The 72,089-nt window shown below is 32.0% G+C and overlaps 2 protein-coding genes and 1 long non-coding RNA gene across 6 annotated transcripts; 2 read left to right on the top strand and 1 right to left on the bottom strand.

Moving 5' to 3' along the window:
• Positions 1 to 22,474: 22,474 nt before the first annotated feature.
• LOC145312497 (uncharacterized) lies at positions 22,475 to 24,633 on the top strand. The gene is made up of 4 exons (XR_013877065.1): positions 22,475 to 22,580; positions 23,638 to 23,731; positions 24,132 to 24,259; positions 24,574 to 24,633. It is a non-coding gene; the product is annotated as an uncharacterized LOC145312497 (long non-coding RNA).
• A 244-nt stretch (positions 24,634 to 24,877) lies between these two features.
• On the top strand, positions 24,878 to 64,997 carry LOC145312496 (transient receptor potential protein-like). The gene is made up of 11 exons (XM_080151754.1): positions 24,878 to 24,924; positions 34,192 to 34,262; positions 50,559 to 50,641; positions 52,185 to 52,330; positions 52,928 to 52,993; positions 53,434 to 53,534; positions 56,678 to 56,723; positions 62,773 to 62,886; positions 64,071 to 64,132; positions 64,663 to 64,742; positions 64,909 to 64,997. The coding sequence occupies exons 2-11, from the start codon at positions 34,204 to 34,206 to the stop codon at positions 64,995 to 64,997; spliced, it is 846 nt and encodes a 281-aa protein (XP_080007880.1). The 5' UTR covers positions 24,878 to 24,924; positions 34,192 to 34,203.
• Positions 37,036 to 47,833, bottom strand: LOC145309892 (uncharacterized). 4 transcript variants are annotated; one of them, XR_013876544.1, is made up of 9 exons: positions 47,720 to 47,833; positions 44,957 to 45,766; positions 44,305 to 44,400; positions 43,332 to 43,423; positions 42,475 to 42,546; positions 41,694 to 41,753; positions 40,847 to 40,933; positions 39,045 to 39,101; positions 37,036 to 38,374 (listed from the first exon to the last, which is right to left on the bottom strand). XR_013876544.1 is itself a non-coding variant. In XM_080150367.1 (5 exons), exons 1-5 carry the CDS (start codon positions 45,005 to 45,007, stop codon positions 41,708 to 41,710), a joined length of 357 nt encoding a protein of 118 aa, XP_080006493.1. In that variant the 5' UTR covers positions 45,008 to 46,242; the 3' UTR covers positions 41,157 to 41,707. The 4 variants fall into 4 exon arrangements, 1 of the variants encoding a protein (XP_080006493.1); XR_013876543.1 differs by lacking the exon at positions 47,720 to 47,833 and having other exon boundaries at positions 37,036 to 37,403; positions 38,309 to 38,374; positions 44,957 to 46,242; XR_013876542.1 differs by lacking the exon at positions 47,720 to 47,833 and having other exon boundaries at positions 44,957 to 45,100; positions 45,629 to 46,242.
• Positions 64,998 to 72,089: the final 7,092 nt, after the last annotated feature.

The raw sequence follows: 72,089 nt of genomic DNA, 5'->3' as shown, positions 1-72,089 counted from the left end.
AATGATCAGGTTGTACGTTTAGATGTATACAAACTAGCAAACCAATATCTTCCCAAACGTATGTCCGTCCTTATGTCTGGTATGATTTTCTTGGCTATAATTCAAAAATAAATGTATTTAAAGAAGCAATTATAGTTCCTAATAAAAAATTACCTCATACAATACAAATGACCAATGTTAGTCCAGTAGACGTTTTACCATTGGTCAATATAAATGTATACTGGCCTACCATTGGTCATTTGTATCGTATGACGTCATTTTTTATAAGGCACTATAAGCTGCTTAGTCTTAAAAATTTGGTGATTTTGTTAGCCTAAGAGAATCCTCATTAAACTTACTTTGGACTTAACTTTTATGGGGATATTTGTTCTATTATATTACATTGGCTTCTGTAATTTCTTGAGATGATTTCTCTGTCCACGCTAAATCTACATTTAATTTTGCCGTATAAAAGTCGGTATGTTTTACTCTTCTCAATAGTTAAAGAAAATACGGGCGAAGAATGTTATATACTGAGTATTTTTGCAGTATAGAATGCTGATGGTTTAAACGTATGAGTTGCAAAATATGTTTTTCTTCGAATATAAAATCTTGCATATTTGTGCTGAATCAAACATTTTTTAAGTGTTCCATTTGCAAATTGTATAACATCTGCAAACCATTAGAATTTAAAATTATTACAACATCAAAAGTTGCCCTTGTCCCTATGCTTTACTAAGCATTATTCATCCCCTTTGATTTAATAGCTATTGTGTTTTTTGTTAATATGATAATATAGAAAATGCAGAAGTGATTGCTTACCGTTTATTCTTTGAATGTAGAGATATAATTTGCCGTTTACATTGTCATCGTGTTTTTATTCTTTATAATAGAAAATCTTAGGTATTACGTCAATAAGCAAATCTTTTATATACTTACGTCAATCTTGTATACACCATTAACCTGAATGAGGCTTAGGAGTGAAGCTGACCACCCTCTAGGAGAATTAACCTCCCTCCCCAGATGAAAGGGGGGATGCTCAATTAAACCCTCTATATTAATATTAAACCTCCTCATTGATTTTACCCTAGGTTAGGATAGGTTGTATTGAGTACTGGTTAGCCATGCATTCCAAAGAAGGAAATAATTTGTATGATGCATGATTTGTAAACTACCGCATACCACCGTCCTTTTTTCAATCTTCATTTTCAATTTATTTCAAAATGAGGGATTGGGGAGAGGAAAGTTCTGTACTGGACGAGACACGGATGGAAATTGCCCATATATTTTTAAAGAAACATAAATTATCTTATAAATCTTAGTTTTTAATCCCTCCTTGTGACCGCCTTTTCATAGTCTTTGTAGAAACCAAATATGCTGATAATTTCCCTCAAAGTGCCTTGTCGAGCACAGAACCCCCCACCATAGTTTTAAAATACATTAAAAGTAGTTTCTCGTTTGTTTAAGAATGTAGGTGGGTCAGGTAAGGTTGGGTTATATTGGATACTTTAAAGCCCTTCAAGGTTAGGACTTCGCATATAAACTCACCGCCTTTTCACTTCTCATTTTCACAAATATCTTCAAAAAAGTAAACCATCATGCCAAGTTTAAAATATATTGAACATTTCTTAGATGTCTAAATCAAATATACGATCTGTCCGTTAAGTATACGGATGAACGAACCAACCATAATCAAAGAAAAGCTTCACTTTTAAAACTTCCCAATACCGAGTCATTTTACTGAACTTTGGTTGGTGTTGAGACAGCGTAAAATGGCACAAAAAAATTACGTCATTCAATAAAATTGACCAATGAGAGGCCAGTATACACTGTAATTGACCAATGGTAAAATTTATACTGGCCTCTTATTGGTTATTTTATCATATGAAGTCATTTTTTTGGTGCCACTTTACGCTGTCTCGTTGATGTTGATGAAAACAGTTTGTCGGACAAGTCCTAGTCATAGATTAGCTTCGCTACTAATAATTTGTAAAGTAAAGCTTAATTCTCAAAAAATCAGTATGTCATATCAGTCTAATGGCAGAAATATGTGAATGGGAGAAATAAGTTGTGTTTGAACCCAACGTACATATATATGTATTTTGAGACTGATTGATAGGCTAAAAACAACCACTCTTTACTTAACCCAAATCATGTTCTAGATGTTATACATTAGGTATATATTTCATATCCATAATATATTTGTACTTTTTAAAGGCGAAGCTTTTCTATAATTAGGGTCGTTCCGCCCTTTACGTCCGGAACGGATAGCTTTTTTCGTTAATTTGTGCATGTTAGAATTGTAGACAATTTTGTTTCGACTTTTATACATTTATATTCTCCTTATTCAAATCTTACACTCTACAAGTGTTAATGTTCGTTTGTACCACCGTTTCATAGCTTTGTTTTTTATCCTTGCAATCTTACAAAGCTACTCTTCAAGTCAGTCAATATATTATTGGTCTTTACCTGTATTTCATAAGAAAGCAAAATTTGTTTCCAAAATAATTATATAATAGCAATTTTTTTACTATTGAGGCATTTTTACAATGAAAGTTATCAGGAACGACGCACGGACATATTGTATATGAAGAAAAACTCTATTTCATAAAATTAAGTTTGCAGATATCTAGAAAGATTAAATTAATTGAGGATTAATGTTGAACAGAAGTAAGATTAAGAAAGAGCAGTTAAGTTAATGATATACTTACCACAAGGATGTACATATAATCCTTATGATAAAGTAACAGGATGTTTGTTTGTTGGTTGGTTTGTCTGTACCGAAGGATCTCGACAACCGCTGCACTGCACCGATCGGGTTATCATTAACAGGGTAGCTTCTTATAGGTCCTGGGAAGGTTTATAACTATTTTGGGGAGGGTACCACCACCCTCCCATGAGAAATTACCAAAAAATCTAAATATTAATAAATAGGTATTCTTGCTTATGCGTAGAGACGTAACATAGAAAATTATTTTTTAAATTAGATATTTGAAATAAAAAAAACATTTAAAGTGCCACTAGAGGACTTTAGGGGCGTAGCCGCTAGTGATATATAAGTAAGGGTTGGGTGGGGGAGTTGAATTCTTTTATTTTTCCGTCCACCGTAAGTGTTATTTTAACTCCTTTCTTTATTTTTTTTGGCTTGGGTGATATTTTTTCTGTATTTGGTTTATAAGAACCCTATTTCCAACACTTAGCTTGTGACTGAATGCATATGTTTAATATGTATATTTGGAGATGCGCCAATACAATTAATTTTTAATTTAGATCCCTCTATATATTATGTATGTGTTCATTATGTACTTCTTATACAAAAGTATATTTTCTAAAGAAGGATATAAATTAAAGATTTTAACCTAATTATACATATAAGCGACGCAATAATTCCATATGATCATCTGAAAAATTTTAGAAGAAACGTAATTTTCTCGGTTCCTATTCGGTTAATTGGGCTGTATTTTTTGTGAAGAAACCATATACAAATAAACATGTACAGTACATGTATTAATATTATGTGCTACTCAGGTATATGTTGGTTTAAAGCTATTCTATTGGTTGTGACGAAGCTCTTTTAAATTAAATAACTACCAACCACCATAAATTATACATATATGTAGTTTATCCTTATATAAAAGTAACAGGATATCTCTGTGTGTGTGTGTGTGTGTGTGTGTGTGTGTCTGCCTGTATCGAAGGATCTCACAAATCACAGACCGATACCCTTCTCCTTTATCTTCTCATATGTAGGTGTTATGACTATGAGGGGTTATAACTATTTAGATGAGGGTAAGACAACACGCCCAATATAAATCGCCACAAGAAAATATTTAGGTTTCCTATAGCGTGCGTAGTGGTTAGACCACTACGCTTTAGTTGGGAGAAACCGAGTACAAATCCCTGTATAGACTTTGCACTTGGTTGACAACTGCTGTCGCAATTTGTCAATTTGTATTCACGCCACCTTTCCTGAGATGCCCTAAGGTTGTAAGGGAGGAGATTTGTAATCATGCTTTTCCTCGTCCATGCTCCTAATTCATATGAGAGTGCTATTAATTAGGGTGGCTTAATTTGGAACACCTGCCAAAACTCTGGGCCAGGGTGATATAATGATCTAGTAGCTTCCATGAAAATTGGGTCAGCTTATAACGTAACATAGAATACACCCAGCTGTGCGCGATGCTTACCAATCTACGATTGGCCAAAGGATTCTCACCTTCAATCTGAATCGTGTGCATCTGAATCCTAACTGAGAATCAGGCTACATACATTACATTACATTAAAAAATCTTTTAAAAACTAAACTTGAAAATGTTAGAAAGGGGCGACTAAAGTGCCCCAATAAGGCCTCTAGGGGCATAACCGCTAGTGTAAATGTAAAGTAGTTACGTTTGTCATTACAATATTCTTAAACACCTACCTATATACTTCCACGCTTGAACAAATTTTTTACGGTTAGATGATGATATAAGCAATATATCCATTAAACTTTTCAAAAGTCCTTTTCATATAATTTCCCATTTCTTTACGAACAAGCACACACACACCACGCACTCAGGCAAACACATACACACGCTCATTCTAACTTTCATATATTTTCGGAGATTTTTCGGCACTTCAGATTTTCTCTGTTTTTCTCCGTTCTCGGAGAAGAGTTGCATTGCAATTCTCCGTTGGGCCTTTTCATCTCTCTACAAATCTTTATCACCTTCCCTCATTCCTCTCCAGTTTTCCCTCTCTTTTTCATATTCCTTACGTCCCTTCTCCCCCCCCCCCCGTTATCATTTGAAAATAATGTGCCCCATATATAAGTTTTAGTTTAGTTTTAACTCTTATTTAAATAAGTAACAAGAAAAATATCTCAATTTTAGCATAAAAAAACGTTCGTTATTTAGTTTTCAGAAGTGACAATAAAAGGATAGTTTAAATAGGTATTACTTTAAATATTTTATGAATAATTAACCTACTACATTAATTTTTTTAAACTTATCTTTTATAAAGAAAATAGTCGAATTCTGAGTATCTGAAAACTTCCGCGGGGATCTAACCCTTTTAAATGCATGATCACCTCGCGAGGCTAACATAACATTACTTAGATAAATAACCTAATTAATATCTATTTTGAAATTAAGGTTTATTTCATTCTTCTGGTTTGAATTCTACATTGTAAAAGATATCTATAATACAAAGTAGCTTGATGTCTGTCCGTCTGTCCGTCTGTCCGTCTGACCGTCTGTCCGTCTGTCTGTCTGTCCCTTAAGATCTCGGTAACCACTGAACCGATCGGATTCTACTCTTCAGGGAATATACCTACTGGTCCTGTGGTGGCTTTAGGCTATTTTCTTGGGGGGTGGGACACCCCCAACCCCCCAAAAAATAAAAAAATTCCAACCCCCAAATTTTTTTTTTTACATTTTTTGTAAAATCTCAGTAACTGCTGATCAAATTGGGCTCTACCCTTCTGGGAATATACCTACTGGTCCTCTGGTGGTTTTAAGCTATTTTCTTGGGGGGTGGGACACCCCAACCCCCCCAAAAATAAAAAAATTCCCACTTCCAAATTTTTCTTTTTTTTAAATTTTTTTTAAACAAAAACCAGTAATTGGGGTGGGGGAACCCCACTGCAACATGGGGCGAAGCCCCCATGAATCCCTCCCCCAGAAAAAAAAATCAAAATATTTTTTTTTAATTTTAATTTTTGTGTATGCGAACAACCTAGGTCTAATTTTTACGAATTGAAATTTTTGTGTATACGGCAAACAACCTGGGTTTAATTTGTACAAATTAAAATTTTTGTGCTTAAAGCGCACAACCTGGGTTTAATTTTACCACAGAGTAATTAAACAAAGAATAATTTTTTGAATATTTCTATTAAGGAGGGTTGACTTCCCAAAACTATATAGGGCGAAGCCCCTAGAGGCTAGGGGCGAAGCCGCTAGTATTCTAAAAAAGAGTATTATAATAGTAAAATGAATTAAAAATGGAAAAATGAACCAAATTAGTTCCAATGAATTAAACTTTTTTTTTCTGTAGAAAAGTTTATTCTCTCATTAGATATAGTTCATAGTTTCAGGAATAAGTATTAGTTAAAAATAATAGTTGAACAGTGTATTAAAAATACTTTAAGAGATCGATTAAAAGTAAACAGCACTGGCTTAGCCCCAAGCATCTAGGTGCTTTTTGGGAGAAAATCTTGAAATTTACCCACAAATTGCCCAAAGACATTTACAAGCTTATATAAAAAGCAAAACCAAATTGTTTGAGCATTTCTAGAAAATTTTAAACTTTTAAAAAAAAACTAACATTTTTTATTTAAAAAATTAAAATAAAAGAAATTGTTAGATTATTAAATAAAAGTATAATGCTATTTTGATAATTAAATTATGACCTACTTTAACGTATCCTTGCTCCTAGTGTACGTGATAACAATCTCTCTTACCCCTTACATTAAAAAAATACAGGGTGTCTGATAGGTTTCTAAAGTTTATTAGGTATAGACATAGTGAAGGTATTATAAAGAAAGATTAAACAGTGCTTCCTATCGAAGTTCATGGTGTTCATAAAACCTTCCCCCTTTATTTTGAAAATTAGGTTGGAGTAGTTTATGTGGCTTTTAGATGCGTTACCAAAGTTAACCCAACCAAACATAAGGTAAAACATTAACACATCCTATCCCCCCCCCCCTCTGAAATGGGCTTTTTATGCCTAATTTTTTAAAAAATAAAATTGTTTTTATGTAGCCGCTTGGCAATTTAAGGGAAACCGTCAATAAAACAATGATAAATCTGCACCACTTGATTTTAAAAGTTTTCTGTAGATTAAAAATAGATAAAAGAAGGTTTTAGACGATCTCCAGCAATTTCTTTAAGCTTTTTAAGTTTTAAGAATTTTAACAGTAGCCAATAACCAAGAATAATTAACTTAGAAGTGACGCTAGTTACAGAGCAGCTGCGCTACTAAAAATTTAAAAGTAGCTAGTGATAAACTTTTCTCAGTTGCATCCAAAATCTTAATTACTTATTATTAAACTAAAAACTTTTTAGTTCACCCTTTGTAATTCTACTAAAAAGAATTCTTTTTGTTGTGTTTGGTGTCACGTTTTTGTCTAAGTTGCAAAACAATAAAAAAAACTGTCATGTATTTATGTATTTTCTAAAAAAGAGCTACATAGCCTTCTCAATATGCAATTAATAAATCTTATCAATATGCAATTATACAAAAAAATACTAAAGAGGTGTTCTGTTTATTTGTTTTTTTTATCCAAAAATCTTGAAAAAAAATCTATTTATTTAGGTCTTAGGGCTTGTTTACATTTGTGATGGTTTATGGAAAACCCTCCAATTTTTCTTTTTGTATGAGATATAAATATAATTCTATATTGATAATTCCACATAACCTGTACGTGGCCTGTGTTTCAATTTTATTACATTCTTTATATTCTTTCTTACATAAAAGAGTCAAGATATGTGTGTGTGTGTATGTATGTCTGTAACAAATTATCTCGCTAACCGCTGGACTGCAATGGTATGGAATGTTTGTTACTATTTTGTGAAATGATACCAAGCGGTGGCGCGCACAGCGATTCACCAGGGAGGTGTAAAACCATTAGGGAAGAAAAAAATGGAAGGAAGCCCTTCCTAATTTAAATCTTAAGGGGGTGTTTGGCCGCGCGACAATGGTACAAAAGTTTGTCTCTAATGCGATTGTCTCATCCCAAGTTTGTCTATCTATTATGAGGATTGACATTTAAGAAGTTTGTCTCTAATACGATTGTCTCATCCCAAGACTATCTATTATGGATTTGTCATTTAAGAAGTTTGTCTCTAATACGGTTAGGCTATCAAAAGTTTGTCGAAATTTTACATTTCTACACTTTTCAGGGAGGCTGTAACCCTACGCATTTGTAATTGTTTTGCCAAATAGTATGTGATCCTTATTCCCGGATCCTCTTGAATAAAAAGGGTGCGTGGTAAACCATTGACAGATTCCAATAAAGATCGGACCAAACACAAAATAAGATTTATCACACCAATTTTATCATACCACCGCACAAGGTCCACAGAAAAAGGATAAAAATATTCTAAAATTGATTTATGTTTTTTTTCTACTTTAAAAGCACGTTAACGTCATTAGGTAGCGTAGAAATTCAAAGATAATATTTGTTTTTAATTAATTTTTTTTTGTGAAAGTTTGGACTGATCATTTCATCCGTTTATGCGATCTTGACTTGCATGCACACACATAAACATTTATCTGCTCTAAATGGTAAATTTACATTAGAATTATACAAGAATTTTCTATATAGAAAAGTAATAAAGGTACTATTTCTATTAGAAAAGTATTACTTAACACTTTGTATTTTAAGTACTTTTACTTTTTGAAAAACGAAGCTATTGTACAGTGGGACAAAGATAGTATTAAAACCATTGGGTCCGGACACTGATTCGTGGATCATTACAGTCATAATATTCTTGGTTTGTATGTCCATTGCATCCCTGAGGGAATTTTAGTACAATTTCTAAATAAGCTTTTTTTTATTAATTGCACAGTACAATTAAGGAGATTTCCTTATATATATCCTCAGCAACTTATATTGATACTTTTAAGATAATCTAAAAATTAACAGGCGATTCTAACATGATTCTACAATGACAACTGTACGGACAGATGAATTGTAAATTTAGAAAATGTTTTAATTGTAAACTGCTATAGAAATAATGATAAGTCTAATTAAAACATACATAAAATATAGTTAATGTAATTAAAAGAATATATACAAACAAAGGCAAATTAAGTTAATGTAATTTGGCATGAAAATATATTCTCTTAAATATGTCACATTTATACAACAATAGAGGTAAAATTACTAGAGTACTAGTACTTGAAAATATATCCTTTTTATATGTCACATTTAGAGGTAAAATTAATAGAGTGCTATACCTTAAAAATGTAAACTCATAGGTACATTTATACAACAATAAAATAGATAATAGTCATATTTATTATATCTACCTACATTAAGTACTTTACAATCAAAAGCATGCAAAAGGAAGGTGTAATGAAACTTAAATTTATAAGTGGGAATTGGTCAACCGACCCCCCCTCAAGTGCCCGAGAGGCCTCTAGAGGTGTAGCCGCTAGTCTATCAATAAAATAAATAGGATCTGTGTCTGTCTGTACCAAAGGATCTTGCTAATATCTGAACCAAAATAATACTCCTTTGCAATGTAGCTTCTCAAAGATCCTGGGAAGGTTTAGGGGATGGTAACCACCAATTCCCAAGAGAAATTGTACATGGAAAAAAATAAATAAAAAAATGAAGATTGTTAAAAAGGGTGTTAGGAACACCTAAAAATTACAATAATTTTTATCCATGGAAATTTACACCTCCACCTGACCCCCTCACTAAAAATTTTTGGGAGTTTATAAGGCAGGAAGGCATTACACTGATCTTTAAGGTGAATTGCCTCTCTTAAAATAAAAAGCTTGTATACAATATCTCTATATTTACTACCAGTTGCTGTGCCCCTAGGGGGTATGAGTGGGGGGGGGGGGGTGTTGATTTTTTTTTTTTTTAGATTTAAAAAGAAAAACGAGAAAAAAATTTAGATTGGGACATTTTTTTTTTTTTGGGGGGGGGGGAGTCTACCACCCTTACCCCCATTTTTAATTTTAGTTTTTAAGAGTAAAATTTTAAAAATATGTTTTGGGGAGGATGATTTCTTTTCTTAGGCCCATTTCTCTTGGGAGGATGGTGGTACCCTTCCCCAAAAAAGTTTCTTGGACATATGAGAAGCTACCCTGTAAAGAAGAATCATATCAGTTTATTGGTTTGCAAGATCATTTGGAACAAACAGACAGACAAACATGCTGTTACTTTATTATAAGAATATCTTTTATTAAGAGAATAATATAGTATGATGAGATATTTATTTCATTTAATATCTAGGGAACTAGTATTGCTTAGTTTTCTAATTTATATCAATGGATTTAAAGTTTTTGAAAAATCTTTATCTATATTTACTAACTCTATTATCAAAAAACTAGTGTGGTATGGATGTATATACAGGGTGACTACTGACACTTGTGCAGAATGTCAGATCTGCATTTAGTCCTTATGTTGGGATCAAATCTGTAAATTATTGGACCAAATGTGCAGATTTGTGCAGATCTTTAAATTCTTTTATGATGCAGACCTGAAATTAGCATGTACAAATTTGTAAAGATTTTTCAAAACTTGATGTGTAGACCTGATATACGGATTTGTGAAGATTTTTTTACAAAATCTTGGTATTTACTCTGTATTTATTATTATACTTCTATATTAACTATCTCTATTATTATAAAACTAGTGTGGTATGATGTATATACTATACACGTTCTCTGCTAGGATATATCAAATGACAGCAATCTATTTAGGCCAAACAAAGAGGGAAAAGTTTTTATCATCAAACCAATCTTCCTGTCCAGGAAGGGATGGAGATCCAATTTTTTTTCTCAAGGATTAGGTGCTTGTTTTTTTCTATTAATAGTTAAAGTCCCCCTGAAAAACCGACGCCAAAAATTGAAAAATTTTATTTTAAAATAATGGAAATTTATGAAATATGGATTTTCAACAGTAATAATCCATAGTTTAATTTTTGCCCTTATCATTAAAACAGATGACTTGCAATGAACAAAACAAATATTTCAGAAATGCCAAAAGAATAATTACTTTTTAAGAAAGGCAACAGTTTTTAGAACGACGAATTATAAAAAAAAACATTCTACTATCAAACACATAAAATAGCATACAGCTTTTTAGAATGTTCTCTGTTTTCCTATTTATTCGTATCTAAGATTTTAAACGTTTTATTCTCTTTTATCTTTTTTGCCTACTCTGTATCTTAAACGATAATCATACTTCATACTAGAATAATTTAGGTGTCCTACGCTTTTGGATTATTTATACTTCGCCCCAAGCATCTTTGGGAGGTTGGGCATTAAACAAATCAAAACCATTTCAAAACAAAACGGCTTATGGAAATTTCCTTATCAATCTCACTTCTTTATATAATAGGATAAATATTAAATATATTATTAGGAATTTGAATATGAATCAATAGGACATGAATTCTGAAATATAAATACAATAAGAAATTATTTGTTGTTCTTTTTATATTAGATAAAAAAAAACACTAGAAGGGAAAAGGGTTACATAACTGTATGTCCCCTTCCCAAAGACCCTGTGCCGACGAAGATAAAACTAAACCCTAAAAACGACAGTCGTTTTTTAGCTCTAATGACATAAATGACAATTTAAAAATTCAAACAAAACCATTCGATTGAACTGAATATCTTCTCTTTGTCATTTCATTAATTTTTTATACTTCAGTACTTATGGGTGTTTTCATCCTTGTCATAAACATCCCTATCTATCCTTAAGTCTGGTCGGCGCAAATTTGTTGAAAATTGTAGAAAATGGTTGATATGATAAAAAGACAAAAGATAATTTTCTTTGATTTATTATTTCTATTTTCTTTCTTTTATATACTTTTGGTTTACAAAGGGTATGGGATATTGAAATAACATCAAGTCTGCTTGATGAAAGGAAGGGAACATAGGACTAAATTTATACTGGTATTTAAACTTTTATAAACAAATTTTTTTAATTTAAAGGCTTCAAAAGTTTGGCTTCATTTTTTATATCTTTATTGGATGGTCCAAGCTAGCAGTGTCTAAACTTTTCGACCAAACATTAATCTAAATTTTACTTTATCATTATAATTGGGGACACAATCGTTGAGTGTCCGTCCGTCCGAGATAGATAGCTTTTATTCGTTAATTTAGGCATGTTAGAATTGTTCTATCGATTTCAAACTTTGCATGATGATTCCTGTAGTAGTTAGGTACGATTTATAAAGCGTAGCAACTCTATAATCATTACCAGAATGTCCGTACGTCCATTTTAAACATGTTGATTTTTCTACTTTTTTAACAACAAATTTTTATGTGATCTAATTATCCGTTTGATCTAATTTTTGGTATATTGATTCCTGGGACAACAAAGAACAATTTTATAAGCGATGCAACTCTATAATCAAGTCCTAAAAATGTAAGTATGTCCATAAACATTATCCTGCATCAAGCAAAAAATTTACTTACTCTTTTTTCTTCGACTCTTATACTTTTATATTCTGATTATTCAGTTCAGACACTATACAAGTGTTAATGTCCGTTTGTCCTACCGTTTCAGTGCTTCGCTTTAATGGATGTTGTCATCCTTGTTTTCTTGTAGTTTTAGTCAGACAGGAGACATAAATAGTAATTATTTTTTTTCATTTTCAGTTTATATTTATTATTTGAATGTTTAATCTCTGTCCAAAAAGGTTAACGAGACTAACATATTTATGTCATTATTTTTTTCTTTGTTTCCTTTTTCTGTCTGCTATAACTTTTTACTACAGGTCTTGATATTATGAGAGCTAACATAATTTACATGAAAGAAACAGTAAATTGTCATAAAAAATTTGCAATTTTCTTCAAGTCGAACTAAGTACCCCTATTCCATAATTTAAATAATTTGAAAATAAACGGAGGGACGGGGGTAGTTTATTCAGTTTTTATTCGTTACCTTAAGCTGGGTTAGGTCATGTAATATTGGATACAGAATAGCCATGTAGAGTTAGGCATCTCAGGGTAAGATCCCCGCAGGGTTAGGTATCCGCAATTGATCTTTCATATTCTTGTTGTGAGAGATTAACAAATGTAACCATATAGTAAATGTTCTAATAATTTTTTTTATTTTTGTTAACTCTCAGTTTTCTCCTTCGACATTTTTTGAAACTCTCAATGCCCATAAATTTTGCCCATGCACTATTAAACGCAATCGTTCTTGTTATTAAAACAAGTGAAGAACTTGTTAAAATGTATAAACTTTATATGAGATATTGCACATTTATTTTATAAACATTCATAAAGCTTTAAACAATTGACGTAGGCTTATACGTTTTTATTTAACTCAGATTTGAAGTGATAATACAATGGACTTTACATCCAAAACCATCTCTTGTGTAGATTAAAATTTTGGTTTAAAGGTTGAACCCTGCTAGTTTGGAACCAACCAGTCAAAAAGCAATAAAAGTATCCAAACTTTTGACCCAACGAATAAGATAAACTGTTTCTGGATTCAGGGAACAGGAATGTAACACCTAAATTTAATGCTAAAACATGAATTAAATCGATATACATATAAATAGCGCAGTATAACAACATAACATTTTTATATTCACTGTTATGAATATTTTTGTTCTTGGTAGAGCAAATGTATTTTCTGGATTTCTATACGTAAGAAATATAAACATACATATACAAATATAATATATACCCTATTAATATTTTTACTTTTTATTAGAAAAGGGATATTTTACACAAACACCATTAAAAAATCTGTCTAGAACCGGACGGTCAGACAAAACACAACTACTTTTTAGGAGTAAAGAAAGGAACACAGTAATATTGTCTGACTGATTTTGACGTAACAAAAAAAATTAGCCAATGAGAGGCCGTTATTGACCAATGGTCAAATTTATAGTGGCCTCTCATTGGCTAATTTTTTTTGTTACGTCATAATCAGTCAGACACTATTACTGTGTTCTAAAGAAAGTAGGAAATTAGTTTAAAACTAAACTAATATATAAATATAAAATAGCCTAAAACATCCAGGGATCGTTAGAAGGGTTCAATAAAATGGAAAACTCAATCGGTTTAGAAGTTACCGAAATATTAAGCTACAATAAAAAAAAACTACTTTGTATAATATGATAGTTCAAATTAATGTAAACTACTAAAAAAGAGGTATTTTCCCTCAAAGTGCCTAGTCCAGCTCAGAAACCCCCTTTAGTTAAGAATAAATTTAAAATTTGGAATTTGTGCGGTGCGGGGTATTTAGCTTGATCAGGTTAGGTGGTTACCAGGCACTGTGAGGCAAAGCACCAAAATTTAAGAAAACTATACCGTAGAAAATGATGTTTTAAAAAAATATTTGGAAATGTTTATAGGGAATACCACAAACATTAAGCCAGTCTACACAGAATGATTATTTGCTGTGATAAATCATCTTAAAATATTTCGTGTTGTTTTTACATCAAATGATGAAATAATTTATTTGTTTATAGAAAGATTTATAGTTGGAAAATAAAGTAAAAGAAAATATTTAGGGGAAATTTAGTGCAAATTTAATCATTTATATTCAAAAATAATATTTCATAATCATATTTAAATTTTGTTAATTCAGATTTCTATCAGGACATTGATTTTATTTTACTATTTTAAATGGCATAAGAAAACAAAAGAACTGTCCCAAAATATAACGATAATAAGTTCTTTGTCTGAAGCTATATATATTACTAGCGGCTTCGCCCCTAGCCTCTAGGGGCTTTGCCCCAAGAGATGACAACAAAAAAATTCAAAAAAAAAATAAGAAGAACTAAAGAAATCTTCTACAAAAGAAATTTTCTACAAAAGAAATCTTCTACAAAAGAATTCTTCTACAAAAGAATATTTCTACAAAAGAATTCTTCTAAAAAAGAATATTTCTACAAAAGAATTCTTCTAAAAAAAAAAAAAAAAAAAAAATGGGGGGGGATTTTTTTTGTTTTTGGGGGGGTTGGGGGTGTCCCACCCCCCAAGAAAATAGCTTAAAACCACCACAGGACCAATAGGTATATACCCTGAAGAGTAGAATCCAATCGGTTCAGCGGTTACCGAGATCTTAAGGGACAGACAGACGGACAGACGGACAGACGGACAGACATCAAGCTACTTTGTATTATAGATATATCTAAAACTGTTGCCCCTTTTAAGTTGTGCCTTTCCAACAATTGTATTATTACCAAGGTCGATAAAAATTTGCTTTAACATTTTAGAATATTGCTTGATTTGAAGTATTTAAAAAGTTATTTATCTATTTTTATTATGGCTGAGAACCGGTTTCAATCCGTCAAATGTTTATCGGTTTTGAAGCCATACTTGAAAAAAAGTACCTACTTAAAATTGAAATGGTCCAAGGAATGATATTTTTAATTAATGATTTATTGAAATAAGCTATTTTTTTTCTCACAACTTATGGACACAATTGTCCATGTTAAATTTGACTATACACATTAAGTAATTAAGGCTTAACATTATTAGTCTTATGTTGAAATCTTAGCCCAACATCGCGTAAGTTAAGATCTTTCTTCTGCTGCTATGTAGTAAGAGGCTAGTCATAAATAGTTATATTAGTAACAAGGATGACAACATCCATAAAAGCCAAGCTCTGAAACGATATGACAGACGAACATTAACTTTTGTTGAGTGTCAGAACTGAATATACAAAATATGAAAATATAAGGTTTGACAAAATTATACCAACTTAAATTTGTTGCAAAACTTCTTAAATACAGAATTCTGTTTAAGGACATACTGACATTTTTAATACTTGATTATAGAGATGCTTCGCTCATGATATTGTACCTTATTGTAATAGGAATCAGTAATCAAAAAATCAGATCAATCGGATGTTTTTATCACATAATAAATTGTTATTAAAAAAGTAAAAACATCAACATGTTTAAAATGGACGTACGGACATAATTATAGAAAAGCTTCGCTTTTAAAAATGCCTGGGATCAAAACGTGCATAATTTATTACCATTCATAGTTAGGACAAAGGTCGTGTAGTCAAAGATTCTGTACAATGAATTTGTTAAGGTTTGGTTTTAAAATACAGAAAATTCGACCTAATAATATATACCGCCCTATAGACCTTATTCCAGATTCCAAATCTATTCCATTTAAATATTTTTCACTTTTCTTTTTCTTTTCATATTCTCTCTTTATTTTAGCCTAATGGTTTCTCATAACGTTTTTGTTGATAATTATGCATATGCAAGATGTGGCACCTCAAATGTCACCCTATTCTAATGTCTAAAGTAATAGATGTCCGAAAAGATCGTAGAAACAGCTTAACCGATTGTTCCACTATTTCTAGGGAAGAATAATGAGAGTCCTTGGAGGGATTGGAAGTGTTGTATGCGACGTTAGACTGAAATAATAACTCCACCATTTTAATAAAAAAAAGAAAAGTCAAAAGTCTATACCAATTTTAAATACAGTGTTGTTTGCCTTTGTACTTAAAGATATGCGCACATAATTGTGCTATTTATTGTCTGTAATCGATTCTTGGCTAAAGAAATATATGTATTTTTAAAATTCAAATATTGGACAATTTAGTTGGCGCTCATTACTAATCTCTGTCGATAGCCTGATATCTAGTTGCCGAATGTGTACGCAGTTTCCTGAGTGTTTCCTCATCCTAGCTCAATATTTACTACTAGCTAAAAAAGCTTCAAACTTCAAAAAAAAAAAATCAAAATTTAAAAAATTCAAATTTATAATGTATATTGTATAAATCGTTTACACATTCAAATTTTGATTTTTTTAAGGGAAGTTTGAAGATTTGTAGCTAGTAGTAAATATTGAGCGAGGATGAGGAAACACCCAGGAAACTGCGTACACATTCGGCAACTAGATATCAGGCTATCTCTCTGTCTATTCCACAATCCTCTTAACTCATAGGGGAGGGATAGTGATTACAAAGAAATATTTGTAATCCCAGTCAAATACATATATAACCTTCCTGGTTTTATTGTATCATGACTTAAACTTTTGAGCTGAATTAAATATTTATAACAATACGAGAACTGTTCTTCTGGATTTTCAAATAGTCTAAAGTTTTAGAGGTGTGTGACTTTTTTACCTTGACATCCCCCCCTCCCTTGGTTGTATTAGAGACGTGTAGATCCTTGTCAAAGTGTATCCACCCCCCCCCCCCCTAATATTTTTGTAACACTTCTTTCTACCCGCCTCTGGGCATAAGATTTATTAGAATAGCGTTATGTTGTAATAATCTTGGTTCCCTTAAAATTTCAATTTTACCGATTTAATCAATATATGTCTAATATAGGGCAGCCATTTACATCTTTATTAAATGCAATTTAAAATTAAGTTTGAAATCAATTTTCAATTCTATGAATTATTTTAAAAATTAATTGTCCTTTATTGTGAATGTGCCTAATTTGAAACTGCTGACTATTTTTTCTATATGTAGACTTTCAAAAAATTGTGGTAAAAACTTAAACCAGGCTTAGGGGGTGCTGATAAATTCTTTCTTTCATGGATACGGGTATTGGTAAAGAGAAGATTTAAAAGTTTTCCATTAATATAATCTTTTCCAGATGTATTTTTATATGGTTTATGATGAAGGAAAAATATAGTTATCCTCAATTGAACTTTCCTACAATTGAAAGAATATGTTTGGTCACATACAAAGTCTATTTATTTTCCTTGAAATATAATTCTTTACAAGAGAACAGTTATTGAAGAATATAATATAAAAACTTTACATGATTTTTAGATATGTTCATTGATTACCGAGATCTTAAGCTCATACAGACTGACGGACTTTGTATTATCACGGTTAAAAAATAGTTCTTTCATTGTTCTGAAGTTATGTTGAATCTATTTTTGTAATAATTTAATGCATTTTGTACTTTTAAGTACATTTATTAAAGCTTTTCTTTATTTCACATTTTCTAAATTTAATATATTTCAATTTGTAATTCAGCCTTTTTTTTTACATAAGCATAGTTTGTAGTTAAAACAAAAATTATCGTGATCAAAGATAGGGCAGTTTTTTGTAAATTAATCTTCAAAATAAATGGCTCTTTTAAAAGGACAGAGCTTTATTTTAAGGTTATCGTTTTAGCGTTTTGCTTTATGCCTAATGCTTATTTTTATTGCAGTTATTAAAAAGTGACCGACATACTTAGACTATAGAGATGTTATATCTCTAACGAGGATGACAACATCCATAAAAGCGAAGCACTGAAACGTTAGGACAAACGGACACTAACACTTGTATAGTGTCAGAACTGATAAATCAGAATATAAATGTATAAATTTCGAAGCAAAATTGTAAGTAAAATTGTTGAAAAACTGCTTGATACAGAATAATGTTTATGGACATACTTACATTCTTAGGACTTGATTATAGAGTTGCTTCGCTTATAATATTGTACTTTGTTGTCCCATGAATCAGTATACCAAAAATCAGATCAATCAGATAATTAGATCACATAAAAATTAGTTGTTAAAAAAGTAAAAAAATCAACATGTTTAAAATGGACGTACGGACATTCTGTTAATGATTATAGAGTTGCTACGCTTTCTAAATCGTACGTAACTACTACAGGAATCACCATGCAAAGTTTGAAATAAATAGGACAATTCTAACATTCCTAAATTAGCGTTACGGACGAACGGACGGATCGACCCTAATTATAGAAAAGCTTCGCTTTTAAAAATTTTGTAAGAAATGTGTCCATTGAAAGTAAATATTTATAATATCAAAACTAATGTTACATTCAAATCAAACTTTCCCCCTTCCCCTAGGACATCTACCCATTTTTAATATCTTACTTTCTGTAGACGAAAAAGAAACTCTGGAATTATAATTAACATCTAATAGAATCAGGATTTTATTTTTATTTAGAAACAGAATTTTGGGGTATAGTCCCTTTCATGACAACGCCTCTTAAGGAGCGTTTCGTCGTATTTTCATGATAACTTTTGATAGATTATTTAAGTTTAGGTTGGGTTAAGTTAAGTTAGGTGATTGCCTAGCAAAGTTAGGCAATTGGCCCCGCAGAGTTAGAGCCCCCCGCAGTGGCTAGAAATAGAAGAAAAGCTACTGTAAAATTACGAGGAAACGCCCCTCAGGAGGCGTTGCCTCGATTTTACCCGATTTTTGCATATAGTAATCATGTGATTGTAATGTAATACACATTTTTTCGCTTTACTGTCTGTATATTGTCATCAATAATTACAAGTACTGGTACGTCCAACAATACCGAACATTACATTGTACAGTATTTATGATCGTATGCAGTCTTATTTTAAATCTAATGAGTTTACTTTTAATAACTTCCTCTTTCTTTAATTCCTTTTTTTTCTTTTCCCCCTCTACCAGACAACGTAACACTTTTTTCCTCTTTCCTTGTTTGTTTATGTTCGTAAACTGATATTTGAAATTGTTCAGATATTTTTCTCTTTAAATTTTGCCAGGGTAGGGTGGCCGCGTGTTTACCTATAGGAAAATGAGAGAGTTAAAATGTTCCAAGAACATGAATAAACTTTCCCATAGGCAGTTTCCCTCAAAGTGCCTAGTTCAGCAAAGAAAATTTCCCTCTCATTATTTCAAAATATATTGAAAATAAGGGATGGGGGTACTGTTAGTTAATATTGCGTTCTGGTGGTTCCAAAAAAAGAAATTCGATTTCAAAACTTGTCAGATTTGGATTGCAATTTTGGCGGCTGCTGAACCCTAAATTTCGCACCACATTCCAAAATTTCACCTGACTTGAGAAAACTGGAATATTTATATGTTTTTTCTTTTTTTACTTTTATACCTACAATTTGAAATTAGCATTATACTTTAAGAATTGTTAACGAAATTCTATTTACTGAACACGAAAGCAATAATAATCTATTTCAATGTTTTTAATTGCTATTATAGCTTTTCCATATATATATTTTATACCTAATTATGTGAATCTTAAAACAGATGGATCTACGTTCTTGACTATATGTAGATCGTTATAACATGTGATTTTAGCAAGAAACACTTCAAAAAAGATGGTTGAATTTGTATCCATTAGCTAACATCTTATTCCTCAAATCAATCAAATATTTGTAGATATTAATCATTGAATTAAAAATTTAACTTTATGCTTACCCTTGAAATTCTATGATTTTTTTTAGTATATCGCCGACAAAAATTAATTTATGGATTCATTCAAATTTCTGATTCTTTGAATTTTGCCGCTTGTAAAAAATTGCCGCTATGTAAATAGTAAACAATAAACATAGCAAAGTTTTCAATTTTTATTTAACTAAGTTTAGTAATAGTACAGTTTATACTATACTTATTCTTTAAAATTTTAGCTATATTTTTCTGTGTATTAATCATTCTACAGTAAATTTATTAATTATAATTTTTAGGGTAAATGTACTTCTTAAAACTTTATCAAATGAGTGCAAATCAAATTTTATCTCATACATTTTATTTTGTCTTTTATTTCTCTATTATGTATATCTCTTTCTTTTCTGACTCATTTTCCCCTCTTTCCTTTTTTTTCTCTCTATTCCTCCGACTTCTCTTTGATTCATTTCTCTTTTTCTTTATCTCATCTAGAATGAATAAAATATTTAGTGTCAGGGTGATGATAACATAATTTTACAATATCCTACATAGATTTTATTCACCTTCTTATAGTGATTTCGATTCTAAAAGGGGGTTGGGGGGTAAAAGTCACATTTTTGGGGTAAGGAGTTTTTTCTTCTCAGAACATACCTAGGGTAGATATTATGGAACAATAGGTCCAGTCGTTTACGAGATCTTACTTAACATATAAATACATTTAAAGCTTACTTGCAGTATAGGAACACCTGTAGATGCCAAGTTTTATTTATAATTAAATTTTTGATATTTGGAATTCAAAATTTACTTGTTAATAAATGATACATAAACTTTTTAAAAAAATTTAAATTAAACTTTGTTGTCTTGAATTTTTGTAATTTTAACACCTTGACTTTTACAAAACAAAAGAAATAATGTCTAACATTTTTTAAAAAATGTGTTAAAGTTAAACTAACAGTCTATTATCAATTCTTTACAAAGTTGGCTAGAAAAGGATAAAAGTTAAGGGGAAAGGAAAATGCAAATAATAAAGACTTTCAATATTTCAACAGGTACAAAAGTTATTTGTCGACGTGAATATATTATGATTTTAAAAAAGCACACATTATGAGACTAATAAATATTTCATTCTAGCGAATTTAGTAAAATTCTGAAAAAGATAAAATATAGATGAAATATAAAGTCTACTATAGTGGCTTGGGGCGTCTTCAGTAGATTAAACCATTTGATGTAAAGAGGTTTTTGATTCTTATGAGTTTTTTCAGCATGTTGATTTCCTTCTCTAAACTTAGAAAAATAACTGGACCAAGTGAAAGACTCCCTTCAAAGGTTAACCCAATCTGTTTATCTTTTAGCAATGTCTTTTGCTATACACAGTACCCACACAAAAAGAAATCCAAGCTTTTTTGTGCTCTAACTTAAGTATTTTTAAATAATATTTTGAATGTATTTTGCGTCAAGTTGTTTCCTCCCTGCCCAAGTCTGAATGTTTTATGGTCCAAATTTTCTTTAACAATGGGTCTTAATAAAGATAGAAAGCGGGAAACAAACAAGAACAAATATTTTCTGTGGCAAAGATTTAGGCAGACCTTGTTCAAAAATTATCGCCTGAAGATGGAATGTGAGATGTAAAGCTACTAGTAATAAATAGTTTCAAAAATTATTCTGGTTACTAGTGGCTTCGAAAATAGAGGTGGAGGGAGATTTCCAAAATAATATTCTTTTTTTGGAAATAAGATGTAAGAACTGAAAAAATTTTCCGGGGAGGGGGATTTTTTCATCAGGAAGATGGTGTCCTCTCCCCCTGAAAATAGTTTGTAATCACCAAAGGACTAGTAGGTATATTCCCTGAGAAGGACATTCTAAACAGACATCGTGCTACTATGTAATATAGAATTGGGCTACAGAGGGTAAGCTTCATAATATAGTGATTTATAAACATACGGAAGAATAGCTTTTAGAGATGTAGGGGGAGAAAGTCACTCAAAAATCAGACACGTGACGTCATAAAAATGAGGGATATGAGGGGAGAAGTGGGAAATAACCCCCCCCCCCCCAAAAAAAGATGGATTATCCCTTACTTTTATGATGTCACGTTGCTGATTTTTGAGTAACTTTATGCCCCTACTTAGAGATGCTTCGCGTATTAAAATTGATAAGAAAAACGTGGGAAAAAGAAGATTTCATAGTGTAACATTTATCTAAAGATTTAGACCATTCATTTTTAATAATAGAGAAGATGTACTTTTACAATATCTACATTATAGATTTTTTAAACAGGCACTTTATATTGCACCAATAGTTGTAAATATAAATAAATTACACAATTTATCATATCCAGAAAGTATCGAGTACTAAATTTAGTGAATGTTTACTGTAAATTGTTTTTTTTTCGTTCAACACTTTGTTTAATAGTTTTCTCTTTCTTGTTCCGATGATGAATTTTGGTATTTATGTCAGTTAGACTTAATAAGCGCGTTTGATTATGTTCAATCAACAGCCACGCCTCAGTCGCTACTAAGCCTAAAATTTAAACCTGTTTGGACTCTTGGAACTTAAAAAAGAGGTATAGTCATATTTGCTTTAGACTTCCCGATTTTAAAAGGTTTGCCTTCCCCGAGGCATACAGGTGGTTTAAGCGCAGCTGACGAGCTCTGTAAAAACCTTTGATCCATCTAGTCCATTTGTTCCATCTGATCAATTTTGAACTTTTGCAGATGAAACAATTTGTGTTAGAAAAATGAAAGATGGGACAAGTTTAGATTTAGAAGCAGAAGTTTTATGCACATTCTTAAAATGTTTAGGTTAACCTGACCTTCAGGTAAGTTCATTTTAAATTCCTTTATGGATCCAGTAAGATCTCGTAAACGGGTAGAATCTATAATCTAAAGTTTTCAGGTAGAAGTTATATAGGTTCTGATTAGACTCTAGGTCCAACCCTTCAGCCCTAGGGATTAATCTACAAATACTTTTTTTCTTTCCAGTTTTGGGATAATTAAAAAGGAAGTTTTGATCATGTCCTAAGAACTCTTAAAAAAACATGAAAGATCATTTTTACAATTTTTCAAGGATGCTTAGAATCGGTCCCTGTAAGGATGAAATATTAATCCCACAAAATAAATGATTTCTACAAATAATGCCCCTTTGTTACGCTCTAACTACCAAAGACATAGACTCTCGTTTATATAAGTAGAACAAGTACAAATCCGTAGAAAGCATAAATAAAACAAATCATTAATTACTAACTTCTAAGTTTATCTTAGAAAATAAATTATTTTAAATCAAAATATTTCAATTTTTTCTAGCAAATACTAGATTTTCTAGATTGATTGAACACAAATGTTTATATTAATAAAATAATAACTAAAAAGATGTATAAATAAATAGAAAATGATAGTTTGGAAAGTAATTAACTAATTGCAACACAGAATTCTAAACTTATTTTGTATTAATTCATTATTATTGCATAGAGAGCATTAAATACATTTTATACAATAAAGTAAATGAAGCTTTTTAAGTATAGTCAAGAATAAGAACTCTTAAACTTTTCTTTTTTATTTCATTATGATCTTTTTCTGATATATTTTTTTTGTAAAATTGTCAAATTTAATCTGTATTAGCATGCTGCAGGCGAACAAATAAATTTTAGGCATTCAACATTCAAACCTGCTTAGTTCGAAATGTCAATATTTTTTTGAACCATATGACACTATAGCACTAATAATGTCAGCCAAAACTTTTTAAAAAAATGCAGTTAAACCAGTAGACATTTTTGATTAAAGGTCTTCAGCGAGTAAAGAATTCGCAAACGAGTTGCCTTAAAAAATGGGCAGCTGTCGAATCTAAATATTTTTTTTATGCATCTGACTTGCTTTTAGGTCTTGTAAATGATGTTACGTAGCCCTGGCTATGGGAATCTAAATAGTCGGGAGGGCACGGAAGAAACATTTTTACCTTCAGAAGAAAATTTTGGTAATTTTTATTTACATTTGCGGGGCAATTCAATAATTCTAAATGTCTGTTCATCAGCCAAGAACATGATTTTTTAGCGTGTATTTTTATTTGACATTTTTTAATGATTGCTCTAATCAATTTGCATCTGCTTTTGCTTTCTCTCCATAATTCTATGTCCATGTGAGATAGACTACTGATTTATATTATGAATATTAATCTATAACTCACTTTTTCTTTCCACTATCTTGCTATTTTAAATATTTCAGTTAAATTTACATTATTTTCGTAATATTACGTTTATAAATGTTTTCATCCTTGTTACATTATCTTTGTCTTGTAAGATTTAGTCTTGTAATATTCGAACTACATTCAACCTAACAAATATTTTTAAAACTATTCATTCTATTTCATTTCATAGGACGAGTTATGGGTGGAGGTGACGAATCCCCCGCCTCTATCCAAGGGTTCCAAGGGTTGGGAGGCAGAGCCCTGCAGGATTCCGGACATTTGGCCAATGGAGGTGCAACAACAACTGGATCATCAAAGGCAGGGCTACCAAATTTAAATCACAAAAAAAGATAAAAGTGAATTATTAATTCAGAAAATCTCAGTGCATATTTAGTAAATATAAATTTACAAACTTTAAATTGAAAGGAGGGAAGGGGGGCGGGGGGTTAAAAAAATGAGTACGAGGACATAGAAAAGGGTGATTAAAATAAATAAAATAAAATAAATTGTGGTCTAGAATCATATAAAAGGACCGACACAGAATTACAGAGATGATCTTTAGAGCAGCCTTGTTACTGTTACTGACAAGGACTAACAAAAAACTACAAATTTGGTCACCCTGTTTTTACTAGGAGCTTCAGTTTAATATGAGCAATAAACGCGACCATCATCATTCTTACAGGAAGGATTAAAAATACAAAAACAGCAACAAAAAAATTTTTTATTGAAATTTTTCTTTTGAGTAAGCAACTAAAGAAAATATTATATAAAAAAAACAATAGTTATATAACCAGCTTTTTATTTTGTTGGATTATTTTAAATTTATTGAATTGAATCATACTTTCTTTATTATTGGGATTTTTCGCTTCTTATGGACAATATTAAACTTGTTATTTACCAATTCTTATATTAATTAAATGGTGAATTTTAATCATAATTCCAGATCTAAACTACAGAAAGGGGAGAAACCTTTGACCCATAAGGTAAGGAAAACTAATTTACTTTTTAAAAATTTAAACTAGAAATTTATAGAAAACAATTTCTACGTTTACTTTTACCTAAAAGTGGACCAGGTTCTAATCATGTTGTCTTTCGCCAATCTTACCTAACCTGAAATAAGCACCATAAATACGATTTTATTTCCTAACGTTTTTTTTGTTGTTATTCTTATACGATATGAGGGAAATGGATAAATGTACAACGGTATAGAGCGGTGTAGTATCGATGTTAAACAATGCATGGCGATGCGAAAGATCGAATTAAGAAAAAAAAGCCAAATAAGATTATTGGCGAGAACAGCAGCTTATATCATTAGCCCCAATGATTAAATTGCTAAAATAGTTTTTCAGAATAGTTGTTGTGTTAGTAAACTACTATAAATTGCATTCACAGCTACGCTGTAAACATACTCAATATATAAATGCCAAGAACAGAATAGGTTTTAGTATTCTAAAAAATACTTTATTTATAAACGAAATTTTGTATTATTTTGTAAAATCGTTTTAAAGTTTTAAAAGCGTAGCTTTTCTACAATTACGGTTGGTCCGTACATCCGTCCATCCGGAACGAATAGCTTTTTTCGTTAATATAGACATATTAGAATTGCTCTATCGATTTCAAACTTTGCATGGTGATTCCTGTAGTAGTTAGGTACGATTTAGATAGCGTAGCAACTCTATAATCGTTACCGGAAAGTCCCTACGTCCGTTTAAATAATTTTGATTTAATTTTTTTAACAACAAATTTAAATGTGATATAATTATCCGATTGATCTGATTTTTGGAATAATGATCTCTAGGACAGCAGAGTACAATGTTATACGCGAAGCATCTCTATAATCAAGTTCTAAAAATGTAAGTATGCCCTTAAAACCTATTCCATATGTAACCAGTTTTGCAACAAATTTACTTACAATTTTGTTTATACTTGTACACTTATATTCTGATTATTAAATTTTGACACTCTACAAGTGTTAATGTTAGTTTGTATGTTTCAAAGCTTCGCTTTTATGGATTTTGTCATCAAAAACGTTGTTAATTGAAATCATTTCGGTATAAAACACTGTTACCTATTTAGACTAGTGAAAATTCAACCTAGACCTCTAAATCTTAGAAGCCTCAATGATTTTTAAAAAACTTGATAACGCACGTGTTTTAAATTTTTATGCCTTGGGTTTAATATTATCAAAGTTTTTTGTTAGTAGTGGAAACATTTCCTCATTGCTTTAAATGGTTAGGTTTTACCGTATTTGAGGTTCAAATTGTTCATACTTAGGTATTTTATTTCTCTTCCTAGATTAATTGTACTTTGGTTAAGAAATAAATATTTGTGCATTTAGATATCTCTAAAGAATTCTACACAATATACTTTATTATTTTCTTTTCTGTAATGACATTCTTTTCACAAACTTTGTTAAGATATAATAGAAAATATGAAATAAAATTGCTTATCCCAAATTATTAGTAGCGAAGCTATCAATACATAGAATCTATCCGTATGTCCATCTGAATCAATTATCAAATTTGAGATTTTTTAACCTGTTAGGAAAGAATTAAGTCTGAAATTACCCAGGTCATATGCATATTTATGCATCTTATATATAGCATTATCAGTCCGACTGCTTTTTAGTAGCGAAGCTACTCTATAATTCACAATGTCCGTCCGTCCGTCTGTCCGTCCGTGATTAATGAATTGGGGGAAACGTGATTTTCTCGGCTCCTATAAAAGATAAAGAGCTGAAATTTTTTGACAACATTCCCATCATTAAGGGGCACAAATAACTTAAAACATCAATGGCGGTTGGACTGCTTTTTAGCAGGTTTTAGGCTATTTTTTATATTTTCCAAATTTTCTCCATATCTTTGGTGTTAATGGTCCGATTTTCAAAATTTTTTCAGTTAAAGATATCAAAATTAAAATTCCTATCATTTGAAGAAAAAAACAATGACGGTCAGACTGCCTTTTTGCAGGTTTTTGGCTATTTTTATATTTTTCACATTTTTCCCCATATCTTTGGTGTTTATGGTCCGATTTTTGAAATTTTTTCAGTTAAAGATATCAAAATTAAATTTCCTGTCGTCTGAAGAAAACAACAATGACGGTCAGACTGCCTTTTTGCAGGTTTTTGGCTATTTTTTATATTTTTCACATTTTTCCCCATATCTTTGGTGTTTATGGTCCGATTTTCAAAAATTTTTCAGTTACAGATATCAAAATTAAATTTCCTGTCGTTTGAAGAAAATAAACAATGGCGGCCAAACTGCCTTTTAGCAGGTTTTTGGCTATTTTTATATGTTTGACATATTTATCAATATCTTTGGTTTTTTTGGTCCAATTTTAAAACTTTTTTACATTAACAGTTTTAAATATTTTTTTCCATTGTTATGTGCATCTAGTATGTAATTTACTTTAACCGTCTTCATCATACAAAATAAAACAAGGTTTCGTGTTTATTTTCTCCAATAAACCTATTCTTGATTTTAATAAATACACTTTAAATCTACTTCTACGTATTCCCATCCACAATTTTTTTGTGCTTCGCTACTTATGGATGTTGTCATCCTTGTTAAATACTTTTTTACTGCTTTTACAGGGGGAATATGTGTGTTTTTAAATAGTATGTTTTAAAGTGCGTGAATAGACAAAATCGTCAATGGTTATTCCCCTTTTAAAAAAAGATAACATTTCTAACTTTTGGCATTCGTGACTTAATACTCTAACTGATTGTTTATATTTTCTTATAAAACATTTCATTTTCTCACATAATTAATTTTTATATCTAGACTGTTTTATTTTAAGAATTTTAAAGTTGATAAAAATGACTTACACATACTATATCATTAAAGATAGTTTTAAATAAAATAAGAGAGAGGGTTATATAGTATTTACATTCATTAATGTTGCTGTTTGGGGGACAAAAAACAATAAATGGGGGGGGGGGGGAAGGGTGGTGGGGAGTAGCATTGATATCAAGTCTACCAAGGACAAACTCATTGTGGAGCTTAAATAAATATATATTACATATGTTTAATTGTGGATAACAGTACAACATGACAGATGTACCAACTGTCATAATTCAAGAGCAGGCAGCGTAGCTTCTCTGCAAATATTGTAAAGAAGAACAATTCTGACTTGTATGTACATTACATACAATATAATGTATTTAAAGGACCATTAAGCCAAGGAGATGCAACATTAGGTTTCACATTTTGGCAGCCCAACAAAAAATATCCATTGACGAAACTTTTTATAACAACAATCATGGATTCTTCGAATTATAACAAATTGTAATTTAAATTTGATCTTCTATTTAAAAAAAATACTTGATATTCAAAGTAAGGACTTGCAGACAAAGTTTTTTTTAATCCGTATTAGATGGTATAAAAAGTCGAGCTCTATACTAATTATATGTTGTTTAAACAATCTTGAGATGTATAATATTTAGGGTAAACAAGTACTAATACAGTTCTCATTTTTGTCAAAATATTTTTTGAACGTCAAAATTTAGAAATTTTATCTGGGAATGACAGGCAAGGAAATTTGAATTGATAACTTACACAAAATTTTGTGCTTATATGTGTGTGTACGTGTGTGTGATTTTGTGTGCAAAATGTGTTTTTATGAAATAGGGGAAAAAGAGTGAAGACAACAGCCGAGTATTTTCTGATGCAGATTATGTTTTATTTCGGAAAAATATGTTGATGTCTGTCCGTCCGACTGTCTGTCTGTCCGTCCCTTAAGATCTCGGTAACCACTGAACTGATCGGATTCTACTCTTCAGGGAATATACCTACTGGTCCTGTGGTGGTTTTAGGCTATTTTCTTGGGGGGTGGGACACCCCCAACCCCCCAAAAAACAAAAAAAAACCCCATTTTTTTTGCAGAAGATTTCCTTGGTCCTTTTTTTGCTGAAGATTTCCTTGGTCCTTTTTTTTTGCTGAAGATTTCCTTGGTCCTTTTTTTTGCTGAAGATTTCCTTGGTCCTTTTACGAATTTCGCCAAAAAATTTTTTTGATCACCTCTTAGGGCATAGCCCCTAGAGGCTAAAGTTTCATTATAAATGGGTTACTGGCCTGTAAACCAAACAAGCACATATATAATATATTTTTTGCTAAAAATATTTTAAAACTTGTGCATGGACACCTTAGATAAGCATTGAGTTTTATGATTTTGAAATGGCCATTCAAAATACCATTTCTTTAGAAAGGAGGATAAGAAGGAGAGAGGGAGAGAGAGAGAATAAGTTCCTGAAATAAAGTGCTAGGTGCTATATATAAAAATAGAAATATAACTAATGAATAAGAAAAATAGATAGCACTGTCTAAATACAGAATAAGAGAGAAAAGAGAAAGAGAGAGAGAGAAAAAGAGAGAAAGAGCAAAGGGGAGTGATGGACAAAGAAAGATATAGATATAGATATGAAAATAAAGAAATTCTTTTGCATAATTCCTAAAAATGCATTTTGCCAAATTGATTTAAATCTCTGAAATTCCTAATTGGCACCTCTTTAGCGGGGAAGATTCTCTACAATCCACAATCCTTATAAAGTAACAGGACATGTCTCTGTCTGTGTGTGTGTGTGTGTCTTTACCGAAATATCTTGCTGACCGCTAAACCGATATTGTTCTCCTTTACAGCGTAGCTTTACATAGGTCATATGAAGGTTTATAGCTATTTAGGGGGAGGGCCCCACCACCCTCTCATGAGAAATCGCCCCTACAAAAAAATGAGCTTCCCTACACATTTTTTTCTCTCGTCATCATATGTTATCAGGGAGTATATATCATCTATAACAGTCCGACTGCTTTAAAGCTGCATTTTGATTGACACTGATTTCCATATGTTTTTGATCTGATTTTAAAATTTTTTGAGCAATAAAATCAAAATTAGATTTCCCTTTGAACTAATGGATTTTTGTGGTCATATATGAAAGGACAAGTAGCTTTATTTTTATATTTTGCATACAAATTTGAGTAGAGGGAATGCCTTGGCCCAAAACAAGCACAACTCATTACTATGCATAGTGTGGTTTTCTGTTATGTGCTGTACCATGGATATGAGGTAAAGGACCAAGAGTCTAGTCTCTCAGTTGAAAAGTTTATCGTTCCGTCCAGAGGTGCAACTCACCAATACGACATAAGCACATAAGCATAACTTTTTATAGAGTAGCTACACTAATTATAATCTTGTAAGTATAAGAATGAGGTTAATTGTAGTATAAATGTATAACTATGGTAGAGATTATACAAAATTGTTGCTAATTAACATATTCATTACATTATTTTGTAATTACTTTTTTATTATTTTCGTAGAAATATACATAGATATAAAGATCGCTAGTCTATATAATGGTCTGTCAATATGTCGAACAAACTGAAATGTTGTCAGACATAGGTACTTAGGTAAAATGGCGGTTGTTACGTTTTTTTTTAATTTCTAGCTTCCAGAAATCCTTATACTAAAGTAACAGGATGTTTGTGTGTTTGTACCGAAGGATCTCGCTAACTGCTGAACCGATCGCGTTCTCCTTAACAGGGTAGATTCTCATATGTCCCGGGAAGGTTTATAACTATTATGGGAGAGGGTACCACCACCCTCCCTAGAGAAATTTTTTTTCTTCTTCAAATTTCTCGATTTTAGAAAGAGAGTTCAACGAAACATAAACGTCAAACGCAAAATACCCATATTTTAAATATAAAAAAAACATTTAAAGTGCCACTAGAGGCCTCTAGGGGCGTAGCCGCTAGTATCTTATAAACACGTTATCTTATTCTTTGACGCAAAACTTTGAGGAAATTTATTGTAATTGCTAGTAGTATCAATTCATTGATTTGATATCGATACTTGTGAATAATTAAAATCATTGAATCTGATATAGCCTCGTTTTAATACCATTTTATCAACTTGTAATTGCTATTTTAGACAAAATATTCCTTGTTATTAGTAAAGCTACTCTGAAACCATGATTTGTCCATTTGGCTGAGAGTTAGAGTTTTCCAAATGTTTTTTTAGAAATTTTCGCTGTAAAAATAGCATTCTGTTATCAGAAGTATAAAAAAAACTGATATTACTTTTGTACATAGGTATTTTTACAATATAGATATTCCATGCATATATTCTACTTATATTATAATATATTTAATATGGATTAATTAAGCTTAACATTATTTGATTTGTAAATAATTACATGCAGTATGCATACAAAGCTCTCTCATAAACGTAGTATCTAAACACGGATGACAAAATTCATAAAATCGTGGCTCAATCAATTGTAATTTTAAAATTAATGAAGGCTAAAGGCATAAGATAATACAATATACATAAATGTATTTATAAATGTATATTGTATAACCCCAATGATTATAAATAAAATCATCTCTTTTTAGATTAGAATTGTAAGTTAAAAAGTTTTAAAAGTATCTAAAGTTTTTGATCCAACAAAAACGTGGGTACTTACATATTTTACGGTCCAATGCCCCCCAACCCTCCAGTGGCGTGCGAAGCACTTTGTCTAGGGGGGGGGGGGGCATTTTGAAGATTTTGTAAAATTTTGCCCCCCCCCCTAAATCAAAGTGCCCCGGGGGGGGCACTTTGCTTTAGGGGGGGCATTTTGATTATATATACTAATTTTAAATAAGGGCGTTTTAAGGGGTGGGATTATTTGATTATGGGCCTTCTACTCTTATCCCTTCTTCCCCATCCCTTCCCCCATCCCTATTTTCCATTTATATCCCCCATCTCTTCCCCCCCCCCCATCTCTTCTCCCCCATCCCTTCTCCACACCCTGCAATGACCCCCCACCACAAAACATTTTTTATGGGTGGAAGGGGATGTTATAAAATCTCAGCAGGAAGGATGAATAACCCCATTAAAAAAATTTTTTTTGGGGGGGGGAGATAAAAACACTCATTTTGGAAATAATTTACCAAAAATTAACCTAATATGTAAAACTGATTTTAAATATTTCTTTATTGTATGACAACAAGGATGACAACATCTTTAAGTAGCAAAGCACAAAAAATCATTAATAAGAATACAGACAAGTAGATTTAAAGAGCATCTTTTGAAATCCTTATACTAAAGTAACAGGATGTCTGTGTGTCTGTCTGTCTGTGTGTCTGTCTGTGTGTACCGAAGGATCTCGCTAACCGCTGAACCGATCAGGTTCTCCTTAACAGGGTAGATTCTCATATGTCCCAGGAAGGTTTATAACTATTTTGGGGGAGGGTACCACCACCCTCCCTAGAGAAAATAAATTTTTTTTAAATTTCCCAATTTTAGAAAGAGAGTTCAACGAAAAACAAACATCAAACGTAAAATATTTTTTAACTTATTCTTTTAAAATCTAAAATAAGAAATTGAATTATTAAATTCGACTCTCTCCTCCTCAAGTGCCCCTAGAGGCCTCTAGGGGCGTAGCCGCTAGTAAATATATATTTTAGGTAGAAAAAGTCACAAATCCTTTTTCCTGTATGTTGTTTGATGACAGTCAAAGTAAATTACATACTGGATGCTCGAAACAGCAAGAAATTTTATTTTTTTAAATATTATAAAATCAACAAAAAAATTTATCGTACCATAAAAACCAAAGATATAAAGAACTATGTAAAAAATAAAAAAAATTACTTGTCCTTTCATCTACAGATATAAAAATCTCTTAGAAATATGGAAAACTTTGGGGTATAGTCTCTTTTGTGGCAACGCCTCTTAAGGGGCATTTCGTCGTATTTTCATAGTAGCTTTTAATAAGTTATAAGGGTTAAGTTAGGTCAGGTGATTTCCCAGCAGGGTTAGGCAATTGGCCCGGCAGGAGCTATAAATAGGGGAAAAGCTACTGTGAAAATACAATGAAATGTACCTTAAAAGGCAATGTCACAAAAGGGACTATACCCGAAATTTAAAAGATACAAAAATAGCCAAAAACTTCCTTAAAAGCAGTCCGACCTCCATGAACTTTTAATAGTTAATTATACTTCATAATGATGGGAATGTTAACATTAAGTTTTAGCCTTCTATCTTTAATTGCAGTTGAAAAAATTACATTTCCCCCTTAGCATTACGTACTGACAGCCATAGTGAATTATAGAGAAGCTAAAAAGTTATATCAACATATCCTACCCTCTTTAAATGGCACTTTAAAACTCTGTTAATTTTTTATTAAGTGGTGTTTCCAAGTAAGGGCGGTGCGTGAAGCGCACCTAAAAATATTTACTCCCCCTTTGAACTAAAATCAATTAAAGACAACAAGAGTGGCGTATTTTATCAAGTTAGGAATATAGAGTGTAGTTAGTTTTAAGGGTTTTTAATGAGAATTGCCATAAAAAACATGTCTTTTTGTAAGGGTATGTACACAACAAAAAATGATAAATTTATACTGAAAATAATATGACATCATATATAGTTATTCATTTAGACAAGGCTTAGATAAATATCAAGGCTGTTTCTTTTTTATATAAAATAACTTTTTGATTAAATATTTGTTGTTTACAAATATTTTTATAGAAATAAAAACAAAATATACAATGTTATAAAAAGCAGAAACCATTTGGAAGGGCACAAAGCGCAAATTTTTTTCTTCAAATATGCAGGGAGGGAGGGGTTTTTGGGCTATTTATTAAACTAGACCCCAATATTTCATATAAAATTTTCTTATTCGTTGACTCAACAACTTTGGGGACTTTAATGGAATTTTGATTGGTTGGTTAATTAAATAAGTCGAGTTTCCATACATTTCATCCACTAATTGTAATCTATATAAGGGGTAATTTTGTGTATCATGTATCAAGATGTACAAAATTACTTTGGTAAAAAGTTTATATTAGACAAAATAAAATACTTCCTATTACCTGGTTTGTTATGTTCAGTGAAAAAAGATTATAACCTAATTTCTACACTAATTAAAAAATTTGGTAAGGTTAAATGAATAGTAACTGTCTGTTTGGCGCGAAGCGCCAAAATTTTTTTGTTGTTTTTTGTATTTCTTGATCTTTTTTTTGGAAACTGGGATAGTTTTGCTTTTTGTAGGGTAGGGGGCAAAAAGGGGCATTTTTGTTGACCAGGGGGGAGGGGGCAAAATGGGTTATTTTTCAACTTTTAGGGGGGGGGGGGGCAGGGGGGGCGTTTTGGTCGCTAGGGGGGGGGGCGATTGCCCCAAATGTCCCCTTCGGTTCGCACGCCACTGCAACCCTCCTCCCACGAAATGAACAAAATAAACCTGTACTTATAACTAACTATATTTTTTTTTATTAAAGGAGAAAAGATTTATGCTGTGCTCTGAGCGAGGGGATTGTGCTTCTGTCGCCAAAATGATTGACTTATACAGGTAAGTTATTTGGAAGAGTTAGCTTATCTAAATATTACTTATAACAAGGATGACAACATTTATAAAAGCTCTACATCAGAAGAACAAACGAACAATAACACTCGTAAAATTTCATAACTGAAAAATCAGAATATAAAAGCAACCTAGTAAAAGTATCTGACTCTGATTGTGAAATAGCCAATGAGAGGCCAATATACACTGTAATTGACCAATGGTAAAATTTACAGTGGCCTCTCTCGAAACAAAATCATGAGTAAATCTGTTGAAAAACTACTACGGCAGGGTTCACGGTTTAGGGACAAGCATTTATTAAACCGCTTTCCCCTCTATTGATGTACTCTAATAAATTTCAACCATTCATTGTTCCACGCATTAACTGCACTTTTGGTAGAGAATTTGATCTTTTCATGGAGCCTTTCCTGGAGTGTAACATATCCAATCTTGTAACCTATTACCTAGCTAAAATGTTCTGTGGGTGAAATTTTATATATTAAGTATTAGTGGTATCCAACTTAACTGTGAACATTGAAATACAAAGCCTTAGTATGATTTCTAGAGAGGTTAACTTCACGGTATTCTAGTAAGATTTACTTTTGAATTCTACTGTTACGCTATTACTTTGTTAATAACAGGCCTAGAACCCTTTTCCTAGACACATAAAATTCTCAGATATGCTAATTTTTATAAAAATTACAAATAATGTAGGTTTTCAAGTTGGAAACTGAGATAATATCAAGTCAATTAGGTGGCAGTGGGGGGGGGGGGTATAAAGAGAAGAATAAGGCCCTTATGTAACATTACCTGAAACATTATAACCTGTAGAGGAAAGGATTATTAAAAGGTCATTCTTTGTTTATCTAAACCGAATCATACCTGAAGGAGCGAAATATAATATTGTCAAATTCATTGCACGAACTTTGCTAGAAAGTCCTAACTGTGGATTCCAATTAGTTTGCCATCTTTTCGGCTAGGGTATTACCCTACCTTTACTATCAACATCATGTAATAAAGATGATTTTACAGATATGAAAAAAAACTAAAGTATAACTTTTAAGGCAGTAAAAGTGTTTCACACTTCTTTGTCTTTATTACTGCAGTGAAATATGGCATTAAAATAGGAATTGGACATATAATTTTCCAAGATAAGAATAGTTTTACTGCTAATTTAACATTTTTCAATGTCCAAACTACTCTTTAAGTCTTAGTTGGCTATCTTTAGATATATCACTTTTTAAGTTGTAAAATCAACATAAAGATTGTAGAATTTTTATCTAAAGAATTTGCTTTTGATATAAAAATAAAAATTCTGCCTGGGTAAAACTGTTCTTGCAACAATTACTTTTGATTGATCTGGGGAAGTACAGTAGTACATCTTTTGTATAGAAGTTCTAAGTTAATGTTTATATAAAGATTAAATATGATAAAAATTCCCTATACTAAACTTAGTCTAGTTTAGATTTTTATACTATTATAGTGGCGTATAGTGATGGTTTTATGCAACTCTATTCAAAAGTTATAAATATCAGGGAACATTTTTAACTTTTATATAAGAGTATTAAAATCTTATATCCTTCAAAATCATATCAAGTAAGGTCAAGAAGATACAAAATTTAATTAAAAATTACGATATTTTGTCGTTTTACGAGAATAAACTACTTCACCTATTTGAATTCTAGTTTTTTTTAGTATTTCTATTATCCTAATGATATGATCTCAATGATACTGCTGTGTATGTGTATTAGGGCGGGTTCATATCGGAATTAGACAAAGAGGGGATATGCAACAGATAAAATTAACCTTAAAAACATTTCTGACCGAAAAAGAATTTTAAAAAATTGAGTTTTAGAACGCGACCACTAAAAAATATATTTCATTGCTTATTAATATACAAAGACGACATTCAAAAGTTTTTTTGAATCAGAACTATGGAAAGGCCTTGAGGAGCTGAATCAGGAACTTTTGTCCGTTTCAAAATATCTCGTTCCTAGCCTTGGAAATCACTGTAAAACCAAAATTTTTTAAGGTTTATTGAGAATTGTCTAATTTGTAGAGGTTTTTTTTTAGATTTTTCCAGGCCAGGAACGAGATTTTTTGAAACGGTCAAAAGTTCCTGATTCTACTCCTCAATGCCTTTCCTGGGAGCACAATGAAGCCATAGTTCTGATTTTAAAAAAGTTTGACTCCCATTTACAAATATGTGGTAATATACACCCAAGTTTATGTATCCTTATCCCTGTTCACATTCCTATACTTCTCTGGCTGAGTCAGACCTCCACTGGTAACCGCCACCATACTCCATCCTGCTGTGTTGAGGGCTAGTTGATTGTTGCAGGCCAAAGAGTGAATACGCTTCCTCCCGTCTGCACTCGGTTAGATACAAGCCTATAAGTCTAGGCTGGCGGTATCTATATCTCCCACGTGTTCAAGTACGTCGTTTCTTACCTAACTAAGAAACAGGACGTCCAAGCCTTTAATATATATATCATAATAAATATATCCTATAATAATAATCCCATTAATCTGCCTATTTCTAACCAGTTTTATATGTTTAATAAATGTGTATTTTTTAGAAATACTTTGTTAGATTATTGATTATTAAATTGTATCGGAGCTACTCTATACTCGTATTCGCAGTCTGTCTGTACATCCCCTCATACGTCATTTTGGCGCAGTCTTGTCTACCACTCATTTTTTGAGGGGGGAAGGTTTAGATAATTAGCGTACAGACAAAATTAAATTGTAAAGTAGCTTCGATTGCAAAGTGAAATTAATATTTTCCTGATAACTAAGTTTATTCACGGAAACGGTTTACAGTAACAATTTGTTACAGAATATTTATAATAATTATTTCGTGGCAAACTGCCAAATAAAGATAAAAAGGAACCCGCCTTTTATTTTCACACTAGTATTTAATTTCACACATTTTCATATTTTCTCCTTAAAACAGGAAGAAAGGGATATTCCCAAGTTCTTAAAAAGTTTCGTGGTAGACAAATCAGTGTTAACGAACACTACACTCCAGCACCATGACCGATAAGAAAAATGATGATAAACAAAAACCGCCGCCTCCGCCGGCTCCGGCCGTCTCTGGCACCTCGCAGCAGCAGCAGCAGCAGCAGCAGCAGGCTGACCCGCTTTCCCCTGAAAAAATCAAAGATCTCATATCGGAAGCGTTAAATGATAAGTTAAACGAATATTCGGCACATTATAGAGATTTAATAAAACAAGAATCCGAGATTATGCAGCTCGAATTAGAAACAAAATGGGCAGGGTTTAAGGACACAGAATCACATCGCAGATTATTAGCCGATACCGACATTTTAGACCTAAAACGCAGAGTATCAAAACTCCCAGCGGACGGAAATCTTGGCCCATTGTTTGCTGAAAAAACGCTAAACGAAAGTCTTAACATGACTCATTTTAACACCATAGGTGACGATTCAATTAATGCCACTTTTTATGACCGTATATCGGTCCAGCAAAAGATAAACGTGGTTGAATGGGTTGCCAAGGATAGGATGACAGCCCCAGGTTGTATGGCCTATTCAATTGTAGGCTTTATAGGTCCGGCGGATAATGACAATTGGATGAATGTAAGAGAAACTTCTCTAACTGAATATGAAAAAACCTTGCTAGAAAGGATTCCCTTTATCCCTGATAGGATTAAGTCGTTAGAACCCCTCCGTAAAACTACAAGGTCTGCACCCAATGTAGCAAATAGACCCTCTACAAGGAATACGCCAAACACAGGCGCAGCCGCAACGGCAACAACTAGCGCCGCCGACGATGACTTTATTAAAGAATGCTTTATTAAGGGACAAAAATGGGATTCCGATTTTGCGAGGGATGCCCCTAGGTGGGACGGTAGGGCTGACTTTGATAACTTCTTTTCTAATATGTGGAGGGTTGCAAAGACATATAGAATCTGTGACCCAATCCTTTTTAAGGATATTTTATACCAGCGAATTTATGACTCTAGAGGGGAACGATTAGGAGACTTAATTACGCCTGAAAGAAATCAGGCCTTATCTGCTTTAAGTTATTACCTGATGATTAGGAGGCTGGTCACTCCTTTCTCGGATCCAGAAGTAGCCTCTCAGTACTTCTACAACCTAAAACAGGAGACTAATCAACCCCTTGACACCTATTTTGAAAACAAACTTAGGGTGTTCAAACTCATGAATCCTGGTCTCATACCTAAAAAGAAGTGGAAAGAATTCTATCTTAACGTTAGCAAAAATCTGCTGTATACCAACCTTGCCATAGACATGGCCAATTATGTTGAGAGCATGCAATTTTTGGACGATTACAACGCTTACTTAAATAAACTTATTAATCTCGGACAGAGATACGTTAACTGGGATGGGTCTGGCCATATTAGCAAGGAAAACCTTTCTGCTTGCTATTCTCAAGCTATGGAAATGTTCCTACCTAAAAATTCTGCGGAAACGAAAAAACAACCCATAATCAGTATTATCGAAGATAATATCCCCACTAACACGGCAATGTATAAAGAAACTTTAACCGAAGAACCTGACGAGGTTCCTTCTTGGGTAGACCATGAGGATGATCCTATTGCTTGGGATCAAATCGAGGGCGTTATAGGAGCCTTTAATGGGAGGAGTAAAATTATTAAATGCTGGCATTGTAATATCCCTGGCCATGTAGTGCAAAATTGCAACAAAAAGAAAGCTGGGGAGCCCCCAAATCCTGAGTCCCGCTTTGGTAAAACACGGAGTAAATTCACGCCCAGAAAAGCTCCAAGTAATAGTAATAAAATACCTGAGCAGTATGCGCGTAAAACTATCAACCAAATGGATCAGGAAGCCAGCGAAGAATCTGAAATAGATAAATATGTTCAAGCGATTGTTAAAAATCACGTCCTCTAAATATAAAAGTGGATCTATGCGATATTAATTGTCCCTATCCCAGAAAATAATATTTGCTGAATGAGTTTCATATTTTGATATGAAAGATAAACAAAATATCCCATGCCAAGCTAAGCTTGCAAATTCCTTAATATCAAATATCCCTTGCCAAGCAATGCTTTGGCGCGAAAAAATAAAACAAATTATTGTTATTAAGTCTGACTAAGCAACACAAAATAAACTCCTCCCCCTCCTTTCCCTATCCAAATGTAGCTGATACAGGAAATTGGGGGAAGTAGGGAAGTAACCTGAGGAGCATTTCACATGCACTTAATATTTCCATTTTTTAAAATCTAATAGTCTTTATCAAGAAGCTAATAAGTGAATACCTATTTTCTATTTAGTAGTATTTATTTTTAATATTGCACGACTTATCTAATATGTAAATATCGTATATGTTGAATGTATATATAGTAGAATCTAAAACATTCTAGTTTAATTTTTAACCGCTAGGGGAACTTAAGCGAATTATCTGTATATAAACAATGATTTTTGAGTTGAACCCTCAGTATCGACTTTATCTGAGAGTTGCTCACTCTTAGCCTCTGATTTTTGTAGCTGAAATATCTCAGCAATTATGTATATTAACTTATCCATATGGATACATATTATTGCATTTTGTACAGTGACAATAATAGAACTATATTTAATTTATTATGTATCCGAAAGATGTCGCCTAGAATGCTACCGCGGTCCGTATAAGTAAATGATAAGGTTAAGAAGGGGGGGGGTCTATGGAAAATCTGTATAAATACAAGCAAATTTTCAAACCTAATTCAGTTGTCCTTCAGTTCTTTGTTGTTATCATTTACTCATTTTTGAGCTGCAATCAAGCAGCATTTAAAAATTAAAATCTTTAATCACTTAAGATGTGATTAATAAAATCTTAAAACATTTTGATTAAATTATTTCCCGCTAGGATTACTACAGAATGAAATAAAAGTTAGTTCTATTAGCTTCCGCTAGGATTACCAGTGGAATAAAAATTCTATATAAAGTGAATGCACATTATTAATCGAAGCCAGTTACTACCAAAGCAGTTACTACAAACCACATCCTATTTTTTTTTAAGCTGATTTCAGCATTAATTATACTCTAGTAAATATATAAGCTTGTTCTACCCCATAGGTGGAAAAAATTAAGTATAAATACTAACAATATCAGAATAATAAACCAGTCATCATTGACCCTCTTTATTATATTAACCATATCTAATAATTTTTTGAGCTATAATTTAGCGCTAACCTTAAATTATTTGTATCGTGAATCAGATACTGACTAATGACACTATATTTTGTATAAATACAGATGTAAATCAAAAAATAAGTCAGTCTGTTTTTAATGTCTTGTTAGTTGCAAGCTGAACACTTATTTTTAAGCTACTTTGTAGCCCTTCAATCCTTTAAAACTTTTTAGTTCAGTTATATTCCGATAGGTTTCTATCATATATCCAAGTATATAAATAAGGACCCGTATAAAAATTAAGTAGTTTCTTTAGAACTATTAACATTCTCATGCTTATTGAGACATTTCTGGAGCTGAAAAGCGCTTGATAAAAACTTAATGAAACCCAGAAAGCTATACAAAATTATTTTAACAATTAACCATATTGTTAAAACATTTTATTATTTAAAAAATTTCGACAGACAACTATACCTGGAACACAGGAAGTCTCTGTGTGAGGATTACCATCGCCTAACCGCTGAGGTGGGGATCTTGGAAAATATGCATCTTAGACTTCGACTAAAAATATAATTTATTTTATAATGCCTATCTGTGCAAAACTAAAAGTTCTTAATCCCGTGGGGGGGGAATTCCTGCAAACCGCTTTAGTGGATACAGGAAATAACTTTAGGTCCCTTATTTCTAGAGAAATTTTAGATGATAATAAAATCACATTCACCCCCGCCAATCTTAGCGCTCTGTCTGTAGATTTAAAACCAGTAAATATCATAGGACATGTAAGTTTAAAATTCAGCTTTGATGGGTCAGATAAAATATTCGAAGAAACGTTTTACATCCCTGAAACGACGTCTAAAATTATAAATCTAGGATATGAATTTCTCAAAGTTAATCGAATTAATTTATTATTAGATAAGTTCTCCTTTGAGCTCCCCAATGGCGAGCAAATCCCCATAGAAAATTCAACAATTAATATAGTTGAAGAAAGTAAAAACATACCCCTAATTCCTACAAGTAATGTTCATACGGAACAAAACTCCCTTATCCCGGGAATAAATTGGAGTAACAAGGGGGGTACTGGGACATTAAAACAAAATAAAACATGCGTAAAATTAGCAAAGAAAACAACATTCTTGCCGGGGGGGAATACAACAATTATAACAATTCCTATTCATCAGAAAAATAGGAAGCTGTATATATCCCCAAATAATTCTAAAATGACAAGCCATAACGGCTTAATGCTTATGGAGGGTATTTATAATGTAAATGAGAAAGGAGAATGTTGGGTAAATTTTGTTAATTTAGCAGGAAAAAATATTACCTTATTGGATAACGTTAAAGTTGGATATTGCTTTGAATTCGAATCAGATCCCCCAAATTCCTGCAATAAAAGTATTAATCAAATAAATGAATTATCAGGAACTACACTTCTTAAAAGAATTAAATTCATTAAAGAAAAATTAGATTTAGAAAATAGTGATCTTATCAAAAACAACCCAGGGATGAAGGAAAAGGTAATAAAATTATGCCTTGATCATTTTGATATATTTTCGGCTGATGATGCTGATATCGGTAACTGTGACCTCTTACAGTATAAAATAGACTTGATCCCCGGGGCTAAACCTATTAAGGCTAGAAACATTCAGTTAAACCCATTATACGAAGCCAAATTAAAAGAACAAATTGAAAATTGGCTAAGGGGGGGCGTCATTGAGGAGGGCTACAGCGAGTGGTCCTCCCCAATCTTTGCGGTAAAGAAAAAACCGACGGCTGGGGGGGAAGGCAAGCTTAGGTTCGTTATCGACTTTCGTGCGCTTAATAGTGTAACACGAAAAATTAATTGGCCCCTTCCCCTGATTTCTAGTAATTTAGAAAAATTAGGCACTGGTAATGTATTTACCACCCTCGATTTGACTAGCGCATTCCATGCGCTAGCCATTTCGAAGGAAAGTAAACACTTGACCGCGTTCACAGCCCTTAACAGGCAGTATCTTTTCAAGAAACTGCCGTTTGGACTGTGTAACGCGCCAAGTGTTTTCTGCCACTTGATGGATAAGGTCCTAACCCTTATCCCTGGCTTATATGAATTTATAATATCTTACCTTGATGATCTTATTATATTCTCAAAGAATGTTGATGAACATCTGAAACATCTCAGAAAACTCTTCGGAGTCCTAAAAACAGCAAAACTTAAGTTAAATCTAGCCAAATGTAAATTTTTCACATCCGAATGTACATATTTAGGTCATATAGTCAGTTCCCAAGGACTTAAAATGAACCCCGAATATTTAGAACAAATTAAAAATTGGAGCAGGCCCAGGACAGGCAAGGAACTCCAGCGTTTCCTGGGCTTCTCCAATTATTATAGGGCCTATTTCCCATCATATGCAAAAAATTCTTGCACCCTAGATGAACACAGAAATGATAAAATTATCGAATGGACTAATTCCCTATCAAAAGATTGGGAAAATTTCATAAATATGTTTTCAAATTCTATAAGTAAAGGCTACCCCCAGTGGGATAATCCTAACCCCTTTATAGTAGACGTAGATTTTTCTACGAGTTATTTCGCTGGAATTCTCAGCCAAAATCAGGGGGGGGTAGAAAGAATTATTGGAATATGTTCCAAAAAATGTAACGGGGCAGAGAAAAATTATCCAAGTTATAAAGGCGAATTAGCATGTCTAGTATTTGTTCTTAAAACCTTTCTTCATTATTTAAGATTCAGAAACTTTATTGTGCGTACAGATTCGATTTCCTTAGTTCATTACAAAAAATGGCAAAAAGGAACAATAAATGGTGTAACTGTAAGATGGATTTACTTCATCCAAAGTTTTGACTTTACAGTAATTCATCGAAAGGGTAGGGACCATTGTAATGCCGACAATTTATCTAGAGGGCAATTTTTATGCAAAGAACATAAGGAAACCGATTGTGAAAAATGTACTAGCTCATTTACCTTGGATCCTTATGAACAGGATTGCCCATACCAAGACCAGATCTTTGAGTTACATTCGGCTTCGGAAGTCGGTGTGAACAATGTTTGGCAATCTGAAACACAAAAAGATCAAGTATTATCTGAAATTCGTAGGTGGATATTCGAAAAAAAGAAGTTGTCGAGCTTTGAAAAAGCTGAACTAACCGGCCGGAAAGAGGTCCTTTTTAAGTTAATAGAACATTTATACGTTATGGAAGGACTTCTAATATTTAGACAACCTCTTAGCAATGGAACATTCATTGAAAGACCCGTCGTACCCATTGGATTATACAATAAAGTTTTCGAATTGGCACATAATAATAGTATAGGTCACAAGGGGGTTAACGAAACAACACGCAAGATAAATGAAAGATTCTTCCTTATAGGAATTAATAAATTTGTCGAATCACGCATTAAAAATTGCATTACCTGCCTAAGAAAAATAGGACAGGTACCTAAACACAAGCAACCTATCACCCATTCAGCCATTAGTCACGAGATTTTTGGCCAGGTGTCAGTAGACCTTATCGGTCCTTTAACCACTAACTATTTTCAAGGACAACATGTCCGCTACATATTTATACTGGTTGACCTATTCTCTAGGTATATTATCGCTCACCCCATCAAGGACGCCACCGTGGAAAGCACGGTGAAGGTCATCCTTGAACAGGTGGTACCCATCTACGGCTTATTTCGGTCATTGAGAAGTGACAGGGGAACAAATTTTACTGGGGAAGTTTTCAAAAAGGTTATGGATGAACTAGGTATCGAAACTAAACTTATTCCCCCAAGAAACCCTAATAGTAACCCATGTGAAAGGCATAATCAAAGCATTTATGCAGGTCTTAGATCTAATGACCGATTTGAAAGTAAAGACTGGGCAAGAAAATTAGCCTTGACCACTTTTGTAATAAACTCTAGTACGTCTAGAAGAACGGGGTATACGCCTTATTACCTCATGTTCGGCAGGCAACCAACTCTCAATCTCGATTTCTTTTCTCCAATCTTGCAGAAAAGACAGGACATTGACTGCAGGTCTTACTTGAACTACCTAAAAAATTTGGAAGAAATTATTGCACAGGTTTCCAAAAAATCTAAGATTTATTTAGAGTTTCAAAATAAATCTAGGAAGGCTTCATCTCCCCTTTTCGTTAACGACGTGGTCTTTGCATTTTTTAACCTAGTCAAAATAGGGGTCAGTAAAAAATTGCAATCTTTCTATGGAGGTCCTTTTATTGTAACAAAAAAATTCTCAGAGGCCCTTTTTGAGCTCAGTCCCTTTGGATCAAATCCAATAAAAACTAACCAAGTTGTTAGTAGAGATAAAATACGGAAAATAGATTCTAAAGTAGAATTATTCGGGGAAACACTTTCATTTAACGTCTTTCCTATTGAGGAAATCGTCCCGTCTGAGGAAATAACCTTAGGAATAGATAATACCGGTCAAACCGAAATAAACGATAATAAAGGTTTGGAAAATGACGATTTTACCTACCTAGATAACGATGGTGACGATTTTATAGATAAAAACCCTGAAACTAGTCAGGATTTACCCCAGGGGGAGGTGGATTGTGATGGGGGAGGGGATATAATGGAAAAAAACTCACCATTTGAGTCACAGCCCAAAGACCAAGAACCCCCTGGCGCAGATCGGTCATCCGGTCCTCAAATTCACGTCGAAAATAGTTTCTTGGAAGAAACCGTCCCGTCCGAGGCTTCTTTCTTCGCGCAAAGACCCAAACAATCCAGCCCTGAAAAGGTTATTAACGTTAACAAACAAAGCATAGTACCTAAGTATATATTAGAAGAAGAAAGAAAAACTAGGTCACAAGGGGGGGATAACCGCATACATGTCCAAATCGGACTGCATAACCCAATTAAAAGGAAAAAATAAAATGTATATAAATGTAATATATAAAACCAAGGTGGCAAATGTATATAGCTTAATCTACGTATGTATAATAACGAAAATAAACAATATATGTTAAAACTAACTAATTAACATATTTCAGAGAAAAACGAGAAGCATAAAAATAAAATGCAGCATCATTTGGCAAAGGCACCAGGAGCTCGAGGTAAATTTATTTTGGGATTCTTGGGGCTTTTTATTATTTTGGCAAAATCAAATGCGTCCGAAATAATACAAATAGATGCGACTCAATGTGTAGCAAACGAAAATCCGCGTTTGAAAATCTCTGAATGCGCTGCGTTTCTTAATATTACTAAAATAGAACAAAAACAATTTCACCTGCTGCAAAAGGTTGAAAGAAAAATTATACCTGGAATTCGTTGCCACCTCCGAACCAGTACTCATTACTGGTATTGTGGCAGATATAGCCACATACACCTCGCTGCTCCAGCTCTTGTAGAGATACCGAACCTCGTAACTTATGAAGACTGTTACACCATGTCCAAAACTAAAATATTTAACTTTGAAGGAAAATCAGTCTCAGTGTATGAACACCAGATGTCATACACGCGTTTCCTGGTAAACGGGACACTTACTTACCCCAACAACATCCTTAACGGCATCGACCCCGCCTGCGAGGGGAACGGCGTAAACATTAACGGCATTTTTATCCCTGGGACATTTGAGGAAAAACAAATAGGGGTCCAGGCTGAGCCTGTTGAATTATTACAAACAAAAGCGGGCTGTTACCTGGGCAGTCACTGGGTGGGAAACAATTGTTTAGATCACAATCTGAGATTAGGCTACGATAGGATTATCTCAGATGATAAAACTGATAGCGCACAAAAATTCACTTCTCCTTGGCGAACGGTAGACATCTTTAATATTTCATTGTTTACATTTGAAGGAGAACAGGGTACCCAAAAATATCTAGTGATCGATCCCCAAATTACTCTAGCACTAGAACTTAAAGATAAAAAACATTTTGAAAGTCTAATTCCCGAATTATTTTATTACAAAACTAATATTGATAACTTAATGGTATGGTTCACAAATGCTATAAAACCATATTTCCCACTCTTAAACGCTAAGGAAAAAGATGATATGTTACCACTAGAGATTTTCTATTCCTACCAACAATATAACAAATTAATTGTCCCCGAAACTCGCTGTTTACAGAACCATTTTCTGTCTAAAAGCAATATTCAGACTCATCGTAAAAAACTAGTTAGGGCGCTCGGTGAGCTAGATTTAGTAATACAGTGCGACAGTCTTAAAATCAATGTTTCTTTGGGAGAAAATCTACCCTGTTTTGTGGATCATTTTTCGGTTTCATTTAATAATAAGACTATGGGAATATCCCCATTTTCACGCAGATTGGTCAATACCACCCATCTAACCCCGACTAAATGTGCCGAAAATCCAATTTTCTTACATTTGTACCAAGGAAAATTCCTCGGTAATCAAGGGCAGGGTATGCAAATACTAAATGTAAATCAATATCTTATGGATAAACCGATTAGCTTATTTCTATATCATTCTTGGCAAAGCCTAGAAAAAACTAATTTCTCAGAAAGTGCCGAGGAATTATACCTCAGCCAACTTGCCGCAGACTCCAATAATTTTGAAGTAAAAATAACTGATTCCTGGTTTATTCAAACGTATCATAAGGTGGTTGATTTTCTATCCAGTACTTGGTATCATATAGTGCTTGTAGTAGCAGCCATCCTTACAGGAATAGGGTCGTTATTATGCGTCGCTTTTATTATCTACATATTAGCCTGCACCAAAATTCACGCGTACAAGGAAGGAGGTACGAGTGAAACGCACGAATTGCGGGATTTTGCAAATAATGGGGAAAACTAATCCCCTCAAAAACGGACGACCTGTATCAAGCATATATACCTATAAAATTGTCGTCTCTAAAGGTCGTCTTTGTAAAAATATTTCCTTATTCGGTATAAGGAATTAATGACCCTTAATTTTAAGTTTATTATTTTTGTTTTAGGATATCCCAGGCGGAATTTTTCAAGGGGTTTTCACCACTCCCATGGGGCCGGTCACTCTTCATACCGTCGAGAATATGAAGAGGCACCCTTTTACAATGAAGAGGACTATTACTATGACAGCAATCATGGCTATCCCCAGGGCGGCCCTGAGGAAGCCTACTATGAACCTGATGAAAACAGGTATCAGCCGCGTGTAAAACCGCCGCGCAACCCTGAAAACCTCAGTGAATTGCAATGTGTCTCAAAGTCAATCCACGTTTACCGCCAAGCGAGAAAAGATGTTCCAAAGGAACTCCTAGACTTGCAAGAAAAATTGCGGCAGGCTAAAAAATTAGAAGCCAACGAATATTCTGATAAAGCCAGGTCTATGACCAGGCCTCTAATGGAACAAAATAGGGGAGGGGAACCGCAAAAAAATCGGGTGGAATCGCCGCCAAAACGTAGTGCCTCACCTGAATTGGAGGTAGTCGCCGTAAAATCTGCCCCAAAAGCGGTAGAAAAACGTCCGCCAACACCAACAGGCAGCGGCGGCCCAGTAGCCAAAAGGGCTAAGGTGGAAATTCAACCGCCTCCATTACCCCCTAAAAAGAAAGAGACATTAGCAGAAAACAAAAGTGAGCCTAAGGCTTTTTGGGTGACCGCTGAGGAATGGAAAAAAGTCCTATCCTCCACTGTAAAAGAAGCAATGGAGGAAGCTCTTCTCCCCTTCCAGAGAAGTCTGGAAACTAAAATTGCTAGCAATGCTTCATTTGTTGAGAAAGCATATATACAACATGGCAAGCGCCTTATTGAAATTTCCGCAGAATTACTGCGGAACCGCAGAACTTTACGCGACAAAATTCGCACCGTCTCTGAGGACTCGACCGTTGAGTTAAAATCAAGAATGACCACGGTTATTGAGGCCACTAGTCGACTGTTGGACCAAAACTCTGACAGGGTAATTAAATATATTAATACTCGTTGTAATGTAATGAATGTACCTGGGCAGAATGTGGCACCCATAGAGGCATCCCTTCCCGCTGGGGACGTACCCCGGCCAGATGATGATGGAGTTGAGCTGATCTCCCATTATGGCGGTTCTGAATGCTCTGATGAGTACAGGCCTACCGATAGAGAAGGCAATCCAGAGGTCCTGGATCCTGCAGAGGAAAACAGTGACACAGAGCTCGATAATCAAATCAATGAGCTCTTTCCATCTGGAATTGATCTGCCTGTTAATCCGCAGGCTGGCGCTGCCTCTGAAGATCCAGTAGCCACGGCTCCCTGTGAGGGCATGTTAGCCCTCCAGAATGCTGTCGCTCCAGAGCCTCCAGCAGCTCCAGAAAATCCTACTCCCGCTGAACCCAATCCTGTGGATATCGTAGAGAGGGCCATGGCCGCAATCGAAGAACCTGCGAGTACCACATCAACCCGCAGAAGCCGGCGTGCAGGTCAACTGTGAGGGAATATTTCATATTCCCTCAGAGGGGGCAAGTGTGGTAATATACACCCAAGTTTATGTATCCTTATCCCTGTTCACATTCCTATACTTCTCTGGCTGAGTCAGACCTCCACTGGTAACCGCCACCATACTCCATCCTGCTGTGTTGAGGGCTAGTTGATTGTTGCAGGCCAAAGAGTGAATACGCTTCCTCCCGTCTGCACTCGGTTAGATACAAGCCTATAAGTCTAGGCTGGCGGTATCTATATCTCCCACGTGTTCAAGTACGTCGTTTCTTACCTAACTAAGAAACAGGACGTCCAAGCCTTTAATATATATATCATAATAAATATATCCTATAATAATAATCCCATTAATCTGCCTATTTCTAACCAGTTTTATATGTTTAATAAATGTGTATTTTTTAGAAATACTTTGTTAGATTATTGATTATTAAATTGTATCGGAGCTACTCTATACTCGTATTCGCAGTCTGTCTGTACATCCCCTCATACGTCAAATAGCTATACAATTGAATGTCTGGTCGTCAGCGGTTTTAAGACTTAGGATAAATTTTATCCAGAGGTGTATTATACTCATACAAATCATTTGCAGATCCTCGCTTTGGCCTCAGAAAAAAAATGTCCAAAATCGACCCACCCTAATGTGTATGGGTCTAGATTTATTGAAAGAAAATGAAAATAAAATGTTATGAAACGTTTCAAAAGTTAACTTTTCTAGTATTGGCCAAAAGATACATATAATTATGTACTTTAATAATACTTAGATGTATTGGTTTGTCAATAAAATAATAGGAAAATATTAATGGAGCAATGATAATAGATCATAATATATTATTCATAGCAATTGAACAATCATTCATAAGATTTATTGGTTGAAAAGATGTATAAAAGTACTTTTGATGCTAATCTTAAGAATTCAGGTAAGTATTATAATTTCACCGCATTTAAAGGCCAGAAATTTATATTTTCAAATAAGGAGGGGGATGGGGGGTGGGGGGCAACATTTAAAAAGACAATTATTTTTTTTCTGGGACATTTTTTTATAAGAATCATCACTATAATGGATAATTATATCAATCCAACGTTTAACGAGATCCTTCGGTACAATCAGACATACAGAATAAGAAGGGGGGTTGGATTCAATGCTCAACAATGCAAATTTGAAGGAAATTGCCAAGAAATGAAATAAATATAAAAAAAAAGAAAAAGAAAAGATTTAGTATTCCGATCATACAATAATTCAACCTCAAGAACTATTTACTTTTCAGCATCTTCAGACTTTATTTATATTTGATTTATGAATAATTTTGTTTTATTGAGTTTAATGTTCTTTTGTATAGGAAGGACTAAGAAAGACTAACCTACTTTTAGAATGAAATCCATAAAATTTAAATCACTAGCGACTACGCCCCCTAGAGGCCTCTAGGGGCACTTGAGGAGGGTGGAGTTGAATTTGATAACCTAATTTTATATTTGAGATTTAAAAAGAAAAGAATAAAAAATGTTAGGGGGGGGGAGGGTTATTATTTAGGGGCTATTTCCTGGGGAGGCTGGTTGTACCCTCCTCCAAAAAAGTTATCAACCTTCTCAGGGCCTATAAGAATGAACCCTGTGAAGGAGAACCATATCGGTTCAGCGGTTAGAGGGATCGTTTGGTACAAACAGACAAACATCCTCTTACTTTATTAAACTCATTTCCTCCTATGTGAAACTTAATAAAGATACAAATCTTAAGTAAATAGGAGAATTCATGAATAAATACAACTACAAAGTAAGATAAGTGAACGTACCATACTAAAACACGATTCACTAAGAATAAACATTGATTTTATTGATCGATATTTTTAGGGGTCAAAGTGATTTTAATATAAACTGTATGGATCCTCTTGGCAGAACAGCCCTCAGTATTGCCATCATCAATGAAAATCCAGGTATGATTTATATATCTGTAAATTATTTTTAGAAGCTTAGTTGTTTGCCATAAAAAAACCCCATACTTTTTGTTACCTTGACTTAAGCAAAACATTTGATGAAAACGTCGAAATTAACAAAAAAAAATAATTGTTGTTATCAAAAAGCATACTGTTTGAAAATCCAAGTGTTATCTTATGAACAAAAGACTTTTATTTTTACAAAAATACAAAATCAATTTAAAAAAACTTTTAAATGATGTATTAAATACAAACATTGAATAAATAATATATTAAATAAGCCAAATAGTATAGGTAAGTATTCAATGACTTTTAAATTGATGAATACTATGATGTAAGATATTTCTTCACGGTATGTTTATTTATCTATGCTTTTTATATTTGTATTTCACTTGAGTCTGTACTTAAAGTACTTTAAATCAACATCAGGTATAATATTGTATTTCAACTATATATTTAATATTAAAAGTCCGCAAGTTTGGCATCTTGTTGTATTCCAATAAAGTGCCTAAAGAGGAGGCGAGGTACTTTTTCCTTTGTTAGTTTATTTTTTAGATCAGGTTGTTAGTTCAGGTTATTCTGGGTACTAAGGGTTGGGGACCACTGGTATAAATCTTGTAGGGAAGGGGGTCCCCGAACGGGTTAGGCATAGGAAACCCCCGAGCACTTATCTTTGATTTGTTTTAAAAAATAAGGAAGAAGGTTTTAGTGCTCGATAGTCACATTGACAAAAATCATCAACATTTGTTATTTTCTATTATATAAAAGATCAAATTGACTTGATTTTGAAAGTGCAATTTCTATGAATTTATGAGCACCTCTATGAATACGTGAATATTAATCATTCTGAATTTCCTATGATATTTTAATATGTAGTTGTTCCTTAGAGATTCAGTTTCTTCAATATTTAAATTGATGTTAATCTAGAATCGATAATATTAATTTCTCACTTTTATATGGATGTTGATTATTTTCTTAATTATACAAAATACAAGTTCTTATTCTTATTATGTAAATTCACTCTTATATTAAATTAAGAAATTATACAGAACTTTAATACTGGATAATTTTAATTAAAAAGTTAATGTATGTTTTACGTATGTGTGTGTGTTGTTCATGTGCGTGTGAGTGTGTTGGATGTTACCAATTAAGAGTTGAAGACATTGATACAAACTTATTTAACCTAGTTAAGCCGAGGATTTTCCTAGATTTTCAATAAAAAAAATGTTGATAATGTTTTTTAAAATTATTAAAAATGTCTACTGCTAATGAGTTTTGTGGCTTTAATAACTCTACATCTCAGGAAGTTTTTGTATTTCAATTCTGATTACAACCTAGTTTTTCAGAATACATGAACCTTTCCCAGCTATAATAGAGTTAAGTTTAACTAAAACTAAGTTCTTAATAAATAATGTAATTTAAATGACCCTAGCATTAGGCTATGTCAGAATATAGAAACCTGAAAGCACCTTTTTCCTAAAATAGTTTATGGTAAACTGATAAAAAAATATTTCATGAATATTTTTAATTATTGTATTTTTAGAACTAATGGAGATTTTGCTTGAGAATGGCATAAAAACTTATGATAGCCTTCTACTCGCCATTGAGGAAGAATATGTAGAGGGGGTAGAAATACTTCTTGAACAAGAAGAGAGAATATGGAAGAGGGGGACACCCCATTCTTGGGAGGTAACTACCATATCAGCTTCATTTTTTTCATGCGCACAAATTGTTCTGTAGACCTTAGCCTACATCAATCTGTTATTATATATGGAAATAAGCATCATAGTAACGCGGTTATTTCTTCGTTTAATCTTTTTTTTGTGTTTTTTTAAATCTAATGCATAGGTTTTAAAAAATTTAGGGGCGTATCCGCTAGTACTGTATATAAAGTCTGTACATAATTATGTCCTAAAACTTTTTAATAATGAAGATTAATTAAAATTCTTCTGAAGCTAATCTTAAAATTTAAAACTTAAAATTGATTATACTTTGAACACAAACAAACATATTATGGATTACTTTTCATGTAATTTATCAAAATTTAAAGCTAGAAAATCGCCAGGAATTAGGTATAACCAACAAGCGAAATAAATCTAAAATAATATTTGGGAGGAAGATGTAGAGGTAGTTAATTCTGCGATGTGTTAGCCCCCAACGACAGCTGAAATTGCTTATAGGTTTCGTGATTTTTTTTCCGAATTAATTTTGTTGTTGGTATAAGCTGGAAAATCTTGAACATACTAACGAAAGTTGTTAAATCAATGTTACCAAATATTTGTTTAGGCCGTTGATCCAGTATATTCGTCCTACACACCAGATATTACTCCACTCATATTAGCTGCTCACAAGGTAGGTTCACATTAAACAGGGATATTAAGGGATAAGACAATGGACAATAAATTGATATGCATACCCAATGATTATAAACGTTACTTTACATTTTTAGGTTGTAAAAGATGGACATGAATATTTGAAATTTTTAATCAAAGTACCCAACGAACAAGATAACATGGTTGTAAAACTTTTGTTACCAATGTATTTTACACTACAATATGACCCCCCTCCATGATTTTAATCCCCAGAAGAAATTTAAATATTTTGAAAATCAACTCTCGGATTCTGCTTATTTTTTATTAGCTGCTTCGCTCCGGCTCTGATAGAATAAGATGAAAATTAAAATGTGTAGCCGCTGCTACTTTCGGCTTCAGGTACAACTTTTGCGAGGCTCTAGCTTCGAATTCACATCATTTGATAATTCAAAATAATTTATATTTTTTTTTAATATTTAGAATAATTATGAGATATTGAGAATATTATTGGACCAGGGGGCAATATTACCATCACCTCATGACATCAAGTGTAATTGTCAACCCTGTCTCAAAACTTTAAGGTAAAGTTTTTATTCTTAATAGTTGTGTTGTAAAAGTTTAATGTGTCGGTTAGAGAAGAATAGAGAGATAGAATGAATAAAAAATATAAAAGATACATCCTCTGCTTATGCCTCCTATTAGAAGTGATGTTTTAAAAACAGGCATTAAGGTGTTTTGTCAATATTAATGAATTCATAAAATTTACAATCTTCATAAGACTAGAACAATTCATCTCTCAATGAACAAAAAATCTTAGATTACTTATAAAACAGACCACTAAAACCCAGCCAAACATATCTTTTATTGTATAATTCTGTTTTTATTGTGTACAGAAAATAAATATATTTGTGATGAAATTGGCTCTATTTCGGAGTATACGCAGTTAGGGGCAGTTACTTATAAAAACAAGGACAATTATGTCAATAAGAAGTGCTCAACATTGAAATACCAAAATATAGGAAAAATGCAAACCCAAAGGATAAACATTGAACAGTATATAATGTACACCAAAATAATAAGAAGAAAAAATGACACCTAATTTAGATAAAAAAATAGTTGTTGAAAAGTTTACCCAATGTATTTTTGTATCACTCAATTAAAATTTACACTAAATTGACAGAACCAGTTTCTAAATATGGGGTAAATATTTTTTACAATTAAATCTTTTCTCAAAACTTAAAAGAGCGATATACTTTGTAAACAAGGTTGATATAGACATGTTACTTACAGATAAACAGACTCACAGTATTTCATAATGTCCTAATCTACTGTTTTACCTCTAGTTTAGCTATCTGTGTCTCTGGTAGTAGAGAAATGTAATCTCGATAATTTGCTCCAAATGTGCTTAAAATCAGGGATATAGGCAAATGTGAATGACAAAAAGTATTTTTTCTCAGATATATAAAAAATATAAAATAAAGGATTGAATACAAATATTTCCTTATTTTGATTCAGCGTCTCTCTTATAGACCCTTTGGAAATTAATAGCAAAGCTGCAAATTACTTATACAAACAATTATAATGTTCATATGATATTTTTGAGTCTTTTTACCTGGACAATGACATAGATCCACGGGTTTACACACATTAAACTTATACACACAGTTACACTGAAACAAATAATACACACAATGATACACATAATCCCATAGATACACAGATACAAACACACACACACACACACACACACACACACACACACAACCATGGAATCTACTTAACACGACTGTTAAAAATTTAATGTACTGCTATAGTTGTGATGTTAATTAAAGTCAGGAAACGTAAGGGATAAGACACACTATGTAAAATTTTGATGTAATGGATATATTAAAGAAAGAAATCCATACAAACAACATAGAAATACTAGAATACTGCTAATACACACAAACACAAATTATATTCTTGTGATATATGCAATAATACATTGCTGATTGATACTAATAAAATTATTAAGGGAAATCCCCCAGATAATTTATATAAATATTACATAATACATATTATGATGGGATAAGATATAATATTAATATACATATAAAAGAAAAGTTATGAGGTGGAAAAACTATTTGCCTTAAAAATGTATAATTTTTACTGATTTTGTTTTCATAATAAATCAAAATATAAGGTATTAGTAAATTAGTCATTGCAACTTTTATTTATAACCATGTAGTCGTTGTATTTTGAAACTTTGTAAGTTGGGTCAATGCTTTATTAAGTTTTTGTAGAGTTGAATTTTGAAAATGGATCATTACCAATGGAATACATTATTTTTGAAGATTCAAGTTAATGGTTGAAAAGTTTGAACATTGCTAGTTCGAACAAACCAATCAAGATTTGATACAAGAAACTAAAGTTTTAAGATTGCGTGTTTACTGATTCAAATTTTAATAAATTTGTCGACTCGGAAATAAAAGCGAAAGAACAAGATAGTTTTATGTCATGACAGCTTATTTATGTTAATATAAAAACTAAACAAACGCTCCCAACCAAAGTTATATTTTCCAAACACCATACTATTACACAACCTATAATTTGTATTAGTGTATAAGGGGAGGAAAGTTTTTCTTTAGTTTTCCTGCTCGAAAAGTAAATTATTATTACCTTGAAGACCTTCAGAATTCTCAGAAAATGTAATATTTAAACATTAAGGTACGGTATACCTTCTAGCATAAATAAATGCCGATCCAACATAAACAGTTATTGGAAATTTTAAGGAAATATTACTAAATAATTGCTATTTATCGTTTCGTATTATAGACAGCTTTTTGCGGATAAAAACTGAAACATTTTAAGATTAAAACGAGTTTAGTTAGCCTCGTGGTGCCGAAGGCACTAGCTAACATTTATTTTGTACTTCTTATAATTTCTTTGCTATTATTACTTAGACAATATATTCCTTGTTATTTTAATAATAATTATGAATAAAGAATAGATTATTTACCCATTTAATTAATTAATGTATCTTAATTATTTATAACATGATTTGTTTAAATAACTATTGCGCTAATTATAAGATTATATACACGTTTTAGTAATTAATTCAAAGTATCTGTATCTAAAGATATAAAACAGTTGTCGATAAATTGATAAATATCCACAATGATAATACGTAAAATTACCCCTTCTCTAGATAAGAAATTAGTGGTTTTAACGTTCGAACCCACAAAGTTCACTCCCTAGTCCCGAAAATTGCTATCATAAAACTTTGGGGACGAGTGTAATGAGAGTGTAATGAACACCCCATGGCCTCTTTATTTCTGTTCTTAATTAGTTAAAATATAGTTTAATTTTATAATTATCTTCCTAGTCCTATGTGTATTCGTTAATTATAATTACAGTTATTGAAACAATTTCCAGTCAGAGCCGCGAACAGTTATCAGTTTTCGTTCCTTTCCTTCACTTCTGAACATGTATGCTATTGGTATATAATCTGTACCGCATATTAAAACAGCTTTACAGCTTTCAATTTCCTATTGATTGCCCTTATAAAATTCACCATTCTATTAATTAATAAAGATATAGAGGAAAACAGCATTGTCTTATGCAGTAAACCTTAAACCTTTATCGGCTCTAACCCACCGATACCATTTCAGATCTAGGATCTAATAAATATGGAATCCTTATTTTAGTAATTTTGTTTTGTTAGCAATATTGTTTTTTTTTTCAGGGATGATTCATTACGGTACTCCTTGTCACGACTGAACGCATACAGGAATATATTCACCTTTTAATTGTATATATACATACTATAATATCTCTGAAACACCTGGGTAATTGTGAAAGACAAGGTGTCAGGTGAGTACAAAATTAAATTTTATGATATCAGGGTTGGTCTATATTTAGTAATAAAATTTAAAAAATAATAAATTTTTTATGCAATTCATTTTCGTTGGATTAAAACCAGTACTGAGCCATACTTGAAAATCCTATATTGTATCGTATTATAAAGATTTGTCCATTTAAATAAGATGAAAAGTAGATGATTAATCCAAGAAATTTATTTTATTATCCGCGGAAAACGAAAACGATAAATTAAATAAAACCTATTATTTTCTTACCTAACGGTCTAAAATTATTATTAGTGGATAAATTTGAATATAAATGTATATTTCATGTAAATAATCTCTCTGCTTAACTTTAAAATTATTAATTTGATCTTACAGATTTTAATAACATTTACTTTCTTTTTTGAATGATATTTCTCCAAATATATTTTATGTGGTACACTAATTCTGAAAGATGTTGAAACTTTCGAATATTTTTATGAAAAATTAGACAAAGTTTTGGGTTTTTCTACGAAGGTCAGTTATTAGGATTTCTTTAGCATAAATTTTCTTACTATATACAGCAAGACACCTAGAAACAAGGATGAAAAAATCCATAAAAGCAAAACTCTGAAATGGTAGGACAAACGCACATTAAAACTTGTAGAGTGTCAGAACTGATTCCTAAATAAGCAGAATAAATATATATAAGTTTAAGCAACATGTTAAGTAAATTGCAAGTTGCAAAAAAGCCTAAATACAGGATAATGTTTACGGAAATTCTTACATTTTAGGACTTGATTACATAGAAGCTTCACTTATAACATTGTACTATGTTGTTTTAGGAATCAGTATTCCAAAAATCAGCATATTTAAAATGGACATACGGACTTTCTGATAACGATGATAGAATTGCTACTCTTTCTAAATTGTACCTAACTGTTATAGGAAAATCATGCAAAGTTTAAATTCGAAAATTCTAAAATCTCTAAATTAACGAAAAGAGCTAACCGTTACGGAAGGAAGACCTAATTATAGAATAGTTACGATTTTAAAAAGAACAAATTTTGTGATGATCGCACATGAAAAAAAAATAAAAAGCTAAACAAACAAAGTAGGTAAAAGAGCAAAAACTTAATAGAAAATTCAGAAGCATAGCAAGTTATTTACTCCATGTAATCCAATTTTTACAAAAATTAAACTAAGTAACAAATAATTTCTGCTTTCTATCTTTACAGAAAATTACACCATGATAAACACCCAAAATCTGCCCAGACCTCAGGTGCATTCTTAAAAAAACTTTTGCCCCACTAAAATCAGTTTGCCCCACTAAAATTTTAGTGAGGCAAAATTATCCCCTCTAAATCTTTAGTTTACCTTACTGATTTTAGTGGGGCAAAAGTTTTTTTTTAAGAATTCACCTCTGAATTCTAATATGAGTTTATACTAACGGATACAGTAGTTTTCAAGATTTTACTGAATAGACATAAACACATCCAGCTACTTCTCATATATTTTAGATAAAATTGATTTTTTTGCTGCTTATGGTTTATTTTGTATTTATTCAACTTGATATGGATTTGTAAAAAGATGAGATAGCATCTATACATTTTGTGTAAAATTAGAAAAGTTTGAGAATATAACCAGGTCTTTAAACTTTTTATAGAATAAGCTTTAGAAATAAAAACTTTTGAGAAAAGATAAAAAGATATTTTAAATTAGGGAAGCTTTTGTATTTTTACATTGGGCCATTCTGTACATCCGTAACGAACAGCTTAAATCGTTAATTTAAGCATGTTAGATTTTTGACATCGATTTAAAAGTTTGCATGATGATTCCTGTAACAGTTAGTTTAGAAACAGGAATCATCACTTTGTTATCGTCATTAGAAATCCGTCCCTTTCCTGCATTATGATTTTATTACCTTTAGTTTTTATGACGTGATTATCTTATTAACATGAATTTATGACTAAGCCTTCAATTGAAAGTACATTCATATTTAGCAATCAGTATTTGGGCATTTTTGCATTAGGTTTAGACTTAGCGTTTTTGTTCAGACTTTTTAATGATTTTAATACGATTTTACTCACTTATTATTATTTTTTTATGTCCACCTCGCAGATTTAAATTCGTTGCTTTTTGCTTTTCGGATGTTGGCATCCATGTTTTTTTATCTGATAGTTTTGGTATAGATGTAAATAAATAAATAAAATGAGGATGGTATTAGACAATTTATTTGCTTTTCTCATTGTTTTGTTCTCTTTATAAGTATTGTTTTACTTAAAAGCTTTGGTTGTGGTTTTAAATGACGTATAGCAAAATATATTTTTTATTTGTTAACGATAAATAAAATGCTTTTTTCCATACAATAATGAAGCACAGTGTAAGTTTTGATAATTAATTTTGAAAAATAATATACCTGTTAAGAAAATAAAACAAGGATTACAACATGTATAAAAACACAGCTAATAATTTGAAGACAAATCAATGTTGAACTTACAATTTTACATTTTAACTTAAGTCTTGTATATATGTTTATTCATATAATTGATTATTTATTATATATTTAGATATATCACAAATTGTAAATTTTGGAAATCAAACACCCTACTGTGCTACTCATTGATCAAAAGTTGTTATAGTATAAGAGAATCTAATGAAATAATATTAAACCTTATTCCTAACCAGAAACTTCTACTTCTTGACCCTGTAGGTAAGGGAGCAGTTGAAATATATAAGAGAGATATCAGACAATACCAAAACATAAAACCCATCAAGTCATCCATTCAACTTCCAATAAATTTTACACACAATGTTTTCTTAAGTGGAACAAATTAAACATTCAAAGTTTTCATTACGTTCTCAATTTTCTATTGAAAATACTCTAAGAACTAGCATCAAGAATGGACATTTTCATCATAGCAGAATCAGGGGTCATTTTATTTGCGTATTTTCCATATAGTTGCGTGTTACGTTGAGTTAAATGCGCTTATTAAGTCAAAATGTTCTTAATTACTACAAATATATTTAAATTAATTAAATATACAAATATTATTTAAGTTGAATTTTGCAGAAAAAAAAAATTTGTTCTTTGAAGTGGTTTCTTTTATATCATTTGTATAGAATATCATGAGTGACAACATCCATAGGTGGCGAAGTACAAAAATATCATGGATGGTAACACGGACGAGGAGATTTAAAGAGCATTTGTTAAATCTAAGAGTAGATATATTGGAGAAAAAAATCACGAAACCTTTCTCCCATATTTTTATGTTTTGTAACATTTATATTTTGTAGCATAACTGACAGACCGACAAACAAAATAATTAAATACTGAATGCTCATTGATAAAAGAAATCTTCAAAAAAAGATTCAGCTGTCTTGAATATCACCTGAGAAAATCATATTTATCACAAGTGTTACAGACTGACGGGCAGACAGAAAAAGAAAACTATAGAGTATCTTCATTGCTAAAAAAAAATTATTCTTATGCAAAAAGCAAACAAATATTCTATTTCTTTGTGATGATAGTTAGTAGTTACTCTTTAACAATTTTTGAATATTATTTTCTATCCTAACAAAGTAATTAAAACAAAGTTTTTCTATGATACTTAACAATCTGGAATAAAAAAATTTCAACATATTTTCTTGTTCCTTGTAATTAAAAAAAAAATCTTAATGTGATTGTTTTACTCTAACGTCCACTTATTGAGGTTATTACCCAGAGGCCACTAATTCATATACATATCTTTATTTCATATGCATATTTTTAACCTTGTTTATATTATTATTCATATTTATATTACAATAAAAGATTTCCAGCTGATGTAAACTCAATTTATCTATAATTTTTTCTCTAACCATAATTTACCAGGGATTAAACATTATTCTCTATTTTATTTTCTACTTCATATGAAATAAAGAAGAAAAATCAGACAAGCCATTATAGCAAAACTTCTATTAAATTTTCTGTCTGAGAAATTTGAGCTATTTTTTCTGCTATATGAGATTGGATTTTAAAGTTGATAACAACATTTTTGACTTTGAGCATTTCTACATCTTGCTGTCTTCAAAAATAATAAAAATTGGGATATACTTGGCTACGTACTTCATTATAGACAAAGCTTTACACAATTCTTGAGAATTGACACAAAGACATATATACTATATAAACTGTATTGTTAGACTTTTCTTGGTATATCGATAGAATTGTGCGTTTATTTTATTATTTATTTTTTTAGATTAGATGTCTAAAAATTCACTACAAATTTTTTAACAGATTTAGTTATCTTCTCCTACTCCTTTGCACTTTTTTGTATATCACATGTTTTTTTTATAAATTTTTTCCTCTTTTTTTGTATCTATTTCCTATTTACTTGTGTGTGGGTTGAATTGATTATTACTGTGTTTTTTTCTTATCTGCTTCTTATATTCTAGGTACCTAGGTAATTTTAAAATGTCCTATATGCTAATGCTAAAGTGGGCTTTAATACGTTTAGTATATAAGCCAAAATAATCTACAAAAAAAGAAGAAGGAAAGATTATTAAACAAGTACACAGCAATACACTGAAATTCTATACTGTACAAAGTGTGCTAGAATGAGAATGGTTGACAAATGATGCTCTACCCTGATAATACAACAACACAACTGTCTAACTGGAGAAAAATATTTTATAATAGCTGTACAAGATGTTGCAATATGTCATTATTAGTTCTATATATTTTCTTTCCTATATATTTCTAGATAGGAATTATTCTACAAATGTCTTTTTGTTACTAATAAACATAAAATGTTTTAGAGTTTTAAATTTTTGAGAGTAACAATGAAAATATGGATAAAGAACTCAAATTATAGTTGATAAAATATTCATAAATGTACATTGGTTTAAAATTTTTTGGATCAAGGACATTTTAATAGTAGCTATCTCCTTTTCCTAGCATTGAACCTAAAATATCCTATCAAAAGCTACTGTGAAAATATGACGAAACCCGCTACTTCGTTGTCTTTCCTTGAACCAATTTTTTATCTTTTCGTTTCACCATCAAGTTAAGAACTTATATATCTGCTCATTTAATAGCATCATAGAAATTATTCTTTCATTATTACTATGTAGTAATAATGAAATTATAGTTTTGTTATTGTGTTTGTAGAATCTTATTCTTATCATTGCATTGTAATATGCAATATGTAGAAAAGTATTTGTTTATGTCTCTCAATTACATTCTCTCAAAGTTATAAGTGGTGTTGCTACAAAATAACAGAAATTTCACTGGATGTTTCACCAACACCTAAATCTTGTGTTTTAAATGTATAAAAGTACCAGCCCTATCAGTGCTCAACCGGCACTTTGTGGGAAAGCACCAAAAATCTAAGTTAGTATCATTTTTGGCCAGCCTTGAGTTGACTCAAAAATAAATTGAGAAAATCAAAAAGTGTAAAATTCTGTTTTTCATTATGCTGCAATTATAGCCATTTACTTTACATTTTCAAAGAATTTTTTTTCTATTCACACTTACGATAATAAGTTTGAGAAAAATACTCTTAACTAAGGTTGATGTTTGTGGGGTTAACACTTGGACAAACAACAATAATTCCTTCTTGTTTGTGTTTATATGAGAAATATGTTTGTCTAGCTATCATATCTATTCCTATTTATACTGGTATTATAGTCTTATTAGCATATTCTCACAATTATTCTGACATCTAGGCTAAATCATTTACTCACTTGACATATTAAGTTCTGTTCTATGCATTGAATATTTAACATTAAAGAAGGAAAACCACAAAAATATAATATTTCTTTAGGTTATTCTAATGTTTAAGTCTGCAAAGATTTTTATAGATTTTTACACATTAGAGAATTCAAATTTCAAAATTGCATATGTCAAAAATGCTTCATCACTTGGAAAAAAAACTTTTTTACTATTTTCATAAGTAATATTATCATATTCTTGTTACTTTTAATGAGGAAATAGAAGGTGAATGTAACCTGCAGGGCTTTATCAAGTCCGTCTCTGATATCCTTGACAAGCACAGATCCTATCCTTACAGCTTTCAAACTTTCCGCACAGCTCAGAAATCTAGCAAAGATGGAGGCTCAATTCTGCCAGGTATGCAATTTTCTAGTATCGCTTTAAAACCGATTAATATATGGTGGATCAGAACCGGTTCTCAGCCATATCGAAAAATTATGAATCGCATCTTATTATAGATATAACTTAAACTGGTTTTAATCTTATAATTTGTACATTTATATATCCGTGGAAAGCTGTTTATAATCCGATGCAAGAAATAACTATTATCTTTTTCATTCATTTCTAACTTTTCTTTTGGCCTGAAGCATTATCAATAGAGATATAAAACGATTTCTTCCCAATAAGCCTTAAATGATCATTTCTTACTCCTATGTTCTTAAATCTTTACCTGTTATTGCTATAGAATAGGGTATTGAAATACTTCATCATCGTTTTTCTGATTCTTATAGTGATAAATTTTATCATTGATTTCTTGATAATATTGCGAGTAAACTATATCTAATAGTCAGTGGCCTCCCCATCCCTACCATTTCCCTGTTTTCAAGTAACTTTTTACTTAGTTTCAATTCAATTGTTACAAATGATGTTACATTAAGACAATGACTTTAGAAATGTTTTTAGAAAGGTTGCAATTACCTACCCATTTGTTATAGTTAAGTATCTTTTAGCGTTGAGATTTTTATTTTATTTATAAATCTAGATAAAGAAGCTAGTAAAAAGCCTAAAATCATACCTGGAAAACTATGGGTTTAAAAATAAGAGAATGGGCTGAAAATTGTTTCCCTAAAAAATTCAAAATATTATCGCGATTTTTTTAATATAGATTGTACAAAAATAACCCCTAAGTCAAATTTCTGATCTTTCTTAAGAATCCACTACATGTTAAAACTTATTTTAAAACTTTAGTTCTCTGGAGAAAAGAAACATTTAATTGAGATAAAGTATACTGTGTACTTTACTTAATGTTTTTTATTGGTTCTTGATAAAAATAGTAAATTATTTTAGTTCTCATCCATACGAAAAAACTACGTCTAGCATCGTATTATATCCAGCTTTCTACGAATATAAAAATGTACAATCATAAGAGTAAAACCAGTTTTTTTTAGCCCGTGCCTTCGGCACCTTGTGGGCGTGGCTGTATTTGTACATTCTATATCCGCGGAAAGCTGTTTATAATACGAAGCGAGAAATAACTATTATCATTTGGTCATCTGACACTCGATGATTTTCAAAGATATTGTTATTCTTGTTATTTTTAGGAGTATACAAGTCTTCGAGAACAAGTACAGAGCTTCGCAACCTCCCTCCTAGATCATGCCAGGTACGCAACCTCCCTCCTAGATCATGCCAGGTACGAAACCTCCCTCCTAGATCATGCCAGGTACGCAACCTCCCTCCTAGATCATGCCAGGTAGGCAACCTCCCTCCTAGATCATGCCAGGTACGCAACCTCCCTCCTAGATCATGCCAGGTACGCAACCTCCCTGCTAGGTCATGCCAGGTACGCAACCTCCCTCCTAGATCATGCCAGGTACGCAACCTCCCTCCTAGATCATGCCAGGTACGCAACCTCCCTCCTAGATCATGCCAGGTACGCAACCTCCCTCCTAGATCATGCCAGGTACGAAACACTAAAGTCTTAGAACGTACATTAGTCTGATATTTTTTAGAACGGAAATAATTTATATGTAAATATATATCAGCGCTCAAATAAAAAAAATGAATAGAAAATCTTTAAAATGTATTTTTTGTATTTTGTTTCATTACTGAATTACAATGAAAAATATTCCAACTAAAGTTTTATAATTAATATTGTAGAAGTACTAAAGGTCTATATGATTAATATTTTAGGAGTTCCTATGAACTGGAGGTTATACTGAATTATAATGGAGAAGAGTCCACCTGGAGGCCTGGAAATCATCATACTCTAGGTATTGAAATATTTATCTATCCTTGATTTATGGAAATTTTAAATTAAAATTATTATAATCATGATCATTAAGGATATTTATGAACAAAAATAGAAAATTATTCTCAACTTTTGAAAAATGCCTATATAGGTTTGACAAACTTCTGAAAACGTCTTTTTTTTCTTAGATCGACTGCATTTAGCAATAAAGTGTAAGCAGAAATCTTTCGTGGCTCATCATACTGTTCAACAACTATTAGGAATATTATCATGTTAATAAAGAACCAGGAAGCTTATTGTGGCAATATGTGAACAAGGACGTGTATTCACTGTGCATTTGTAGCGCAACAATAACAATAATATGGACTAATAGGAATTAGTCTCATAATGAAGCAATTTCTAGAAACCTTGTCAGAAAAACAGCAATCGGCAGCCGCCTTAAAGCCTCAGGGAATCAACCTTACAAATTTAAAATTCAACTGGAAGTTTACACTCGACCCAAATATGGCATTCCCTTTTTTAAAAAAAAATTCAGAGCATACAAACGGGTAAAAAATTGAGGCTTAGTATGGGGCTGACGCGCAACTGCCGAGCCCTGTAGAAAACCCTAGTGTTGTCCGTTTTAGCAGTATAAAAATATCCAAAGACATAAAGGGATAAGACAATGGACGATAAATTTATGTTATAACCTCTTTTGTATATTTAAACTACTGGTGGAAAAGTTCGGAAACTGAAAGATCATACAATCCAATCAAGGTTTAGTCTTAAATGCTATATCGTGGGGACCAGTATAATTTCAGAGTCCAAGCTCCCCTTCCCAGGGATAAGGGATGAGAAACGTAGGAATATATTATTTCAGGCCTATTTCAAGCCTAGCCTAATAAACTAGTTTTGGGATGACGCAGTGGTTCGTCCTAAACGCTAATAAAAAAGCTGTGTGTGTGTGTAGATAAAGTATAGAATCAAATTCAGGTAGCTAGTTTAAAGTAAAAAACATAACTTTTTATAAACCTATATATTAATGGCTTTTGTTAAAATGAAGTTTTTTCTCTCCCAAAATTTTTTATCTTTTACTTTGGTAATTTGAACTGTCAGAAAGCTATCGTTGGGTTTCCCTCAGACAGATTTTAGTTTGTATTATTTGCATTTTTATTAATGAGTAAAAATTTTATTTGAAAATTTCATTGCTAATTAAAATTCAAAATAAATAAATAAATATGCACTTGGGTAACATTCTATCAAGTTCTTTGGATACTATAATGTAATGATATATCTGTACTGTGTTGTATTGTACAAAAATTAGGGTTAAGATGTTGTATCAATTCCGTACTAAATTTTTAAAATTCAAAATACAACATCTAATTTATAAACTACCAAATGAAAATTCGTAGCTACCTTCTTTAAAAAAAAAATAATCCCGTTATTTTTGTTTTTTCTATATGGCCCTTTTTTAATGTTTAACTCTAAGCAGATTTAATAATTAAACTAATGTGATCTAACACCATTTATATTTATTTTTTCGTAGCAGACGAAATCATTATTTTTTCTAGAATTGTCTGCTTCTAAAATTTCCGCCATCTGTGATTTGGGCTGGTTTTGTATCACAGAACACTATTGGTTTAGAGCAGTAGCCAATATGAGCCGTCCGCCAGTAAGGTCATTAAATTAGGCAAATGGTAAAAGTTGCATGATCCCTTTCAAAACCAGGCCGAGACCTAATTTATGGTCAGGTTTCCTATCCCTTATCCCTGCCCCTTCCTAATCCTGAATAAAAAAAAAATACAATAAAGGTTACGACTATGAAAGAACAATATTGAATAAAACTCACCAGCCAATAAGAAATCTGCGCTAATAAATGGAAATCATAACGTTTATATAAATGTATCAAATGTTTAAAATATGTTAAAATATGATGGTACAAATAAATGGGCACAATTATTACTTAAAGCTCAGTTAAACTCACCATATAAACCGCAATTATGGTTTGAATTACACTACCATAATGCTAATAGGAAAACATTAAAGTCTAGTCTAGAACTGTTTTCAACAAGATATTTATATTTTTAAGACAATATCCCATCTCATAGATCTGTGTCTTTAATAAGCCCATTTAAATCCACCCCATACCCTACCGAATAACAATTAAGTAACTTACAATATTAATGGTGTCATTTCAAATCTTTCTCAAATTTAGAATTTAATTTGGAGGAGAGGGCCGGGAGGTTGATGGGGGTTCCATTTAATAAACCTGCTTGAAAATATTAAGTAAAACTTTAAGAAAATATTCAAAAACTAACTAACATTTAACGAGATAAATGCTTTAACCTTACTTCAAAACAACGTTGAAAAAGACAATATTAGTCTTTTTAAGTACAATTGTTAGAGTACTAAGTGTGTAACTATGTCAGTCTGGAATTACTTAATATAGCAGCCATTAAAAGCATGCTGAGGTATGCTGAGAGACAAAATTACTCGAATTTAACATGATATGTGTGGTGTCTACTGGATGTAATTTAGCGTCATAAAGAATTAGGACAATTTTATATGTTGTATTTATTTATTGAATTGTTAATAAGGTATGTCAAAAATTAAACAATATCTATAATACAATGTAGAACGATGTCTGTCTGTCTGTCCGTCCGTCCCTTAAGATCTCGGTAACCATTGAACTCTTCAGGGAATATACCTACTGGTCCTGTGGTGGTTTTAGTCTATTTTCTTGGGGGGTGGGACACCCCCAACCCCCCAAAAAACAAAAAAATACCCCCCCCCACTTTTTTTAAGCGGTTGGTTATAGCACTATTTTAACTGAATTTTTTTAATTACCTCATGGGGCAAAGCCCCTAGAGGCTAGGGGCGAATCCGCTAGTTTAATAAAAAGTAGAATGATGTCCGCCCATCCGTTTGAAGCAAGATATCTTACTGAACAGTGAATCGATTTGAGAATTGCTTAGGAGAAAATATGTACCTAAAACTCTCGGCGATGCCGCTTGTTTCTCTATAAGGGCTAGTAAATCTATGGATTGATGATTTGATGGACTATAAATTATACTGATCCCAAAGTTTTATAAGTACATTATCTTATTTGTTGGCTTAAAAACTTTGCGTATTAGATTTTGATTGGTTGGATCCAAACTAGTAGTGTTAAAAACAACCAATAAATGTAATCTAAAAATTTGGAAATCATCGTGGATGTATATTAATATATTCCATTGTCTTATCCCTTAAAACCCCTTAGTAATCCTATATAGTGTCCAATTTTGGCAACTACTAAATTAACAGGGACAGGGATATGTCAATGAACGATAAAATATGTACATCCCTAATTATGATAATCAAAATTACCACTTTTGTAAATTTAATTTGTTAGTGGAAAAGTTAGAAATTGCTAATTTTGACCTACCAATCAACATCTGATAAAATTATTTAAAGCTTAAAGCTAACCAATTAGAGAAGTAGTCTTAAAAAATTTTGTTACTAGCATAAATTTCCATCCATTATATTATCCCTCCCAGTAAAAATAATTTTAAATTGGTTTTTACTTTATAGTTTTGGTACTACATAGTATAATTTTTTCATATCCATTACACTATCCCACCCTGTGAATAAGCTTTTAAAATGGTTTTTACTTTATAGTTTTGGCAGAATTTTGTTAATGACTATTGCCCACCCATGAATAAGGGATAAATTTCTTTTTGAATACAAAACAACCACCCTTTGATTACAAGGCCTTTGTATATAAAATGCCTAACTCTAATTGGCAATAAATATCTCTTACTTCTGATACTTAGCAATGGGCACCAACTTTCACGTCTCTAGTTTGTTAATGATATTTGAATATAGTAATAGTGGAATTATTACACTTTATGATAACTAGCGTCTAGGCCCCTAAAGGCCACTAGGGGCACTTGAGGAAGGGGTAGTTGAATTCGATAACCAATTTCTTTATTTTAGATTCTAAAAGAAAAAGTAAAATAAAAATTGGGTTTGATTTTTAAAAAAATTAAAATGGGGGGTGCACCACTAATTTTAATCAAAAATTTTAGTTAAAAAAATTGAATAAAATAAATGTTACAAACATACAGACAAACACACAGACAAAGACCCAGATAGACATCCTGCTACTTTATTATAAGGAGGATTGTTTTTCCGTAAGCTAAGGACTAGCGGATACGCCCCTAGAGGCTTCTAGGGACACGTAAAATTATTTCTTTTCAATATACACATTAAAATCAGCTATTTACCAAAAATATATTTTTCGCCGATAGATGGTGTTAGTTATGTTTTTGGCTAATTGAAAATTTGTCCGTAGGGCGGCGTTTTTTGATTTTTAAATTTTTTTGTCGATTTCTCTTGGGAGGGTGGTTGTACCCTCCCCCAAAATAGTTATATACTTCCCGGGACCTATAAGAAGCTCCCGTGTTAAGGAGAATCCGATTGGTTTAGCGGTTAGCGAGATTCTTCGGTACAGACAAACACACATACTGTTACTTTATTATAAGTCTCGTCCGTGTATATATTGCACATGCAGTTTAGCATAAAATCCAATTTCCGGAGTCGACTTTGAAGCTCCCCTATTAAGGAGAACCCGATCGGTTCAGCGGTTAGCGAGATCCTTCGGTACAGACAAACAAACATCCTGTTACTTTATTATAAGTACTAGCGGCTTCGCCCCTAGCCTCTAGGGGCTTTGCCCCAAGAGATGACAACAAAAAAATTCAAAAAAAAAATAAGAAGAACTAAAGAAATCTTCTACAAAAGAAATTTTCTACAAAAGAAATCTTCTACAAAAGAATTCTTCTACAAAAGAATATTTCTACAAAAGAATTCTTCTAAAAAAGAATATTTCTACAAAAGAATTCTTCTAAAAAAAAAAAAAAAAAAAAAAATGGGGGGGGATTTTTTTTGTTTTTGGGGGGGTTGGGGGTGTCCCACCCCCCAAGAAAATAGCTTAAAACCACCACAGGACCAATAGGTATATACCCTGAAGAGTAGAATCCAATCGGTTCAGCGGTTACCGAGATCTTAAGGGACAGACAGACGGACAGACGGACAGACGGACAGACGGACAGACGGACAGACATCAAGCTACTTTGTATTATAGATATCCCTCTCGTCCGTGTATATATTGCACATGCAGTTAAGCCTAAAATCCAATTTCCAGAGTCGACTTTGATTTTCCAATATAATAACATTAAAGCATTAAAACCTAACTTAGTTTTTCCCAGTGATTCAGGGATACAACTTTGAATATAAAATTAATATTCGCCAAAAGTTTGAGTATCTTTTGATTGATTGTAATATTAGGAGAATAGTGGGATTTGCATAGTTTTTACTATCAATAGGCTCTCCCTTCCAAATTAAACCTAATTTTGTTTTTGCAAATAAAATAAATTTATGTAACTTGCAATTAAAGTTTGCAGTTAGTTTAAATCTTGTCCTTAGATAACCTCTAGAAGAAAGGATACACCAATATGACATTTTGGAATATAACCTAACCAAACCTTTAGAGAATTTCACCAAATTTCCTGCAAATTAAAAAAAAACAGCTCTTTAATTGTACGGTCTGAAAGGCTTATTTGTAAATGGCAATGCTTTACGCCTGTTTATGTCATTGCATCCCAAACCTCTAACTATTTATGTCGCGTATCTGACATAGAAGAAGCCTGGACAAGTTTTAACGTCTTTAGTTGTATCGGTGATGGGCCGAGTTTTGTACTTTTTAGTATAAAGATATTTTTAATTCGATTTTTCATATTAGCTAGTAAAACTTCTTGTTGTATCAATCTACATTAACATGATGATACTCTGCAGCTAGTATATGGTACGAAGGAGTTCCCGGATTTAGAAGATTTAATATTTTTCATCAGATTGCGGTCATTATTAAACTAGGCAATTATTATCAACATTAATTATTAGGTTTGAAAAATACAGCTGTATATCATTTCTTTGGTGTTTATGTTTTTGTAAGAAGCGTCTCTTTAAAGGAGAAAAATATCGGTCCAGGGGTTAGCAAGGTCCCAAGCTACAGATAGACAGACCCACATCGTGTTACTATTGTAAAATTGTTATTTGAGAGTGTCAGAATTAGTAGAAAGTCATCTTCATTTTGTTTTGCAACATTTTGAAAATATCTACAATTTCAAATAAAATTTATGTTAATTTGCGTAGTTTAGACCTAAGAAGAGCGTTCGGTGATATTCTAAATAATATTTTTCTCTCTAAATATTTGTTTATTAGGTGTCAGAAAATGAAAAAAATGACTATACATCAACATTGCACATTTTAATTGCATTTTTATACAATATACATGAATTTCTTTACGGTAATTTATTTAAAATATGAATAATTTCATTAAGCTGTAATTACGTATGTATATTTATATTATAGAGTTTATTGTACACGATGCTTTGCAAAACCTAAAAATTTACTTTAAAATTGCAATTCATTTTTCAAAAAGAATACAAATACAAAGGCAAAGGAGTACTAATAACTCATATTGGAACTTAATCGTTTATGTTGAAGTTGATAAAAATTGTTTTAAGGTTTGATGTACCCGATTTATTGTATAATGTTCATTCTTTTTCCAAACACTCAAATGGGAAATCATATTAGGTAAGAATTTAAAATCAAAGTAATGTAAAAGCTGATGTGAATAAAATCCCCATTATACACACAAAATTTTAAAAAATCATAAAATTGTAAAAAGGAGAACTGCTATGAACCATGAAATTAACTCCAGCCCCCCCCCTTTTAAAAGTACTTGAAGATTTGATCCATAATATTCTTTTATTTACATTTGATATGAAACATATTGACTTTATTGGGAAATACATTAAATTTTTTTTCATAAATTGAAATTATTGTGGAAATATTGTTGAATTTAAAAACCCTTGAAAAAAGTTTTCACCAAAGAAAATTGTTGATCCATCACAACTGTGAATCAAAAAAAGAGCTTAAAATATAATTACGTATGTCCGAACATATTTTATTCAATCAACTTATTAAAAAAATAAGTCCATGAATAATGATTTTCAACAAAAGAAAAATTATTTTACGCCATTTATAAAAAAAAATACACAACATTCTTAATTTAAAATAAAACTTCAATTTGAAAAGTCATTAAATTTCCACTGTGCTCAACGATGGTTGGAGATGTTCCTTGTCTGAAAAAAAAGTTTGAATTTCTTCAAATAATGTGGAAATGTAGAATCAGAAAAATTTATTTTAACTTTTAAAAACTTTATCATAGGACTTTATTTAAAAAAAGAAACGTAGACGTTTTTTTTTACATAAGTAGCGCAGTAGCAATAAACTCACAAAAACTTATAAATGCAAATTATCAAGTATCTAGTAACTCTTGGTTTAA

The sequence above is a fragment of the Acartia tonsa genome, chromosome 2 (assembly GCF_053477335.1).
Source record: "Acartia tonsa isolate MP-2025a chromosome 2, ASM5347733v1, whole genome shotgun sequence".
NCBI lineage: Eukaryota > Metazoa > Arthropoda > Copepoda > Calanoida > Acartiidae > Acartia > Acartia tonsa.
Note: the sequence above shows the minus strand (reverse complement) of the source record. Positions and strands in the feature narration are given on the sequence as shown.

What these genes read in the sequence shown, in the direction of transcription:
- LOC145309892 (XM_080150367.1), bottom strand. Translation starts at nt 45,007, where the DNA reads ATGACCGATCTGCGCCAGGGGGTTCTTGGTCTTTGGGCTGTGACTCAA. An exon ending in TTTGGGCTGTGACTCAAATG is followed by an intron (nt 44,401 to 44,956) that starts GTGAGTTTTTTT and finishes CAAATTTTTTAG; the next exon opens with GTAGTTCAAGTAAGACCTGC. An exon ending in GGTTGCCTGCCGAACATGAG is followed by an intron (nt 43,424 to 44,304) that starts GTAATAAGGCGT and finishes TTTGTGTTTCAG; the next exon opens with ATTGCCAAACATTGTTCACA.
- LOC145312496 (XM_080151754.1), top strand. Translation starts at nt 34,204, where the DNA reads ATGCTGTGCTCTGAGCGAGGGGATTGTGCTTCTGTCGCCAAAATGATT. An exon ending in CATCATCAATGAAAATCCAG is followed by an intron (nt 50,642 to 52,184) that starts GTATGATTTATA and finishes TTGTATTTTTAG; the next exon opens with AACTAATGGAGATTTTGCTT. An exon ending in TGGAGGCTCAATTCTGCCAG is followed by an intron (nt 62,887 to 64,070) that starts GTATGCAATTTT and finishes TGTTATTTTTAG; the next exon opens with GAGTATACAAGTCTTCGAGA.